Source organism: Ascaphus truei, unplaced genomic scaffold (assembly GCF_040206685.1).
Source record: "Ascaphus truei isolate aAscTru1 unplaced genomic scaffold, aAscTru1.hap1 HAP1_SCAFFOLD_145, whole genome shotgun sequence".
NCBI lineage: Eukaryota > Metazoa > Chordata > Amphibia > Anura > Ascaphidae > Ascaphus > Ascaphus truei.
The window spans coordinates 368,340-439,741 of record NW_027454334.1 but is presented as its reverse complement, the minus strand read 5'-3'; the positions used below and the strand labels follow the sequence as shown (position 1 = coordinate 439,741).

At 51.1% G+C, this 71,402-nt stretch overlaps 1 protein-coding gene across 1 annotated transcript; it reads left to right on the top strand.

Moving 5' to 3' along the window:
* Positions 1 to 16,027: 16,027 nt before the first annotated feature.
* Positions 16,028 to 68,908, top strand: CD79B (CD79b molecule). The gene is made up of 6 exons (XM_075581610.1): positions 16,028 to 16,165; positions 21,723 to 21,764; positions 53,154 to 53,471; positions 54,292 to 54,410; positions 61,222 to 61,263; positions 67,123 to 68,908. The coding sequence occupies exons 1-6, from the start codon at positions 16,108 to 16,110 to the stop codon at positions 67,219 to 67,221; spliced, it is 678 nt and encodes a 225-aa protein (XP_075437725.1). The 5' UTR covers positions 16,028 to 16,107; the 3' UTR covers positions 67,222 to 68,908.
* The last annotated feature ends 2,494 nt before the right edge of the window (positions 68,909 to 71,402 follow it).

The following is a 71,402-nucleotide window of genomic DNA, read 5'->3' as shown; positions in this document are numbered from 1 at the left end:
CTCAGTGCCAGTCAGTGTCTTTACTCACTGAGCCGCTCCTTCTCCTGCTTCACACTCAGTGCCAGTCAGTGTCTTTACTCACTGAGCCGCTCCTTCTCCTGCTTCACACCCAGTGCCAGTCAGTGTCTTTACTCACTGAGCCGCTCCTTCTCCTGCTTCACACTCAGTACCAGTCAGTGTCTTCACTCACTGAGCCGCTCCTTCTCCTGCTTCACACTCAGTGCCAGTCAGTGTCTTTACTCACTGAGCCGCTCCTTCTCCTGCTTCACACCCAGTGCCAGTCAGTGTCTTTACTCACTGAGCCGCTCCTTCTCCTGCTTCACACTCAGTGCCAGTCAGTGTCTTTACTCACTGAGCCGCTCCTTCGCCTGCTTCACACTCAGTGCCAGTCAGTGTCTTTACTCACTGAGCCGCTCCTTCTCCTGCTTCACACTCAGTGCCAGTCAGTGTCTTTACTCACTGAGCCGCTCCTTCTCCTGCTTCACACTCAGTGCCAGTCAGTGTCTTTACTCACTGAGCCGCTCCTTCTCCTGCTTCACACTCAGCGCCAGTCAGTGTCTTTACTCACTGAGCCGCTCCTTCTCCTGCTTCACACTCAGTGCCAGTCAGTGTCTTTACTCACTGAGCCGCTCCTTCTGCTTCACACTCAGTGCCAGTCAGTGTCTTTACTCACTGAGCCGCTCCTTCTCCTGCTTCACACTCACCGCCAGTCAGTGTCTTTACTCACTGAGCCGCTCCTTCTCCTGCTTCACACTCAGTGCCAGTCAGTGTCTTTACTCACTGAGCCGCTCCTTCTCCTGCTTCACACTCAGTGCCAGTCAGTGTCTTTACTCGCTGAGCCGCTCCTTCTCCTGCTTCACACTCAGTGCCAGTCAGTGTCTTTACTCACTGAGCAGCTCCTTCTCCTGCTTCACACTCAGTGCCAGTCAGTGTCTTTACTCACGGAGCCGCTCCTCCTGCTTCACACTCAGTGCCAGTCAGTGTCTTTACTCACTGAGCCGCTCCTTCCCCTGCTTCACACTCAGTGCCAGTAAGTGTCTTTACTCACTGAGTCGCTCCTTCTCCTGCTTCACACTCAGTGCCAGTCAGTGTCTTTACTCACTGAGCCGCTCCTTCTCCTGCTTCACACTCAGTGCAAGTCAGTGTCTTTACTCACTGAGCCGCTCCTTCTCCTGCTTCACACTCAGTGCCAGTCAGTGTCTTTACTCACTGAGCCGCTCCTTCTCCTGCTTCACACTCAGTGCCAGTCAGTTTCTTTACTCGCTGAGCTGCTCCTTCTCCTGCTTCACACTCACTGCCAGTCAGTGTCTTTACTCACTGAGCCGCTCCTTCTCCTGCTTCACACTCAGTGCCAGTCAGTGTCTTTACTCACTGAGCCGCTCCTTCTCCTGTGTCACACTCAGTGCCAGTCAGTGTCTTTACTCACTGAGCCGCTCCTTCACCTGCTTCACACTCACTGCCAGTCAGTGTCTTTACTCACTGAGCCGCTCCTTCTCCTGCTTCACACTCAGTGCCAGTCAGTGTCTTTACTCACTGAGCCGCTCCTTCGCCTGCTTCACACTCAGTGCCAGTCAGTGTCTTTACTCACTGAGCCACTCTCTCTCCTGCGTCACACTCAGTGCCAGTCAGTGTCTTTACTCACTGAGCCGCTGCTTCTCCTGCTTCACACTCAGTGTCAGTCAGTGTCTTTACTCGCTGAGCCGCTCCCTCTCCTGCTTCACACTCAGTGTCAGTCAGTGTCTTTACTCACTGAGCCGCTCCTTCTCCTGCTTCACACTGAGTGCCAGTCAGTGTCTTTACTCACTGAGCCGCTTCTCCTCCTGCTTCACACTCAGTGCCAGTCAGTGTCTTTACTCACTGAGCCGCTCCTTCTCCTGTGTCACACTCAGTGCCAGTCAGTGTCTTTACTCACTGAGCCGCTCCTCCTCCTGTGTCACACTCAGTGCCAGTCAGTGTCTTTACTCACTGAGCCGCTCCTTCTCCTGAGTCACACTCAGTGCCAGTCAGTGTCTTTACTGAGACGCTCCTTCTCCTGCGTCACACTCAGTGCCAGTCAGTGTCTTTACTCACTGAGCCGCTCCCTCTCCTGCTTCACACTCAGTGCCAGTCAGTGTCTTTACTCACTGAGCCGCTGCTTCTCCTGCGTCACACTCAGTGCCAGTCAGTGTCTTTACTCACTGAGCCGCTCCTTCTCCTGCTTCACACTCAGTGCCAGTCAGTGTCTTTACTCACTGAGCCGCTCCTTCTCCTGCTGCACACTCAGTGCCAGTCAGTGTCTTTACTGAGCCGCTCCTTCTCCTGCTTCACACTCAGTGCCAGTCAGTGTCTTTATTCACTGAGCCGCTCCTTCTCCTGCGTCACACTCAGTGCCAGTCAATGTCTTTACTCACTGAGCCGCTCCTTCTCCTGCTTCACACTCAGTGCCAGTCAGTGTCTTTACTCACTGAGCCGCTCCTTCTCCTGCTTCACACTCAGTGCCTGTCAGTGTCTTTACTCACTGAGCCGCTCCTTCTCCTGCTTCACACTCAGTGCCAGTCGGTGTCTTTACTCACTGAGCCGCTCCTTCTCCTGCTTCACACTCAGTGCCAGTCAGTGTCTTTACTCACTGAGCCGCTCCTTCTCCTGCTTCACACTCAGTGCCAGTCAGTGTCTTTACTCACTGAGCCGCTCCTTCTCCTGCTTCACACTCAGTGCCAGTCAGTGTCTTTACTCACTGAGCCGCTCCTTCTCCTGCTTCACACTCAGTGCCAGTCAGTGTCTTTACTCACTGAGCCGCTCCTTCTCCTGCTTCACACTCAGTGCCAGTCAGTGTCTTTACTCACTGAGCCGCTCCTTCTCCTGCTTCACACTCAGTGCCAGTCAGTGTCTTTACTCACTGAGCCGCTCCTTCGCCTGCTTCACACTCAGTGCCAGTCAGTGTCTTTACTCACTGAGCCGCTCCTTCTCCTGCTTCACACTCAGTGCCAGTCAGTGTCTTTACTCACTGAGCCGCTCCTTCTCCTGCTTCACACTCAGTGCCAGTCAGTGTCTTTACTCACTGAGCCGCTCCCTCTCCTGCTTCACACTCAGTGCCAGTCAGTGTCTTTACTCACTGAGCCGCTCCTTCTCCTGCTTCACACTCAGTGCCAGTCAGTGTCTTTACTCACTGAGCCACTCCTTCTCCTGCTTCACACTCAGTGCCAGTCAGTGTCTTTACTCACTGAGCCGCTCCCTCTCCTGCTTCACACTCACTGCCAGTCAGTGTCTTTACTCACTGAGACGCTCCTTCTCCTGCTTCACACTCAGTGCCTGTCAGTGTTTTTACTCACTGAGCCGCTCCCTCTCCTGCTTCACACTCAGTGCCAGTCAGTGTCTTTACTCACTGAGCCGCTCCTTCTCCTGCTTCACACTCAGTGCCGGTCAGTGTCGTTACTCGCTGAGCTGCTCCTTCTCCTGCTTCACACTTAGTGCCAGTCAGTGTCTTTACTCACTGAGCTGCTCTTTCTGCTTCACACTCAGTGCCAGTCAGTGTCGTTACTCACTGAGCCGCTCCTTCTCCTGCATCACACTCAGTGCCAGTTAGTGTCTTTACTCACTGAGCTGCTCCTTCTGCTTCACACTTAGTGCCAGTCAGTGTCTTTACTCACTGAGCTGCTCCTCCTGCTTCACACTCACCGCCAGTCAGTGTCTTTACTCACTGAGCCGCTCCTTCTCCTGCTTCACACTCAGTGCCAGTCAGTGTCTTTACTCACTGAGCCGCTCCTTCTCCTGCTTCACACTCAGTGCCAGTCAGTGTCTTTACTCACTGAGCCGCTCCCTCTCCTGCTTCACACTCAGTGCCAGTCAGTGTCTTTACTCACTGAGCCGCTCCTTCTCCTGCTTCACACTCAGTGCCAGTCAGTGTCTTTACTCACTGAGCCACTCCTTCTCCTGCTTCACACTCAGTGCCAGTCAGTGTCTTTACTCACTGAGCCGCTCCCTCTCCTGCTTCACACTCACTGCCAGTCAGTGTCTTTACTCACTGAGACGCTCCTTCTCCTGCTTCACACTCAGTGCCTGTCAGTGTTTTTACTCACTGAGCCGCTCCCTCTCCTGCTTCACACTCAGTGCCAGTCAGTGTCTTTACTCACTGAGCCGCTCCTTCTCCTGCTTCACACTCAGTGCCGGTCAGTGTCGTTACTCGCTGAGCTGCTCCTTCTCCTGCTTCACACTTAGTGCCAGTCAGTGTCTTTACTCACTGAGCTGCTCTTTCTGCTTCACACTCAGTGCCAGTCAGTGTCGTTACTCACTGAGCCGCTCCTTCTCCTGCATCACACTCAGTGCCAGTTAGTGTCTTTACTCACTGAGCTGCTCCTTCTGCTTCACACTTAGTGCCAGTCAGTGTCTTTACTCACTGAGCTGCTCCTCCTGCTTCACACTCACCGCCAGTCAGTGTCTTTACTCACTGAGCCACTCCTTCTCCTGCGTCACACTCAGTGCCAGTTAGTGTCTTTACTCGCTGAGCCGCTCCTTCTCCTGCTTCACACTCAGTGCCAGTCAGCGTCTTTACTCACTGAGCCGCTCCCTCTCCTGCTTCACACTCAGTCCCAGTCAGTGTCTTTACTGAGCCGCTCCTTCTCCTGCTTCACACTCAGTGCCATTCTGTGTCTTTACTCACTGAGCCACTCCCTCTCCTGCTTCACACTCAGTGCCAGTCAGTGTCTTTACTCACTGAGCCACTCCTTCTCCTGCTTCACACTCAGTGCCAGTCAGTATCTTTACTCACTGAGCCGCTCCTTCTCCTGCTTCACACTCAGTGCCAGTCAGTGTCTTTACTCACTGAGCCGCTCCTTCTCCTGCTTCACACTCAGTGCCAGTCAGTGTCTTTACTCACTGAGCCGCTCCTTCTCCTGCTTCACACCCAGTGCCAGTCAGTGTCTTTACTCACTGAGCCGCTCCTTCTCCTGCTTCACACTCAGTACCAGTCAGTGTCTTCACTCACTGAGCCGCTCCTTCTCCTGCTTCACACTCAGTGCCAGTCAGTGTCTTTACTCACTGAGCCGCTCCTTCTCCTGCTTCACACCCAGTGCCAGTCAGTGTCTTTACTCACTGAGCCGCTCCTTCTCCTGCTTCACACTCAGTGCCAGTCAGTGTCTTTACTCACTGAGCCGCTCCTTCGCCTGCTTCACACTCAGTGCCAGTCAGTGTCTTTACTCACTGAGCCGCTCCTTCTCCTGCTTCACACTCAGTGCCAGTCAGTGTCTTTACTCACTGAGCCGCTCCTTCTCCTGCTTCACACTCAGTGCCAGTCAGTGTCTTTACTCACTGAGCCGCTCCTTCTCCTGCTTCACACTCAGCGCCAGTCAGTGTCTTTACTCACTGAGCCGCTCCTTCTCCTGCTTCACACTCAGTGCCAGTCAGTGTCTTTACTCACTGAGCCGCTCCTTCTGCTTCACACTCAGTGCCAGTCAGTGTCTTTACTCACTGAGCCGCTCCTTCTCCTGCTTCACACTCACCGCCAGTCAGTGTCTTTACTCACTGAGCCGCTCCTTCTCCTGCTTCACACTCAGTGCCAGTCAGTGTCTTTACTCACTGAGCCGCTCCTTCTCCTGCTTCACACTCAGTGCCAGTCAGTGTCTTTACTCGCTGAGCCGCTCCTTCTCCTGCTTCACACTCAGTGCCAGTCAGTGTCTTTACTCACTGAGCAGCTCCTTCTCCTGCTTCACACTCAGTGCCAGTCAGTGTCTTTACTCACGGAGCCGCTCCTCCTGCTTCACACTCAGTGCCAGTCAGTGTCTTTACTCACTGAGCCGCTCCTTCCCCTGCTTCACACTCAGTGCCAGTAAGTGTCTTTACTCACTGAGTCGCTCCTTCTCCTGCTTCACACTCAGTGCCAGTCAGTGTCTTTACTCACTGAGCCGCTCCTTCTCCTGCTTCACACTCAGTGCAAGTCAGTGTCTTTACTCACTGAGCCGCTCCTTCTCCTGCTTCACACTCAGTGCCAGTCAGTGTCTTTACTCACTGAGCCGCTCCTTCTCCTGCTTCACACTCAGTGCCAGTCAGTTTCTTTACTCGCTGAGCTGCTCCTTCTCCTGCTTCACACTCACTGCCAGTCAGTGTCTTTACTCACTGAGCCGCTCCTTCTCCTGCTTCACACTCAGTGCCAGTCAGTGTCTTTACTCACTGAGCCGCTCCTTCTCCTGTGTCACACTCAGTGCCAGTCAGTGTCTTTACTCACTGAGCCGCTCCTTCACCTGCTTCACACTCACTGCCAGTCAGTGTCTTTACTCACTGAGCCGCTCCTTCTCCTGCTTCACACTCAGTGCCAGTCAGTGTCTTTACTCACTGAGCCGCTCCTTCGCCTGCTTCACACTCAGTGCCAGTCAGTGTCTTTACTCACTGAGCCACTCTCTCTCCTGCGTCACACTCAGTGCCAGTCAGTGTCTTTACTCACTGAGCCGCTGCTTCTCCTGCTTCACACTCAGTGTCAGTCAGTGTCTTTACTCGCTGAGCCGCTCCCTCTCCTGCTTCACACTCAGTGTCAGTCAGTGTCTTTACTCACTGAGCCGCTCCTTCTCCTGCTTCACACTGAGTGCCAGTCAGTGTCTTTACTCACTGAGCCGCTTCTCCTCCTGCTTCACACTCAGTGCCAGTCAGTGTCTTTACTCACTGAGCCGCTCCTTCTCCTGTGTCACACTCAGTGCCAGTCAGTGTCTTTACTCACTGAGCCGCTCCTCCTCCTGTGTCACACTCAGTGCCAGTCAGTGTCTTTACTCACTGAGCCGCTCCTTCTCCTGAGTCACACTCAGTGCCAGTCAGTGTCTTTACTGAGACGCTCCTTCTCCTGCGTCACACTCAGTGCCAGTCAGTGTCTTTACTCACTGAGCCGCTCCCTCTCCTGCTTCACACTCAGTGCCAGTCAGTGTCTTTACTCACTGAGCCGCTGCTTCTCCTGCGTCACACTCAGTGCCAGTCAGTGTCTTTACTCACTGAGCCGCTCCTTCTCCTGCTTCACACTCAGTGCCAGTCAGTGTCTTTACTCACTGAGCCGCTCCTTCTCCTGCTGCACACTCAGTGCCAGTCAGTGTCTTTACTGAGCCGCTCCTTCTCCTGCTTCACACTCAGTGCCAGTCAGTGTCTTTATTCACTGAGCCGCTCCTTCTCCTGCGTCACACTCAGTGCCAGTCAATGTCTTTACTCACTGAGCCGCTCCTTCTCCTGCTTCACACTCAGTGCCAGTCAGTGTCTTTACTCACTGAGCCGCTCCTTCTCCTGCTTCACACTCAGTGCCTGTCAGTGTCTTTACTCACTGAGCCGCTCCTTCTCCTGCTTCACACTCAGTGCCAGTCGGTGTCTTTACTCACTGAGCCGCTCCTTCTCCTGCTTCACACTCAGTGCCAGTCAGTGTCTTTACTCACTGAGCCGCTCCTTCTCCTGCTTCACACTCAGTGCCAGTCAGTGTCTTTACTCACTGAGCCGCTCCTTCTCCTGCTTCACACTCAGTGCCAGTCAGTGTCTTTACTCACTGAGCCGCTCCTTCTCCTGCTTCACACTCAGTGCCAGTCAGTGTCTTTACTCACTGAGCCGCTCCTTCTCCTGCTTCACACTCAGTGCCAGTCAGTGTCTTTACTCACTGAGCCGCTCCTTCTCCTGCTTCACACTCAGTGCCAGTCAGTGTCTTTACTCACTGAGCCGCTCCTTCGCCTGCTTCACACTCAGTGCCAGTCAGTGTCTTTACTCACTGAGCCGCTCCTTCTCCTGCTTCACACTCAGTGCCAGTCAGTGTCTTTACTCACTGAGCCGCTCCTTCTCCTGCTTCACACTCAGTGCCAGTCAGTGTCTTTACTCACTGAGCCGCTCCCTCTCCTGCTTCACACTCAGTGCCAGTCAGTGTCTTTACTCACTGAGCCGCTCCTTCTCCTGCTTCACACTCAGTGCCAGTCAGTGTCTTTACTCACTGAGCCACTCCTTCTCCTGCTTCACACTCAGTGCCAGTCAGTGTCTTTACTCACTGAGCCACTCTCTCTCCTGCGTCACACTCAGTGCCAGTCAGTGTCTTTACTCACTGAGCCGCTGCTTCTCCTGCTTCACACTCAGTGTCAGTCAGTGTCTTTACTCGCTGAGCCGCTCCCTCTCCTGCTTCACACTCAGTGCCGGTCAGTGTCGTTACTCGCTGAGCTGCTCCTTCTCCTGCTTCACACTTAGTGCCAGTCAGTGTCTTTACTCACTGAGCTGCTCCTTCTGCTTCACACTCAGTGCCAGTCAGTGTCGTTACTCACTGAGCCGCTCCTTCTCCTGCATCACACTCAGTGCCAGTCAGTGTCTTTACTCACTGAGCTGCTCCTCCTGCTTCACACTCACCGCCAGTCAGTGTCTTTACTCACTGAGCCACTCCTTCTCCTGCGTCACACTCAGTGCCAGTTAGTGTCTTTACTCGCTGAGTTGCTCCTTCTCCTGCTTCACACTCAGTGCCAGTCAGTGTCTTTACTCACTGAGCCGCTCCTTCGCCTGCTTCACACTCAGTGCCAGTCAGTGTCATTACTCACTGAGCCGCTCCCTCTCCTGCTTCACACTCATTGCCAGTCAGTGTCTTTACTCACTGAGCCGCTCTTTCTCCTGCTTCACACTCAGTGCCAGTCAGTGTCTTTACACACTGAGCCGCTCCTTCTCCTGCTTCACACTCAGTGCCAGTCAGTGTCTTTACTCACTGAGCCGCTCCTTCTCCTGCTTCACACTCAGTGCCAGTCAGTGTCTTTACTCACTGAGCCGCTCCTTCTCCTGCTTCACACTCAGTGCCAGTCAGTGTCTTTACTCACTGAGCCGCTCCTTCTCCTGCTTCACACTCAGTGCCAGTCAGCGTCTTTACTCACTGAGCCGCTCCCTCTCCTGCTTCACACTCAGTCCCAGTCAGTGTCTTTACTGAGCCGCTCCTTCGCCTGCTTCACACTCAGTGCCAGTCAGTGTCTTTACTCACTGAGCCACTCCCTCTCCTGCTTCACACTCAGTGCCAGTCAGTGTCTTTACTCACTGAGCCACTCATTCTCCTGCTTCACACTCAGTGCCAGTCAGTATCTTTACTCACTGAGCCGCTCCTTCTCCTGCTTCACACTCAGTGCCAGTCAGTGTCTTTACTCACTGAGCCGCTCCTTCTCCTGCTGCACACTCAGTGCCAGTCAGTATCTTTACTCACTGAGCCGCTCCTTCTCCTGCTTCACACTCAGTGCCAGTCAGTGTCTTTACTCACTGAGCCACTCCTTCTCCTGCTTCACACCCAGTGCCAGTCAGTGTCTTTACTCACTGAGCCGCTCCTTCTCCTGCTTTACACTCAGTGCCAGTCAGTGTCTTTACTCACTGAGCCGCTCCTTCTCCTGCTTCACACTCAGTGCCAGTCAGTGTCTTTACTCACTGAGCCGCTCCTTCTCCTGCTTCACACTCAGTGCCAGTCAGTGTCTTTACTCACTGAGCCACTCCTTCTCCTGCTTCACACCCAGTGCCAGTCAGTGTCTTTACTCACTGAGCCGCTCCTTCTCCTGCTTCACACTCAGTGCCAGTCAGTGTCTTTACTCACTGAGCCGCTCCTTCTCCTGCTTCACACTCAGTGCCAGTCAGTGTCTTTACTCACTGAGCCGCTCCTTCTCCTGCTTCACACTCAGTGCCAGTCAGTGTCTTTACTCACTGAGCCGCTCCTTCTCCTGCTTCACACTCAGTGCCAGTCAGTGTCTTTACTCACTGAGCCGCTCCTTCTGCTTCACACTCAGCGCCAGTCAGTGTCTTTACTCACTGAGCCGCTCCTTCTCCTGCTTCACACTCAGCGCCAGTCAGTGTCTTTACTCACTGAGCCGCTCCTTCTCCTGCTTCACACTCAGTGCCAGTCAGTGTCTTTACTCACTGAGCCGCTCCTTCTGCTTCACACTCAGTGCCAGTCAGTGTCTTTACTCACTGAGCCGCTCCTTCTCCTGCTTCACACTCACCGCCAGTCAGTGTCTTTACTCACTGAGCCGCTCCTTCTCCTGCGTCACACTCAGTGCCAGTCAGTGTCTTTACTCGCTGAGCCACTCCTTCTCCTGCTTCACACTCAGTGCCAGTCAGTGTCTTTACTCACTGAGCAGCTCCTTCTCCTGCTTCACACTCAGTGCCAGTCAGTGTCTTTACTCACGGAGCCGCTCCTCCTGCTTCACACTCAGTGCCAGTCAGTGTCTTTACTCACTGAGCCGCTCCTTCCCCTGCTTCACACTCAGTGCCAGTAAGTGTCTTTACTCACTGAGTCGCTCCTTCTCCTGCTTCACACTCAGTGCCAGTCAGTGTCTTTACTCACTGAGCCGCTCCTTCTCCTGCTTCACACTCAGTGCCAGTCAGTGTCTTTACTCACTGAGCCGCTCCTTCTCCTGCTTCACACTCAGTGCCAGTCAGTGTCTTTACTCACTGAGCCGCTCCTTCTCCTGCTTCACACTCAGTGCCAGTCAGTGTCTTTACTCACTGAGCCGCTCCTTCTCCTGTGTCACACTCAGTGCCAGTCAGTGTCTTTACTCACTGAGCCGCTCCTTCACCTGCTTCACACTCACTGCCAGTCAGTGTCTTTACTCACTGAGCCGCTCCTTCTCCTGCTTCACACTCAGTGCCAGTCAGTGTCTTTACTCACTGAGCCGCTCCTTCGCCTGCTTCACATTCAGTGCCAGTCAGTGTCTTTACTCACTGAGCCACTCTCTCTCCTGCGTCACACTCAGTGCCAGTCAGTGTCTTTACTCACTGAGCCGCTGCTTTTCCTGCTTCACACTCAGTGTCAGTCAGTGTCTTTACTCGCTGAGCCGCTCCCTCTCCTGCTTCACACTCAGTGTCAGTCAGTGTCTTTACTCACTGAGCCGCTCCTTCTCCTGCTTCACACTGAGTGCCAGTCAGTGTCTTTACTCACTGAGCCGCTTCTCCTCCTGCTTCACACTCAGTGCCAGTCAGTGTCTTTACTCACTGAGCCGCTCCTTCTCCTGTGTCACACTCAGTGCCAGTCAGTGTCTTTACTCACTGAGCCGCTCCTCCTCCTGTGTCACACTCAGTGCCAGTCAGTGTCTTTACTCACTGAGCCGCTCCTTCTCCTGAGTCACACTCAGTGCCAGTCAGTGTCTTTACTGAGACGCTCCTTCTCCTGCGTCACACTCAGTGCCAGTCAGTGTCTTTACTCACTGAGCCGCTTCCTCTCCTGCTTCACACTCAGTGCCAGTCAGTGTCTTTACTCACTGAGCCGCTGCTTCTCCTGCGTCACACTCAGTGCCAGTCAGTGTCTTTACTCACTGAGCCGCTCCTTCTCCTGCTTCACACTCAGTGCCAGTCAGTGTCTTTACTCACTGAGCCGCTCCTTCTCCTGCTGCACACTCAGTGCCAGTCAGTGTCTTTACTGAGCCGCTCCTTCTCCTGCTTCACACTCAGTGCCAGTCAGTGTCTTTATTCACTGAGCCGCTCCTTCTCCTGCGTCACACTCAGTGCCAGTCAATGTCTTTACTCACTGAGCCGCTCCTTCTCCTGCTTCACACTCAGTGCCAGTCAGTGTCTTTACTCACTGAGCCGCTCCTTCTCCTGCTTCACACTCAGTGCCTGTCAGTGTCTTTACTCACTGAGCCGCTCCTTCTCCTGCTTCACACTCAGTGCCAGTCGGTGTCTTTACTCACTGAGCCGCTCCTTCTCCTGCTTCACACTCAGTGCCAGTCAGTGTCTTTACTCACTGAGCCGCTCCTCCTCCTGTGTCACACTCAGTGCCAGTCAGTGTCTTTACTCACTGAGCCGCTCCTTCTCCTGCGTCACACTCAGTGCCAGTCAGTGTCTTTACTCACTGAGCCGCTCCTTCCCCTGCTTCACACTCAGTGCCAGTCAGTGTCATTACTCACTGAGCCGCTCCTTCTCGTGCTTCACACTCAGTGCCAGTCAGTGTCTTTACTCACTGAGCCGCTCCTTCTCCTGCTGCACACTCAGTGCCAGTCAGTGTCTTTACTTGCTGAGCCGCTCCTTCTCCTGCTTCACACTCAGTGCCAGTCAGTGTCTTTACTCACTGAGCCGCTCCTTCTCCTGCTTCACACTCAGTGCCAGTCAGTGTCTTTACTCACTGAGCCGATCCTTCTCCTGCTTCACACTCAGTGCCAGTCAATGTCATTACTCACTGAGCCGATCCCTCTCCTGCTTCACACTCAGTGCCAGTCAGTGTCTTTACTCACTGAGCCGCTCCCTCTCCTGCTTCACACTCGGTGCCAGTCAGTGTCTTTACTCACTGAGCCGCTCCCTCTCCTGCTTCACACTCGGTGCCAGTCAGTGTCTTTACTCACTGAGCCGCTCCCTCTCCTGCATCACACTCAGTGTCAGTCCGTGTCGTTACTCACTGAGCCGCTCCCTCTCCTGCTTCACACTCAGTGCCAGTCAGTGTCTTTACTCACTGAGCCGCTCCCTCTCCTGCTTCACACTCAGTGCCAGTCAGTGTCTTTACTCACTGAGCCGCTCCGTCGTAGCTTAGAATAGTAAATAAAAATATCACTTGTGAGCACACTCACGTCTCGGACAGGTCCTGCCCTTCCTCATTATGTTTTAACGTACACTGCTTCCACTGCAGCCAGGGGTTCTGGGTAATGACATGCAAATGAGCTCTCACAGTGTGTCATCTTGTGCTAGTTTTCCATTTTAATAAGGACGCCTCTAAGCTCCTGCCGGCCGTATTACACAACTTCTTCAGCACAGCCTGGTTTACAGAAGTGCAGAGCCAGGAATCCTACTCACGGACAGCTGTTTCCACCTTTTGGTTCCGATCAGCGTGTAAGGACGATTATACTGGTTTTGAAATAGGTTCCAACCTTCCACCGCACAGTGTACATGGAATAAACATACCACGTGTGGGCACATTCACGTGTCTCAGACAGGTCTGCAGCCCTGCCCTTCCCCTGTATCTCTTAGCATACACTGCTTTCCACTGCAGCCAGGGATTCTGGGTAATGACATGCAAATGAGTATGCAGGGCCACCTTTTGCTCCACGTCCATTTAAATATGGACCCCTATAAGCAAAATATAGTCAGTAAGTAGCGTCAATGGCGGCCCATCTCAGGTGTGCCACTGTGTGGAACTCCGACATCTGGGATCACTCCCATTACTGCAAACTTTGTCCATGCATCAGGAGTTTACTAAGGACCTTCCGATGGGGCCGATCTGCTACTAGGATGAATTTTGTGCTGTTTGAGACTTTGTGCGACATAGTCTGTCTCTCAGTCTCTCTCTCTCTCTCAGTCTCTCTCTCTCTCTCTCAGTCTCTCTCTCAGTCTCTCTCTCAGTCTCTCTCTCTCTCAGTCTCTCTCTCTCTCTCTCAGTCTCTCTCTCTCTCTCTCTCTCTCTCTGTCTCTCTCTCTCTCTGTCTCTCTCTCAGTCTCTCTCAGTCTCTCTCTCTCTCTCTCTCTCTCAGTCTCTCTCAGTCTCTCTCAGTCTCTCTCAGTCTCTCTCTGTCTCTCTCTGTCTCTCTCTGTCTCTCTCTGTCTCTCTCTGTCTCTCTCTGTCTCTTTCTCTCTTTTTTTTATGCAAATGTTTTTTTATTGAGGTGTTGACCTTAGTGATAAACGTCCTGCATTTTTGCACACTTTCTGGTGTGCCTATTACTTTCTCTTATATATATATGTAGCACTCTTTCCCCCACCCCCTGGGAGATAAGGTGACGATGGTGTCTGTGGTGCGTTACCTGTGGCTCACAGGAGGTCTGAGTATCCGCCGCTGGGAGCCTGGGCATTGCCTGGTTCGATAGGTGACAGCGCCTCCACCTGCGCGGGATCCAAACTATGTGGGATTACCCCGTGCAGGACCATATATGAATGATTGACACCAATGTGATAAAACGATAACACTTTACTCTTAGCATATAAAGCAATATAATCAGGGGTAACACTTATATCATTACAGTACCGGATAAATGCTAATACGGTACAGCTACCCACCGAGCCTCACCCGATGGTTGGTGCGCTTAGTGTAGTAAGTACCTGCCGGGTGCTCCAGCACCCGGGGGCGTCGGCGGATAACGAACAGCATCCGCTGATCCAGCGATGGAGTCCGCCTCCGCGATGAGCCTCAGCGATGAGCCTCTGCGATGAGCCTGCCTCCGCGATGGAGTCCGCCTCCGCGATGAGTTCGCCTCCGCGATGGAGTCCGCCCCTGCGTGGCGTGGTTTCCAGCTGGAGTGTCCCACACGAAGATAGTCTCTATGATGAATGATGGTCTGGTCCCAGACCGTGGACGCCAGTGCTGCGCAGCGTCGCAGCTGTGTCCCTGATACTGATAAGCTAATGGGGCAGTGTCCCTGTCTAAGGGCCTGTCCCTATAGCAGCCACAAACTTAGAGGGGAGTCAGGGCCTAGCTGGGGTCTCTCAGGGGGGGGGGTCCTCTGGCCTAGTGCAGGGGTCACAGGCACCCTGCACCTACACCTCTCTGTGTCCCAGCTCCGACTAACGTGGTAAATGTATCAACTGCTGTCCTCCGTGCATGCTGCAGCCCTATTGGCTGTGTTTGCGCCATGTGTTCCTAGCCCCTATGCCTTATGGGGCTTGTAGTTCCCCATGCGAAGCTTCTGTGTAATGGCTGCCGCTCCGCCTGAGCCACTGCGCATGCGCAAGTCTCTCTCTCCCTACTGGCCACCGTCCATGTCTCTTGCGCCAAGCTCACCGCGCACGCGCGCAATCAATCATGGCGGCGCCCTGTCTAGGGGAGCCTCTGGCTAGGAGCTCGCCTGCAAACCTCCTCGACACTGTCGGGATCTTCCTCATCACTTCGCTGCCTAGCGCGCAGCGCCGGGAGGTAAGGGGCTGACGGGGGAACCTGGGGACCCGTGATATAATATATATATTAGATATATATATATATATATATATCTCAGTTCAATCATATACCTTTCTGAGCATCCAGGAAATTAACTCTTGCAGACCTTTCCTTCGTGTGTTTATATATATATATATATATAATATATATATATATATATATCTCAGAAAATAGCCGTGTTAGTCCAGAAATTAGTCAGCAGAAAACTTCAGAGCGATTTTAAAGACATTGATAATGGCACAAAACCGTGCAACAAAAAACGCTGCAAACATATTTGCCAAGATCCCACAGCCAGTAACAACCATAGAACATTCAAAGTTAAAGGATCATACAGCTGCACATCCAGGAATATAGTGTATATGATTCAGTGCAACAGATGTGACCAAGGTTGCTACATTGGGGAAACCAGCCAAAAACTACAAAGAAGAATGAATATGCACAGACACTCCATACTCCATCACGAAGAAGGAAGATACTGCTCACCTGTGGGACATCCCTTCTCACAACCAGATCATTCCATAAATGATTTAAAAATCAAATTCCTCAATGGAATGTTTAAAAGCACCCAAGAACGGAAAACATTTGAGCTCAGAATGATAAGACTCTTTGACACCAAAACCAAAGGACTTAATGCGGACATGGGTTTTCTCACACCCTATCAAAATTGTTTGTAATTATTCTGCTTGCCTCAATTCTTATCCACACTTTCTCTCCCGCCCAGCATCCCTCCCCCTCCCCACCTTTCTTTGTCACTGTCCCCTGGCTTCAAACACTTTTAACACCCTACCTTATCTACAGTACATATCTGTTTTTTTTTCTCTTCCTCTCTCTACACTGTTTTAGCCATTGAATCCTTTGTATATCAGTATTGCCTGACCTGAAGAAGAGAGGAGAACTCTCGAAAGCTTGTCCTATGACATAAATTGTTAGTCCAATAAAAAAGGTATCACCTAATACTGAAGAACTCATTTATTCTGCACTATATATATACAGTATGCACTATATATATATATAAACACACGAAGGAAAGGCCTGCAAGAGTTAATTGCCTGGGTGCTCAGAAAGGTATAGATGATGATATATATATATAGTGTATATACACTAAACTCTTTAGAAAGTTATTTTTGCACAGAAACATCTAGGTAAATCTGGTGTTACAGGGGAACCTTTTGATGCTACAAGGGAAGTCCCGGCCCAAGGGTATTTGCATGAACAGGAAGTACCCTTCCTGCCCAGCAGATCAAGGCTTGAACCCCTAGAGAACTTGTTACTTCTAAACCTGCATCTTCAGCCCAGGCAGAGTGTACCAAGACATTCCACCACACAACATGACCACCTCTGGGACACCCTTGTGCTTGTTTTGTGGACTTCTCCTTCTTTTCATAGGTAGGTGGCCTTTTTCCTGCCGGTTAATGCTCATTTGCTTGATATGATCAGGGATGTTAACTGTAGAGATCGTGACAGGACTGCGAACCCATCATGCAAATCTGCAAAACGAGGCCGATAATGCGCACAGCTGCAATCTGCAACCGGGGGCACTCTCCACCACCGTACAAGGTCGTGCAGGGCGCTCTCCACCACCCTACAAGGTCGTGCAGGGCGCTCTCCACTACCCTACAAGGTCGTGCAGGGCGCTCTCCACCACCCTACAAGGTCGTGCAGGATGCTCTCCACCACCCTACAAGGTCATGCAGGGTGCTCTCCACCACCGTACAAGGTCGTGCAGGGCGCTCTCCACCACCGTACAAGGTCGTGCAGGGCGCTCTCCACCACCCTACAAGGTCGTGCAGGGCACTCTCCACCACCCTACAAGGTCGTGCAGGGCGCTCTCCACCACCCTACAAGGTCGTGCAGGGCACTCTCCACTACCCTACAAGGTCGTGCAGGGCGCTCTCCACCACCCTACAAGGTCGTGCAGGACGCTCTCCACTACTCGTGCAGGGCGCTCTCCACCACCCTACAAGGTCGTGCAGGGCGCTCTCCACCACCCTACAAGGTCGTGCAGGATGCTCTCCACCACCCTACAAGGTCATGCAGGGCGCTCTCCACCACCGTACAAGGTCGTGCAGGGCGCTCTCCACCACCGTACAAGGTTGTGCAGGGCGCTCTCCACCACCCTACAAGGTCGTGCAGGTCGCTCTCCACCACCCTACAAGGTCGTGCAGGTCGCTCTCCAACACCCAATGTCATGCAGGTAGCAGCACTGGTGTCGGCAGCTCTAGAAAGCCAATCTGAGATTGGAAAAGCAGCCTCTTGTTGTCACCCGCTGGTGTGTCTGAAGAGTTGAAACTGTTTACATGGGGTTAGTATCGATGCAGAAATGGAACTGTCTGAAAAAACAACTTCCTGTCCATCTGTCAAAAAGAGGAAGTCAACACAGCCATTCTCAAGAATGTAGAGTAACGAGACAGAACAAGATCTCTTAGATAGTGGCAAGAGCTGGTATCAAACTAGCCAAATCAGACTGAATGAATCAGTAACAGGGCATTACGCAGAATAAAAATATTATACGTTTGGGACATACTACTATGAAAGGTTATCAGTGGGATTGTTTCAATACATTTATATCATGCGCACCCTATATATTCAGGATCTTAACTGAGAAGTTGATTGTCGTGTGACTAGCTGCTTTGGCAACCACAAGGGAAATAGCAGGAAAAGATGCTCTGTAGACCTGTGAAAGTTCAGCTGTATACTGTATGTAAGCACAGAAATGCGCTCCAGGCGTTTTCAGAGCCAATGTGATTTAACCATCGCACAAAAACAAAATGGCCTCCAGGCCAACGTTGCGTGACTACCATCTACTGGAACGTCTTGAAAGCGACTGAAGAAAGAATACATTATAAGGGATCAATCTGTGTTGGGTGACTTTCGTCAACCTCTTGACCTCAGCAAGTATAGATCTTCCAAACAGTCTTGCCAACTAGTTGCCCATAGTGTCAACAATACTACACAGCTCTATAAACAGGAAATGCGGCCGCACACCACCACGTGGAAGCACTAGAAGAGAGGTGCAGAAGGTCACAACACCTTAGGGCAAGGGTGGTCAACTCCAGTCCTTAAGAGCCACCAACATGCCAGGCAGGGTCGGCGTGATGGCGCTGCTATCGGTGCCACTGCACTGAGCCCCGTGGTTACAGAGGCCCCACCCTCTTCCCCACAACAATTACATTGATTGCCAGGGGAGACCACGGGGTCCTCTGTAACTCTCTTACTTTCTCCCGCGCAATTTCTTGCTCTCAGTATCCCTCCTCATGGCACCGCAATGTCAAATGGCGTCACGTTGCGGTGTCAAGCGCCGTCCCGTTATCAGGGCAACGTGGCGCCACTTGACGTCATGGTGCAGATGCCCCGGGGCGCTGCTCAACGTCCCGGCACCATGAGGAGGGGAGGGACACTGACAGGACGAGATCGCGCAGGAGAAGGTAAGTGGCCCCCGCACCGAGCCCCGCAGTTTTCCTAGCCAGCCCTGAGGCCAGGTATTAAGGACATCCCTTCTTCAGCCACAGGTGGTTCAGCCAATGCCTGAGCCACTGATTGAGCCACCTCTGCCGAAGCAGGGATACCCTTCAAACCTGACCTGTTGGTGGCCCTTGAGGACTCGAGTTGACCACTCCTGCCGTGGGGCATGTTGACCCTGCAAGTCTAACGATGTTATTGCTATAGTTAGAACTGTTAGGCCGCGCTTATAGTGACGGCGACGTGACGGCGCCCAAAAACAAATGCATTGTCGCCGCCACCTGGGCTTATAGTAAGTGCGACGGCGACAAAGCGACAGGGCGACGCGATTTTCGGAAGCCAGGAATGTTTGATTTTTCAGGGGCTGTCGCCTCATGTGACAGCCCCTGAACCAATCAATGCCCGGGTCGCCCGCGCCGCCGCCACGGGCACTATAGGCGCGGCCTTAGGAGGATGTTCCCAGAGACTTCTGTCATCCAAATGCATCACTTGCCCACTTGCACTAGAACCTAACTCCCTATTTTGCTTAACGCAAAACGCGTCAGGGTCTGTGTCCCATACGGAATGTTTGACCCAAGAAAACCAACCAGTAAGTATATTGGTTGTGTTTGCAACCTTTGCCCTAGCTTTCTATTCATCCTCGTGCCTGAGAAATGCAATTGATGTTTTTGAGTGAGCTATATTGGCGCAAACATGTGTGAAGTGGCGTAGAAGTGTTAAAGCCCGTGACACGTATGTAAATATGTACTCATTTGCATACGGGCATCAACAAGGTATTTAAAAAATGGCGTCAAAATTATACACCAAGTTTTTCTTGGCCCGAATCTCAAATTGAAAATAGATATTTACTAATCTCTATATTTTGGAACACTTCCGGACCTCAGAGGAAATGAAACTATTGTGGGTGGCGTTGTTGTTTTAGCAGAGGGATTTCGCGTGAAGGAACGAAAAAAAAAATCAAATAATCCACTTATAAATCTCAGTAATTTTTTTTTGTTGCTTTCTTACAATTCCCGAGCGACACCCGGTACTCTCAGCTAGTACTTAATAAATACAATATTCCCGTTGACCATGTTTGGACCCACTTTGGTCTATTCATCAGCACCTCCCCCCTCCCCTCACATTCCCCTCACCTCACACTCCCCTCCCTCCCTCCCCTCACACTCCCCCTCCCCCCTCCCCTCACACTCCCCCTCCCCCCTCCCCTCACACTCCCCCCCTCCCCTCACACTCCCCCTCCCCCCTCCCCTCACATTCCCCTCACCTCACACTCCCCTCCCTCCCTCCCCTCACACTCCCCCTCCCCCCTCCCCTCACACTCCCCCTCCCCCTCCCCTCACACTCCCCCCCTCCCCTCACACTCCCCCTCCCCCCTCCCCTCACACTCCCCTCCCTCCCCTCACACTCCCCCTCCCTCCCTCCCCTCACACTCCCCTCCCTCCCCTCACACTCCCCCCCTCCCCTCACACTCCCCCTCCCCCCTCCCCTCACACTCCCCCCCTCCCCTCACACTCCCCCTCCCCCCTCCCCTCACACTCCCCTCCCTCCCCTCACACTCCCCCTCCCTCCCTCCCCTCACACTCCCCTCCCTCCCCTCACACTCCCCTCACACTCCCCCTCCCCCCTCCCCTCACACTTCCCTCCCCCCCTCCCACCGATGAAGATGCAACCTTTCAGCTTTTACCAGTTAGAATGAGATACGGTTACGCTGGAATTTCCGTCCCGTTTGTAATCGAGGATTTTCTTGCGTCACGTTAATTGCCAGCAAAAGTAAACAATGAAACATACTGACTTTTCATATTTTTTTAAAATCTAAATAATAATATAAATATAGTATGTTTCCATTGTGAAGGAGAAAGTACATTCAAATGTTTAAAGCAGGACTGGCCAACTCCAGTCCTCAAGGGCCACCAACAGGTCAGGTTTTCAGGATATACCCTGCTTCGGTACAGGTGGCTCAATCAGGCCCAGCTTCAGCACAGGTGGCTCAATCAGGCCCTGCTTCAGTACAGGTGGCTCAATCAGTCCCTGCTTCAGTACAAGTGTCACAATCAGTCCCTGCTTCAGTATAAGTGTCACAATCAGTCCCTGCTTCAGTACAAGTGTCACAATCAGTCCCTGCTTCAGTACAGGTGGCACAATCAGTCCGTGCTTCAGCACAGGTGGCTCAATCAGTCCAGCTTCAGCAAAGGAGGCTCAATCAGTCCCTGCTTCAGCACAGGTGGCAAAATCAGTCCCAGCTTCAGCAAAGGAGGCTCAATCAGTCCCTGCTTCAGCACAGGTGGCTCAACCAGACCCTGCTTCCTCACAGGTGGTTCAATCACTGACTGAGCCACCTGTGCTGAAGCAGGGATATCCTGAAACCCTGACTTGTGAGTAGCTCTTGAGGACTGGCGTTGGCCGCCCCTTGTCTAAACATTTGCGTCCATGTTCAATTTCAAATGAACCTATCAGGCAGGTACACGGCACAATGCAATGGGTCAGGCGCAATGCCAGCCTCCGAACTGCGCGTCCCATGTAACCACCATCAACAACACCCCACCACTTTATAATAGCGTTAGTAGTCCGCTTTACCACTACATTCTTGACGCAAAACATCCTTACAAAGATCATGTTGGTGCTTGGGCCCGGTGGCGCCCGATGTACATTGTAAGGCGCTGTCTGCATGACCAACTTATACCCAGAGTACTGGAGGGGACTGGATGCCAGAGTAAGGCTGAGTCCCCGGAGGTCACGGCGGTGCGCGCCACACACCTCAGCACTGCCCTTTTTGGGCCAGGCCCCAGTGGCTGTGTGCGCTGTGACGCGTATGCTGACAGGGAAGACAAAAATGTTGTCTTCATGTGCCACGACGTGGTCACGTGGCCGCGCGTAGCCAATGGCAGTGCAGATATGCCCCGTCATGGCCGTGCCCCCCCCCCGTCACGGCCCTGCCCCCTGCGCTCTCCCTAGATGTCCCCTACAGACCGCCGATCGCGGCTGTAGTCTGTGCACGCACCGCCATGCCACCAGGCGCGCATGCAGCAGGAAGGACTGGGGCCGTAGGCTAAGGAGAAGGTGAGCAAGAGGAAGAGCGGATAGGTGAAAGGAGATGTTTAATGTCTTGGACAGCTTGGTATAGTGGCTAGGGTGGCCAGACGGCTTCTCCAAAAATACTGGACACAATGGTGAATGGTGTGACACGCTCGACACACACACACACACAAACACACACACAGACACATCTCTCCGCTCCATGCTGTTTCCTCAAGCTGTTCAGGTCACTATGTCTAGAGGGGTAATACATGGACACATACATGTCCAGTATTACCCTTCATTGTTACTGGACAGTGTCCAAATACAGGACAGTCCGGTTCTATACTGGACACCTGGCAACCCTAATGTTGGCCCATATTTACTAAGCAGCGCTATTCCACTGCAGACACCCCACAACCCGTTCAACTGAGATGACATTGTTTCGTCTTTTCCATCCCCTTTTTTGCAGATCATGTACCCGTTGCGGAGGGAAAACAGGTCCAAGGTTCAGGTAATGTGGCATGTCTGACATATCCTTCAAATGAACTCTTCACAACAACCACCACAAACCCTGTTGTTCCTAAGTAGCGTCCCTGTGCAACGAATAATGCAGGAGAAGTGATATCTTTCTCAATCGTGGTTAAAAAAAAGAGTGCTTTGACAGAGGAAGCTGAAGTAGTGTGTTGTGTTTATACAAGAAGGAGATCCCGGAAAGGCTGGATATACAGGTGTCGTAGTTATACAAGGAGGAGATCCCGGTAAGTCTGGATATACAGGTGTCGTAGTTATACAAGGAGGAGATCCCGGTAAGTCTGGATATACAGGTGTCGTAGTTATACAAGGAGGAGATCCCGGTAAGTCTGGATATACAGGTGTCGTAGTTATACAAGGAGGAGATCCCGGTAAGTCTGGATATACAGGTGTCGTAGTTATACAAGGAGGAGATCCCGGTAAGTCTTTGATAAAGTTCTGGAGAAACGCGTCAGAGTGCCCCTTCTGTGATGTACAGCATGTAAATTAAAGCTGATTTTAATTTTATTTGTTCCTGGGCTGGACTTCTATTGCTGTGACCGCCTTCACCCCTTTCTTTTACCGGAGATCCCGGTAAGTCTGGATATACAGGTGTCGTAGTTATACACTACCGACACACTTTATTGAAGTGTGGTCGGTACCGCAAGCCGGGAAATCTCCCGGCTTGCTAGTGGCCGCCCCTCGGCGTGCCGCGCGTCATAGACGCGCGGTCACGCGTCATCGGGAGCGTGCGCCCCCTGCACGCGTGTCCAGGGGCTCCCCGAGGGAGCCCTGGTGTCCCGCGATCGCGGGACAGCGGCAGGGGGTTCCGGGGGACCCGGCGGACCCGGCAGCGGTAGGGAGAGCGCCCCGATCGGAGGGCGCTCTTCCGCTGCTTCGGCGTGCGCCCGTCACACTCGGGCGCGCGCCAGGCTACTGCTGCGGCACAGAACGGGCAAATGCTCGAATAAACTGTGCCGCAGCAGTACAAGGAGGAGATCCCGGTAAGTCTGGATATACAGGTGTCGTAGTTATACAAGGAGGAGATCCCGGTAAGTCTGGATATACAGGTGTCGTATGTATACAAGGAGATCCCGGTAAGTCTGGATATACAGGTGTCGTAGTTATACAAGGAGATCCCGGTAAGTCTGGATATAAAGGTGTCGTAGTTATACAAGAAGGAGATCCCGGTAAGTCTGGATATACAGGTTTTGTATGTATAGAAGGAGATCCCGGTAAGTCTGGATATACAGGTATCGTAGTTATACAAGATGGAGATCCCGGTAAGTCGGGATATACAGGTGTCGTAGTTATACAAGAAGGAGATCCCGGTAAGTCGGGATATACAGGTGTCGTAGTTATACAAGGAGATCCCGGTAAGTCTGGATATACAGGTGTCGTAGTTATACAAGGAGGAGATCCCGGTAAGTCTGGATATACAGGTGTCGTAGTTATAAAAGACGGAGATCCCGGTAAGTCTGGATATACAGGTGTCGTAGTTATACAAGGAGGAGATCCCGGTAAGTCTGGATATACAGGTGTCGTAGTTATACAAGAAGGAGATCCCGGTAAGTCTGGATATACAGATGTCGTAGTTATACAAGAAGGAGATCCCGGTAAGTCTGGATATAGAGGTCTCGTAGTTATACAAGAAGGAGATCCCGGTAAGTCTGGATATACAGGTGTCGTAGTTATACAAGAAGGAGATCCGGTAAGTCTGGATATACAGGTGTCGTAGTTATACAAGAAGGAGATCCGGTAAGTCTGGATATACAGGTGTCGTAGTTATACAAGGAGGAGATCCCGGTAAGTCTGGATATAGAGGTCTCGTAGTTATACAAGGAGGAGACCCGGTAAGTCTGGATATACAGGTGTCGTAGTTATACAAGAAGGAGATCCCGGTAAGTCTGGATATACAGGTGTCGTAGTTATACAAGAAGGAGATCCCGGTAAGTCTGAATATAGAGGTCTCGTAGTTATACAAGGAGGAGACCCGGTAAGTCTGGATATACAGGTGTCGTAGTTATACAAGGAGGAGACCCGGTAAGTCTGGATATACAGGTGTCGTAGTTATACAAGAAGGAGATCCCGGTAAGTCGGGATATACAGGTGTCGTAGTTATACAAGAAGGAGATCCGGTAAGTCTGGATATAAAGGTGTTGTAGTTATACAAGAAGGAGATCCCGGTAAGTCTGGATATACAGGTGTCATAGTTATACAAGAAGGAGATCCCGGTAAGTCTGGATATACAGGTGTTGTAGTTATACAAGGAGGAGATCCCGGTAAGTCTGGATATACAGGTGTCGTAGTTATACAAGAAGGAGATCCCGGTAAGTCGGGATATACAGGTGTCGTAGTTATACAAGAAGGAGATCCCAGTAAGTCTGGATATACAGGTGTCGTAGTTATACAAGGAGGAGATCCCGGTAAGTCGGGATATACAGGTGTCATAGTTATACAAGGAGGAGATCCCGGTAAGTCGGGATATACAGGTGTCGTAGTTATACAAGGAGGAGATCCCGGTAAGTCTGGATATACAGGTGTCGTAGTTATACAAGGAGGAGATCCCGGTAAGTCTGGATATACAGGTGTTGTAGTTATACAAGAAGGAGCTCCCGGTAAGTCGGGATATACAGGTGTCGTAGTTATACAAGAAGGAGATCCTGTAAGTCTGGATATAAAGGTGTTGTAGTTATACAAGAAGGAGATCCCGGTAAGTCTGGATATACAGGTGTCGTAGTTATACAAGAAGGAGATCCCGGTAAGTCTGGATATACAGGTGTTGTAGTTATACAAGGAGGAGATCCCGGTAAGTCTGGATATACAGGTGTCGTAGTTATACAAGAAGGAGATCCCGGTAAGTCGGGATATACAGGTGTCGTAGTTATAGAAGGAGGAGATCCCGGTAAGTCGGGATATACAGGTCTCGTAGTTATACAAGAAGGAGATCCCGGTAAGTCGGGATATACAGGTGTCGTAGTTATAAAAGACGGAGATCCCGGTAAGTCTGGATATACAGGTGTCGTAGTTATACAAGGAGGAGATCCCGGTAAGTCTGGATATACAGGTGTCGTAGTTATACAAGAAGGAGATCCCGGTAAGTCTGGATATACAGGTGTCGTAGTTATACAAGAAGGAGATCCGGTAAGTCTGGATATAAAGGTGTTGTAGTTATACAAGGAGGAGATCCCGGTAAGTCTGGATATACAGGTGTTGTAGTTATACAAGGAGGAGATCCCAGTAAGTCTGGATATAGAGGTCTCGTAGTTATACAAGGAGGAGACCCGGTAAGTCTGGATATACAGGTGTCGTAGTTATACAAGAAGGAGATCCGGTAAGTCTGGATATACAGGTGTCGTAGTTATACAAGAAGGAGATCCCGGTAAGTCTGGATATAGAGGTCTCGTAGTTATACAAGGAGGAGACCCGGTAAGTCTGGATATACAGGTGTCGTAGTTATACAAGGAGGAGATCCCGGTATGTCTGGATATACAGGTGTCGTAGTTATACAAGAAGGAGATCCGGTAAGTCTGGATATACAGGTGTCGTAGTTATACAAGAAGGAGATCCGGTGAGTCTGGGTACACAGGTGTCGTAGTTATACAAGGAGGAGACCCGGTAAGTCTGGATATACAGGTGTCGTAGTTATACAAGGAGGAGATCCCGGTAAGTCTGGATATAAAGGTGTCGTAGTTATACAAGGAGATCCCGGTAAGTCTGGATATACAGGTGTCGTAGTTATACAAGACGGAGATCCCGGTAAGTCTGGATATACAGGTGTCGTAGTTATACAAGAAGGAGATCCCGGTAAGTCTGGATATACAGGTGTCGTAGTTATACAAGAAGGAGATCCCGGTAAGTCTGGATATACAGGTGTTATAGTTATACAAGGAGGAGATCCCGGTAAGTCTGGATATACAGGTGTCGTAGTTATACAAGAAGGAGATCCCGGTAAGTCGGGATATACAGGTGTCGTAGTTATACAAGGAAGAGATCCCGGTAAGTCGGGATATACAGGTGTCGTAGTTATACAAGGAGGAGATCCCGGTAAGTCTGGATATACAGGTGTCGTAGTTATACAAGGAGGAGATCCCGGTAAGTCTGGATATACAGGTGTCGTAGTTATACAAGGAGGAGATCCCGGTAAGTCTGGATATACAGGTGTCGTAGTTATACAAGAAGGAGATCCCGGTAAGTCTGGATATACAGGTGTCGTAGTTATACAAGAAGGAGATCCCGGTAAGTCGGGATATACAGGTGTCGTAGTTATACAAGGAGGAGATCCCGGTAAGTCTGGATATACAGGTGTCGTAGTTATACAAGAAGGAGATCCCGGTAAGTCTGGATATACAGGTGTCGTAGTAATACAAGAAGGAGATCCCGGTAAGTCTGGATATACAGGTGTCGTAGTTATACAAGGAGGAGATCCCGGTAAGTCTGGATATACAGGTGTCGTAGTTATACAAGGAGGAGATCCCGGTAAGTCTGGATATACAGGTGTTGTAGTTATACAAGAAGGAGATCCCGGTAAGTCTGGATATACAGGTGTCGTAGTTATACAAGACGGAGATCCCGGTAAGTCGGGATATACAGGTGTCGTAGTTATACAAGGAGGAGATCCCGGTAAGTCTGGATATACAGGTGTTGTAGTTATACAAGGAGGAGATCCCGGTAAGTCTGGATATACAGGTGTCGTAGTTATACAAGAAGGAGATCCCGGTAAGTCGGGATATACAGGTCTCGTAGTTATACAAGAAGGAGATCCCGGTAAGTCGGGATATACAGGTGTCGTTGTTATACAAGACGGAAATCCCGGTAAGTCTGGATATACAGGTTTTGTATGTATAGAAGGAGATCCGGTAAGTTTGGGTACGCAGTTGTGGTTGAGTGGGATATGTAAACTGAACCGGGTTTAGTGCAGAAGGTTAGCCTAACGCAGCAATGTAAAACAGGATGGGTTTGTAGATGGGTAACGGTACCCTAATTACCTCTAGTTCCACTTCTTTCCAGCCTCCTGACACCTTTACCCCAATTCCTGACCAATTTACAGTCCCGTTACTTTGTGTATCCCGCTCAGTGACATCTGAATATTCAGACTTTACAGGATGTCATTCTTGTGTAAATACGACAAAGTCCCTGCTGGTGTTAAGCGGCAGGTGGGGCCTCCGCCCCCGTCTGCCTCTATGATAAGGGAAGTGTTAGGGTAGGGGGATAATTTAGGGGTTTAGTGGTTAGGGTAGGGGTTAACTTTAGGGGTTTAGCGGTTAGGGTAGGGGGCTAACTTTAGGCGTTTAGTGGTGAGGGTAGGGGGATAACTGTAGGGGTTTAGTGGTTATGGTAGGGGGATAACTTTAGGGGTTTAGTGGCTAGGGTAGGGGGATAACTGTAGGGGTTTAGTGGTTAGGGTAGGGGGATAACTTTAGGGGTTTAGTGGTTAGGGTAGGGGGATAACTTTAGGGGTTTAGTGGTTAGGGTACAGGGATAACTTTAAGGGTTTAGCGGTTAGGGTAGGGGGATAACTTTAGGGGTTTAGCGGTTAGGGTAGGGGGATAACTTTAGGGGTTTAGTGGTTAGGGTAGGGGGATAACTTTAGGGGTTTAGCGGTTAAGGTAGGGGGATAACTTTAGGGGTTTAGCGGTTAGTGTAGGGGGTAACTTTAGGGGTTTAGAGGTTAGGGTAGGGGGATAACTTTAGGGGTTTAGCGGTTAGGGTAGGGGATAACTTTAGGGGTTTAGCGGTTAGGGTAGGGAGATAACTTTAGGGGTTTAGCGGTTAGGGTAGGGGGATAACTTTAGGGGTTTAGCGGTTAGGGTAGGGGGATAACTTTAGGGGTTTAGCAGTCAGGGTAGGGGGTTAACTTTTCGGGTTTTAGCGATTAGGGAAACGGTTAATGTTAAGAGTTTTTTTGTCATTAGGGTTGGGGCTTAGGGTAAAGGGTTAAGGTTTTTAGAGTAGGAGGCAGCATTTACCTTAGCGGTGAGAGGTCCAGGTGGCGAGGTCAGCAGCGGCTAAAACATCCGTCTGAAGAAGTTACCTTTGTTGTCCTATAAGCTTGCACTCTTTTTAACCACGAGTTGGATTTGAAATGAATAATTTCTCTTTTCCTGTTCTCCTGGCTAACACTGTCCCAGCCGTTCTTATTCCCGCTGTGTCTAACACTGTCCCAGCCGTTCTTATTCCCGCTGTGTCTAACACTGTCCCAGCCGTTCTTATTCCCGCTGTGTCTAACACTGTCCCAGCCGTTCTTATTCCCGCTGCGTCTAACACTGTCCCAGCCGTTCTTATTCCCGCTGTGTCTAACACTGTCCCAGCCGTTCTTATTCCCGCTGTGTCTAACACTGTCCCAGCCGTTCTTATTCCCTGTGTCTAACACTGTCCCAGCCGTTCTTATTCCCGCTGTGTCTAACACTGTCCCAGCCGTTCTTATTCCCGCTGTGTCTCACACTGTCCCAGCCGTTCTTATTCCCGCTGTGTCTAACACTGTCCCAGCCGTTCTTATTCCCGCTGTGTCTCACACTGTCCCAGCCGTTCTTATTCCCGCTGTGTCTAACACTGTCCCAGCCGTTCTTATTCCCGCTGTGTCTAACACTGTCCCAGCCGTTCTTATTCCCGCTGTGTCTAACACTGTCCCAGGCGTTCTTATTCCCGCTGTGTCTAACACTGTCCCAGCCGTTCTTATTCCCGCTGTGTCTAACACTGTCCCAGCCGTTCTTATTCCCGCTGCGTCTAACACTGTCCCAGCCGTTCTTATTCCCGCTGTGTCTAACACTGTCCCAGCCGTTCTTATTCCCGCTGTGTCTAACACTGTCCCAGCCGTTCATATTCCCGCTGTGTCTAACACTGTCCCAGCCGTTCTTATTCCCGCTGTGTCTAACACTGTCCCAGCCGTTCTTATTCCCGCTGTGTCTAACACTGTCCCAGCCGTTCTTATTCCCGCTGCGTCTAACACTGTCCCAGCCGTTCTTATTCCCGCTGTGTCTAACACTGTCCCAGCCGTTCTTATTCCCGCTGTGTCTAACACTGTCCCAGCCGTTCTTATTCCCGCTGTGTCTAACACTGTCCCAGCCGTTCTTATTCCCGCTGTGTCTAACACTGTCCCAGCCGTTCTTATTCCCGCTGTGTCTAACACTGTCCCAGCCGTTCTTATTCCCGCTGTGTCTAACACTGTCCCAACCGTTCTTATTCCCGCTGTGTCTAACACTGTCCCAGCCGTTCTTATTCCCGCTGTGTCTAACACTGTCCCAGCCGTTCTTATTCCCGCTGTGTCTAACACTGTCCCAGCCGTTCTTATTCCCGCTGTGTCTAACACTGTCCCAGCCGTTCTTATTCCCGCTGCGTCTAACACTGTCCCAGCCGTTCTTATTCCCGCTGTGTCTTACACTGTCCCAGCCGTTCTTATTCCCGCTGTGTCTAACACTGTCCCAGCCGTTCTTATTCCCGCTGTGTCTAACACTGTCCCAGCCGTTCTTATTCCCGCTGTGTGTAACACTGTCCCAGCCGTTCTTATTCCCGCTGCGTCTAACACTGTCCCAGCCGTTCTTATTCCCGCTGTGTCTAACACTGTCCCAGCCGTTCTTATTCCCGCTGCGTCTAACACTGTCCCAGCCGTTCTTATTCCCGCTGTGTCTCACACTGTCCCTGCCGTTCTTATTCCCGCTGTGTCTAACACTGTCCCAGCCGTTCTTATTCCCGCTGTGTCTAACACTGTCCCAGCCGTTCTTATTCCCGCTGTGTCTAACACTGTCCCAGCCGTTCTTATTCCCGCTGTGTCTAACACTGTCCCTGCCGTTCTTATTCCCGCTGTGTGTAACACTGTCCCTGCCGTTCTTATTCCCGCTGTGTCTAACACTGTCCCAGCCGTTCTTATTCCCGCTGTGTCTAACACTGTCCCAGCCGTTCTTATTCCCGCTGTGTCTCACACTGTCCCAGCCGTTCTTATTCCCGCTGTGTCTAACACTGTCCCAGCCGTTCTTATTCCCGCTGTGTCTAACACTGTCCCAGCCGTTCTTATTCCCGCTGTGTCTAACACTGTCCCAGCCGTTCTTATTCCCGCTGCGTCTAACACTGTCCCAGCCGTTCTTATTCCCGCTGCGTCTAACACTGTCCCAGCCGTTCTTATTCCCGCTGCGTCTCACACTGTCCCAGCCGTTCTTATTCCCGCTGTGTCTAACACTGTCCCAGCCGTTCTTATTCCCGCTGTGTCTAACACTGTCCCAGCCGTTCTTATTCCCGCTGTGTCTAACACTGTCCCAGCCGTTCTTATTCCCGCTGTGTCTAACACTGTCCCAGCCGTTCTTATTCCCGCTGTGTCTAACACTGTCCCAGCCGTTCTTATTCCCGCTGTGTCTAACACTGTCCCAGCCGTTCTTATTCCCTGTGTCTAACACTGTCCCAGCCGTTCTTATTCCCGCTGTGTCTAACACTGTCCCAGCCGTTCTTATTCCCGCTGTGTCTAACACTGTCCCAGCCGTTCTTATTCCCGCTGTGTCTAACACTGTCCCAGCCGTTCTTATTCCCGCTGTGTCTAACACTGTCCCAGCCGTTCTTATTCCCTGTGTCTAACACTGTCCCAGCCGTTCTTATTCCCGCTGTGTCTAACACTGTCCCAGCCGTTCTTATTCCCGCTGTGTCTAACACTGTCCCAGCCGTTCTTATTCCCGCTGTGTCTAACACTGTCCCAGCCGTTCTTATTCCCTGTGTCTAACACTGTCCCAACCGTTCTTATTCCCGCTGTGTCTAACACTGTCCCAGCCGTTCTTATTCCCGCTGTGTCTAACACTGTCCCAGCCGTTCTTATTCCCGCTGTGTCTAACACTGTCCCAGCCGTTCTTATTCCCGCTGTGTCTAACACTGTCCCAGCCGTTCTTATTCCCGCTGTGTCTAACACTGTCCCAGCCGTTCTTATTCCCGCTGTGTGTAACACTGTCCCTGCCGTTCTTATTCCCGCTGTGTCTAACACTGTCCCAGCCGTTCTTATTCCCGCTGTGTCTAACACTGTCCCAGCCGTTCTTATTCCCGCTGTGTCTAACACTGTCCCAGGCGTTCTTATTCCCGCTGTGTGTAACACTGTCCCTGCCGTTCTTATTCCCGCTGTGTCTAACACTGTCCCAGCCGTTCTTATTCCTGCTGTGTCTAACACTGTCCCAGCCGTTCTTATTCCCGCTGTGTCTCACACTGTCCCAGCCGTTCTTATTCCCGCTGTGTCTAACACTGTCCCAGCCGTTCTTATTCCCGCTGTGTCTAACACTGTCCCAGCCGTTCTTATTCCCGCTGTGTCTAACACTGTCCCAGCCGTTCTTATTCCCGCTGTGTCTAACACTGTCCCAGCCGTTCTTATTCCCGCTGTGTCTCACACTGTCCCAGCCGTTCTTATTCCCGCTGTGTCTAACACTGTCCCAGCCGTTCTTATTCCCGCTGTGTCTAACACTGTCCCAGCCGTTCATATTCCCGCTGTGTCTAACACTGTCCCAGCCGTTCTTATTCCCGCTGTGTCTCACACTGTCCCAGCCGTTCTTATTCCCGCTGTGTCTAACACTGTCCCAGCCGTTCTTATTCCCGCTGCGTCTAACACTGTCCCAGCCGTTCTTATTCCCGCTGTGTCTAACACTGTCCCAGCCGTTCTTATTCCCGCTGTGTCTAACACTGTCCCAGCCGTTCTTATTCCCGCTGTGTCTAACACTGTCCCAGCCGTTCTTATTCCCGCTGTGTGTAACACTGTCCCTGCCGTTCTTATTCCCGCTGTGTCTAACACTGTCCCAGCCGTTCTTATTCCCGCTGTGTCTAACACTGTCCCAGCCGTTCTTATTCCCGCTGTGTCTAACACTGTCCCAGCCGTTCTTATTCCCGCTGTGTCTAACACTGTCCCAGCCGTTCTTATTCCCGCTGTGTCTAACACTGTCCCAGCCGTTCTTATTCCCGCTGTGTCTAACACTGTCCCAGCCGTTCTTATTCCCGCTGTGTCTCACACTGTCCCTGCCGTTCTTATTCCCGCTGTGTCTAACACTGTCCCAGCCGTTCTTATTCCCGCTGTGTCTAACACTGTCCCAGCCGTTCTTATTCCCGCTGTGTCTAACACTGTCCCAGCCGTTCTTATTCCCGCTGTGTCTAACACTGTCCCAGCCGTTCTTATTCCCGCTGTGTCTAACACTGTCCCAGCCGTTCTTATTCCCGCTGTGTCTAACACTGTCCCAGCCGTTCTTATTCCCGCTGTGTCTAACACTGTCCCAGCCGTTCTTATTCCCGCTGTGTCTAACACTGTCCCAGCCGTTCTTATTCCCGCTGTGTCTCACACTGTCCCAGCCGTTCTTATTCCCGCTGTGTCTAACACTGTCCCAGCCGTTCTTATTCCCGCTGTGTCTAACACTGTCCCAGCTGTTCTTATTCCCGCTGTGTCTAACACTGTCCCAGCCGTTCTTATTCCCGCTGTGTCTAACACTGTCCCAGCTGTTCTTATTCCCGCTGTGTCTCACACTGTCCCAGCCGTTCTTATTCCCGCTGTGTCTAACACTGTCCCAGCCGTTCTTATTCCCGCTGTGTCTAACACTGTCCCAGCCGTTCTTATTCCCGCTGTGTCTAACACTGTCCCAGCCGTTCTTATTCCCGCTGTGTCTAACACTGTCCCAGCCGTTCTTATTCCCGCTGTGTCTCACACTGTCCCAGCCGTTCTTATTCCTGCTGTGTCTAACACTGTCCCAGCCGTTCTTATTCCCGCTGTGTCTAACACTGTCCCAGCCGTTCTTATTCCTGCTGTGTCTAACACTGTCCCAGCCGTTCTTATTCCCGCTGTGCCTAACACTGTCCCAGCCGTTCTTATTCCCGCTGTGTCTCACACTGTCCCAGCCGTTCTTATTCCCGCTGTGTCTAACACTGTCCCAGCCGTTCTTATTCCCGCTGTGTCTCACACTGTCCCAGCCGTTCTTATTCCCGCTGTGTCTAACACTGTCCCAGCCGTTCTTATTCCCGCTGTGTCTAACACTGTCCCAGCCGTTCTTATTCCCGCTGTGTCTAACACTGTCCCAGCCGTTCTTATTCCCGCTGTGTCTAACACTGTCCCAGCCGTTCTTATTCCCGCTGTGTCTAACACTGTCCCAGCCGTTCTTATTCCCGCTGTGTCTAACACTGTCCCAACCGTTCTTATTCCCGCTGTGTCTAACACTGTCCCAGCCGTTCTTATTCCCGCTGTGTCTAACACTGTCCCAGCCGTTCTTTATTCCCGCTGTGTCTAACACTGTCCCAGCCGTTCTTATTCCCGCTGTGTCTAACACTGTCCCAGCCGTTCTTATTCCCGCTGTGTCTAACACTGTCCCAGCCGTTCTTATTCCCGCTGTGTCTAACACTGTCCCAGCCGTTCTTATTCCCGCTGTGTCTAACACTGTCCCAGCCGTTCTTATTCCCGCTGCGTCTAACACTGTCCCAGCCGTTCTTATTCCCGCTGTGTCTTACACTGTCCCAGCCGTTCTTATTCCCGCTGTGTCTAACACTGTCCCAGCCGTTCTTATTCCCGCTGTGTCTAACACTGTCCCAGCCGTTCTTATTCCCGCTGTGTCTAACACTGTCCCAGCCGTTCTTATTCCCGCTGTGTCTAACACTGTCCCAGCCGTTCTTATTCCCGCTGTGTCTAACACTGTCCCAGCCGTTCTTATTCCCGCTGTGTCTAACACTGTCCCAGCCGTTCTTATTCCCGCTGTGTCTAACACTGTCCCAGCCGTTCTTATTCCCGCTGCGTCTAACACTGTCCCAGCCGTTCTTATTCCCGCTGTGTCTAACACTGTCCCAGCCGTTCTTATTCCCGCTGTGTCTAACACTGTCCCAGCCGTTCTTATTCCCGCTGTGTCTAACACTGTCCCAGCCGTTCTTATTCCCGCTGTGTCTAACACTGTCCCAGCCGTTCTTATTCCCGCTGCGTCTCACACTGTCCCAGCCGTTCTTATTCCCGCTGTGTGTAACACTGTCCCAGCCGTTCTTATTCCCGCTGTGTCTAACACTGTCCCAGCCGTTCTTATTCCCGCTGTGTCTAACACTGTCCCAGCCGTTCTTATTCCCGCTGTGTCTAACACTGTCCCAGCCGTTCTTATTCCCGCTGTGTCTAACACTGTCCCAGCCGTTCTTATTCCCGCTGTGTGTAACACTGTCCCAGCCGTTCTTATTCCCGCTGTGTCTAACACTGTCCCAGCCGTTCTTATTCCCGCTGTGTCTAACCCTGTCCCTGCCGTTCTTATTCCCGCTGTGTCTAACACTGTCCCAGCCGTTCTTATTCCCGCTGCGTCTAACACTGTCCCAGCCGTTCTTATTCCCGCTGTGTCTAACACTGTCCCAGCCGTTCTTATTCCCGCTGCGTCTCACACTGTCCCAGCCGTTCTTATTCCCGCTGTGTCTAACACTGTCCCAGCCGTTCTTATTCCCGCTGTGTCTAACACTGTCCCAGCCGTTCTTATTCCCGCTGTGTCTAACACTGTACCAGCCGTTCTTATTCCCGCTGTGTCTAACACTGTCCCAGCCGTTCTTATTCCCGCTGCGTCTAACACTGTCCCAGCCGTTCTTATTCCCGCTGCGTCTCACACTGTCCCAGCCGTTCTTATTCCCGCTGTGTCTAACACTGTCCCAGCCGTTCTTATTCCCGCTGTGTCTAACACTGTCCCAGCCGTTCTTATTCCCGCTGTGTGTAACACTGTCCCAGCCGTTCTTATTCCCGCTGTGTCTAACACTGTCCCAGCCGTTCTTATTCCCGCTGTGTGTAACACTGTCCCAGCCGTTCTTATTCCCGCTGTGTCTAACACTGTCCCAGCCGTTCTTATTCCCGCTGTGTGTAACACTGTCCCAGCCGTTCTTATTCCCGCTGTGTCTAACACTGTCCCAGCCGTTCTTATTCCCGCTGTGTCTCACACTGTCCCAGCCGTTCTTATTCCCGCTGTGTCTCACACTGTCCCAGCCGTTCTTATTCCCGCTGTGTCTAACACTGTCCCAGCCGTTCTTATTCCCGCTGTGTCTAACACTGTCCCAGCCGTTCTTATTCCCGCTGTGTCTAACACTGTCCCAGCCGTTCTTATTCCCGCTGTGTCTAACACTGTCCCAGCCGTTCTTATTCCCGCTGTGTCTCACACTGTCCCAGCCGTTCTTATTCCCGCTGTGTCTAACACTGTCCCAGCCGTTCTTATTCCCGCTGTGTCTCACACTGTCCCAGCCGTTCTTATTCCCGCTGTGTCTCACACTGTCCCAGCCGTTCTTATTCCCGCTGTGTCTCACACTGTCCCAGCCGTTCTTATTCCCGCTGTGTCTAACACTGTCCCAGCCGTTCTTATTCCCGCTGTGTCTCACACTGTCCCAGCCGTTCTTATTCCCGCTGTGTCTAACACTGTCCCAGCCGTTCTTATTCCCGCTGTGTCTCACACTGTCCCAGCCGTTCTTATTCCCGCTGTGTCTAACACTGTCCCAGCCGTTCTTATTCCCGCTGTGTCTAACACTGTCCCAGCCGTTCTTATTCCCGCTGTGTCTAACACTGTCCCAGCCGTTCTTATTCCCGCTGTGTCTCACACTGTCCCAGCCGTTCTTATTCCCGCTGTGTCTCACACTGTCCCAGCCGTTCTTATTCCCGCTGCGTCTAACACTGTCCCAGCCGTTCTTATTCCCGCTGTGTCTAACACTGTCCCAGCCGTTCTTATTCCCGCTGTGTCTAACACTGTCCCAGCCGTTCTTATTCCCGCTGTGTCTAACACTGTCCCAGCCGTTCTTATTCCCGCTGTGTCTAACACTGTCCCAGCCGTTCTTATTCCCGCTGTGTCTAACACTGTCCCAGCCGTTCTTATTCCCGCTGCGTCTAACACTGTCCCAGCCGTTCTTATTCCCGCTGTGTCTCACACTGTCCCAGCCGTTCTTATTCCCGCTGTGTCTCACACTGTCCCAGCCGTTCTTATTCCCGCTGCGTCTAACACTGTCCCAGCCGTTCTTATTCCCGCTGTGTCTAACACTGTCCCAGCCGTTCTTATTCCCGCTGTGTCTAACACTGTCCCAGCCGTTCTTATTCCCGCTGTGTCTAACACTGTCCCAGCCGTTCTTATTCCCGCTGTGTCTAACACTGTCCCAGCCGTTCTTATTCCCGCTGCGTCTAACACTGTCCCAGCCGTTCTTATTCCCGCTGTGTCTAACACTGTCCCAGCCGTTCTTATTCCCGCTGTGTCTAACACTGTCCCAGCCGTTCTTATTCCCGCTGTGTCTAACACTGTCCCAGCCGTTCTTATTCCCGCTGTGTCTAACACTGTCCCAGCCGTTCTTATTCCCGCTGTGTCTAACACTGTCCCAGCCGTTCTTATTCCCGCTGTGTCTAACACTGTCCCAGCCGTTCTTATTCCCGCTGTGTCTAACACTGTCCCAGCCGTTCTTATTCCCGCTGTGTCTAACACTGTCCCAGCCGTTCTTATTCCCGCTGCGTCTAACACTGTCCCAGCCGTTCTTATTCCCGCTGTGTCTAACACTGTCCCAGCCGTTCTTATTCCCGCTGTGTCTAACACTGTCCCAGCCGTTCTTATTCCTGCTGTGTCTAACACTGTCCCAGCCGTTCTTATTCCCGCTGTGTCTAACACTGTCCCAGCCGTTCTTATTCCCGCTGTGTCTAACACTGTCCCAGCCGTTCTTATTCCTGCTGTGTCTAACACTGTCCCAGCCGTTCTTATTCCCGCTGTGTCTCACACTGTCCCAGCCGTTCTTATTCCCGCTGTGTCTCACACTGTCCCAGCCGTTCTTATTCCCGCTGTGTCTCACACTGTCCCAGCCGTTATTATTCCCGCTGTGTCTCACACTGTCCCAGCCGTTCTTATTCCCGCTGCGTCTCACACTGTCCCAGCCGTTCTTATTCCCGCTGCGTCTAACACTGTCCCAGCCGTTCTTATTCCCGCTGTGTCTAACACTGTCCCAGCCGTTCTTATTCCCGCTGTGTCTAACACTGTCCCAGCCGTTATTATTCCCGCTGCGTCTCACACTGTCCCAGCCGTTCTTATTCCCGCTGCGTCTAACACTGTCCCAGCCGTTCTTATTCCCGCTGTGTCTCACACTGTCCCAGCCGTTCTTATTCCCGCTGTGTCTCACACTGTCCCAGCCGTTCTTATTCCCGCTGTGTCTCACACTGTCCCAGCCGTTCTTATTCCCGCTGTGTCTAACACTGTCCCAGCCGTTCTTATTCCCGCTGTGTCTAACACTGTCCCAGCCGTTCTTATTCCCGCTGCGTCTAACACTGTCCCAGCCGTTCTTATTCCCGCTGCGTCTAACACTGTCCCAGCCGTTCTTATTCCCGCTGTGTCTAACACTGTCCCAGCCGTTCTTATTCCCGCTGTGTCTAACACTGTCCCAGCCGTTCTTATTCCCGCTGCGTCTAACACTGTCCCAGCCGTTCTTATTCCCGCTGTGTCTAACACTGTCCCAGCCGTTCTTATTCCCGCTGTGTGTAACACTGTCCCAGCCGTTCTTATTCCCGCTGCGTCTAACACTGTCCCAGCCGTTCTTATTCCCGCTGTGTCTAACACTGTCCCAGCCGTTCTTATTCCCGCTGTGTCTAACACTGTCCCAGCCGTTCTTATTCCCGCTGTGTCTAACACTGTCCCAGCCGTTCTTATTCCCGCTGCGTCTAACACTGTTCCAGCCGTTCTTATTCCCGCTGTGTCTCACACTGTCCCAGCCGTTCTTATTTCCGCTGTGTCTCACACTGTCCCAGCCGTTCTTATTCCCGCTGTGTCTAACACTGTCCCAGCCGTTCTTATTCCCGCTGTGTCTAACACTGTCCCAGCCGTTCTTATTCCCGCTGTGTCTCACACTGTCCCAGCCGTTCTTATTCCCGCTGTGTCTAACACTGTCCCAGCCGTTCTTATTCCCGCTGCGTCTAACACTGTCCCAGCCGTTCTTATTCCCGCTGTGTCTAACACTGTCCCAGCCGTTCTTATTCCCGCTGTGTCTCACACTGTCCCAGCCGTTCTTATTCCCGCTGTGTCTAACACTGTCCCAGCCGTTCTTATTCCCGCTGTGTCTAACACTGTCCCAGCCGTTCTTATTCCCGCTGTGTCTCACACTGTCCCAGCCGTTCTTATTCCCGCTGTGTCTAACACTGTCCCAGCCGTTCTTATTCCCGCTGCGTCTAACACTGTCCCAGCCGTTCTTATTCCCGCTGTGTCTAACACTGTCCCAGCCGTTCTTATTCCCGCTGTGTCTCACACTGTCCCAGCCGTTCTTATTCCCGCTGTGTCTAACACTGTCCCAGCCGTTCTTATTCCCGCTGCGTCTAACACTGTCCCAGCCGTTCTTATTCCCGCTGTGTCTAACACTGTCCCAGCCGTTCTTATTCCCGCTGTGTCTAACACTGTCCCAGCCGTTCTTATTCCCGCTGTGTCTAACACTGTCCCAGCCGTTCTTATTCCCGCTGTGTCTAACACTGTCCCAGCCGTTCTTATTCCCGCTGTGTCTAACACTGTCCCAGCCGTTCTTATTCCCGCTGCGTCTAACACTGTCCCAGCCGTTCTTATTCCCGCTGCGTCTAACACTGTCCCAGCCGTTCTTATTCCCGCTGTGTCTCACACTGTCCCAGCCGTTCTTATTCCCGCTGCGTCTAACACTGTCCCAGCCGTTCTTATTCCCGCTGCGTCTAACACTGTCCCAGCCGTTCTTATTCCCGCTGCGTCTAACACTGTCCCAGCCGTTCTTATTCCCGCTGTGTCTAACACTGTCCCAGCCGTTCTTATTCCCGCTGTGTCTAACACTGTCCCAGCCGTTCTTATTCCCGCTGTGTCTAACACTGTCCCAGCCGTTCTTATTCCCGCTGTGTCTCACACTGTCCCAGCCGTTCTTATTCCCGCTGTGTCTAACACTGTCCCAGCCGTTCTTATTCCCGCTGTGTCTCACACTGTCCCAGCCGTTCTTATTCCCGCTGTGTCTCACACTGTCCCAGCCGTTCTTATTCCCGCTGTGTCTCACACTGTCCCAGCCGTTCTTATTCCCGCTGTGTCTAACACTGTCCCAGCCGTTCTTATTCCCGCTGTGTCTCACACTGTCCCAGCCGTTCTTATTCCCGCTGTGTCTAACACTGTCCCAGCCGTTCTTATTCCCGCTGTGTCTAACACTGTCCCAGCCGTTCTTATTCCCGCTGCGTCTCACACTGTCCCAGCCGTTCTTATTCCCGCTGCGTCTAACACTGTCCCAGCCGTTCTTATTCCCGCTGCGTCTAACACTGTCCCAGCCGTTCTTATTCCCGCTGCGTCTCACACTGTCCCAGCCGTTCTTATTCCCGCTGTGTCTAACACTGTCCCAGCCGTTCTTATTCCCGCTGTGTCTAACACTGTCCCAGCCGTTCTTATTCCCGCTGTGTGTAACACTGTCCCAGCCGTTCTTATTCCCGCTGTGTCTAACACTGTCCCAGCCGTTCTTATTCCCGCTGTCTCACACTGTCCCAGCCGTTCTTATTCCCGCTGTGTCTAACACTGTCCCAGCCGTTCTTATTCCCGCTGTGTGTAACACTGTCCCAGCCGTTCTTATTCCCGCTGTGTCTAACCCTGTCCCAGCCGTTCTTATTCCCGCTGCGTCTCACACTGTCCCAGCCGTTCTTATTCCCGCTGTGTCTAACACTGTCCCAGCCGTTCTTATTCCCGCTGTGTCTCACACTGTCCCAGCCGTTCTTATTCCCGCTGTGTCTAACACTGTCCCAGCCGTTCTTATTCCCGCTGTGTCTCACACTGTCCCAGCCGTTCTTATTCCCGCTGTGTCTAACACTGTCCCAGCCGTTCTTATTCCCGCTGTGTCTAACACTGTCCCAGCCGTTCTTATTCCCGCTGTGTCTCACACTGTCCCAGCCGTTCTTATTCCCTCTGTGTCTAACACTGTCCCAGCCGTTCTTATTCCCGCTGTGTCTAACACTGTCCCAGCCGTTCTTATTCCCTCTGTGTCTAACACTGTCCCAGCCGTTCTTATTCCCGCTGTGTCTAACACTGTCCCAGCCGTTCTTATTCCCGCTGTGTCTAACACTGTCCCAGCCGTTCTTATTCCCGCTGCGTCTAACACTGTCCCAGCCGTTCTTATTCCCGCTGTGTCTAACACTGTCCCAGCCGTTCTTATTCCCGCTGTGTCTAACACTGTCCCAGCCGTTCTTATTCCCGCTGCGTCTCACACTGTCCCAGCCGTTCTTATTCCCGCTGTGTCTAACACTGTCCCAGCCGTTCTTATTCCCGCTGTGTCTAACACTGTCCCAGCCGTTCTTATTCCCGCTGTGTCTAACACTGTCCCAGCCGTTCTTATTCCCGCTGTGTCTAACACTGTCCCAGCCGTTCTTATTCCCGCTGCGTCTCACACTGTCCCAGCCGTTCTTATTCCCGCTGTGTCTAACACTGTCCCAGCCGTTCTTATTCCCGCTGTGTCTCACACTGTCCCAGCCGTTCTTATTCCCGCTGTGTCTAACACTGTCCCAGCCGTTCTTATTCCCGCTGTGTCTCACACTGTCCCAGCCGTTCTTATTCCCGCTGTGTCTAACACTGTCCCAGCCGTTCTTATTCCCGCTGCGTCTAACACTGTCCCAGCCGTTCTTATTCCCGCTGTGTCTAACACTGTCCCAGCCGTTCTTATTCCTGCTGTGTCTAACACTGTCCCAGCCGTTCTTATTCCCGCTGCGTCTAACACTGTCCCAGCCGTTCTTATTCCCGCTGTGTCTAACACTGTCCCAGCCGTTCTTATTCCCGCTGTGTCTAACACTGTCCCAGCCGTTCTTATTCCCGCTGTGTCTAACACTGTCCCAGCCGTTCTTATTCCCGCTGTGTCTAACACTGTCCCAGCCGTTCTTATTCCCGCTGCGTCTCACACTGTCCCAGCCGTTCTTATTCCCGCTGTGTCTAACACTGTCCCAGCCGTTCTTATTCCCGCTGTGTCTCACACTGTCCCAGCCGTTCTTATTCCCGCTGTGTCTAACACTGTCCCAGCCGTTCTTATTCCTGCTGTGTCTAACACTGTCCCAGCCGTTCTTATTCCCGCTGCGTCTAACACTGTCCCAGCCGTTCTTATTCCCGCTGCGTCTCACACTGTCCCAGCCGTTCTTATTCCCGCTGCGTCTAACACTGTCCCAGCCGTTCTTATTCCCGCTGTGTCTAACACTGTCCCAGCCGTTCTTATTCCTGCTGTGTCTAACACTGTCCCAGCCGTTCTTATTCCCGCTGCGTCTAACACTGTCCCAGCCGTTCTTATTCCCGCTGTGTCTCACACTGTCCCAGCCGTTCTTATTCCCGCTGTGTCTAACACTGTCCCAGCCGTTCTTATTCCCGCTGTGTCTAACACTGTCCCAGGCGTTCTTATTCCCGCTGCGTCTAACACTGTCCCAGCCGTTCTTATTCCCGCTGTGTCTAACACTGTCCCAGCCGTTCTTATTCCCGCTGTGCCTAACACTGTCCCAGCCGTTCTTATTCCCGCTGTGTCTCACACTGTCCCAGCCGTTCTTATTCCCGCTGTGTCTAACACTGTCCCAGCCGTTCTTATTCCCGCTGTGTCTAACACTGTCCCAGCCGTTCTTATTCCCGCTGTGTCTAACACTGTCCCAGCCGTTCTTATTCCCGCTGTGTCTAACACTGTCCCAGCCGTTCTTATTCCCGCTGTGTCTAACACTGTCCCAGCCGTTCTTATTCCCGCTGTGTCTCACACTGTCCCAGCCGTTCTTATTCCTGCTGTGTCTAACACTGTCCCAGCCGTTCTTATTCCCGCTGTGTCTAACACTGTCCCAGCCGTTCTTATTCCCGCTGTGTCTAACACTGTCCCAGCCGTTCTTATTCCCGCTGTGTCTAACACTGTCCCAGCCGTTCTTATTCCCGCTGTGTCTAACACTGTCCCAGCCGTTCTTATTCCCGCTGTGTCTCACACTGTCCCAGCCGTTCTTATTCCCGCTGTGTCTAACACTGTCCCAGCCGTTCTTATTCCCGCTGCGCCTAACACTGTCCCAGCCGTTCTTATTCCCGCTGTGTCTAACACTGTCCCAGCCGTTCTTATTCCCGCTGCGTCTAACACTGTCCCAGCCGTTCTTATTCCCGCTGTGTCTCACACTGTCCCAGCCGTTCTTATTCCCGCTGCGTCTAACACTGTCCCAGCCGTTCTTATTCCTGCTGTGTCTAACACTGTCCCAGCCGTTCTTATTCCCGCTGTGTCTAACACTGTCCCAGCCGTTCTTATTCCCGCTGTGCCTAACACTGTCCCAGCCGTTCTTATTCCCGCTGTGTCTAACACTGTCCCAGCCGTTCTTATTCCCGCTGTGTCTCACACTGTCCCAGCCGTTCTTATTCCCGCTGTGTCTCACACTGTCCCAGCCGTTCTTATTCCCGCTGTGTCTAACACTGTCCCAGCCGTTCTTATTCCCGCTGTGTCTAACACTGTCCCAGCCGTTCTTATTCCCGCTGTGTCTCACACTGTCCCAGCCGTTCTTATTCCCGCTGTGTCTAACACTGTCCCAGCCGTTCTTATTCCCGCTGTGTCTAACACTGTCCCAGCCGTTCTTATTCCCGCTGTGTCTAACACTGTCCCAGCCGTTCTTATTCCCGCTGTGTCTAACACTGTCCCAGCCGTTCTTATTCCCGCTGTGTCTCACACTGTCCCAGCCGTTCTTATTCCCGCTGTGTCTCACACTGTCCCAGCCGTTCTTATTCCCGCTGTGTCTAACACTGTCCCAGCCGTTCTTATTCCCGCTGTGTCTAACACTGTCCCAGCCGTTCTTATTCCCGCTGTGTGTAACACTGTCCCAGCCGTTCTTATTCCCGCTGTGTCTAACACTGTCCCAGCCGTTCTTATTCCCGCTGTGTCTAACACTGTCCCAGCCGTTCTTATTCCCGCTGTGTCTCACACTGTCCCAGCCGTTCTTATTCCCGCTGTGTCTAACACTGTCCCAGCCGTTCTTATTCCCGCTGTGTCTAACACTGTCCCAGCCGTTCTTATTCCCGCTGTGTCTCACACTGTCCCAGCCGTTCTTATTCCCGCTGTGTCTAACACTGTCCCAGCCGTTCTTATTCCCGCTGTGTCTAACACTGTCCCAGCCGTTCTTATTCCCGCTGCGTCTAACACTGTCCCAGCCGTTCTTATTCCCGCTGTGTCTCACACTGTCCCAGCCGTTCTTATTCCCGCTGCGTCTAACACTGTCCCAGCCGTTCTTATTCCCGCTGTGTCTCACACTGTCCCAGCCGTTCTTATTCCCGCTGTGTCTAACACTGTCCCAGCCGTTCTTATTCCTGCTGTGTCTCACACTGTCCCAGCCGTTCTTATTCCCGCTGTGTCTAACACTGTCCCAGCCGTTCTTATTCCCGCTGTGTCTCACACTGTCCCAGCCGTTCTTATTCCCGCTGTGTCTAACACTGTCCCAGCCGTTCTTATTCCCGCTGTGTCTAACACTGTCCCAGCCGTTCTTATTCCCGCTGCGTCTCACACTGTCCCAGCCGTTCTTATTCCCGCTGTGTCTAACACTGTCCCAGCCGTTCTTATTCCCGCTGTGTCTAACACTGTCCCAGCCGTTCTTATTCCCGCTGTGTCTAACACTGTCCCAGCCGTTCTTATTCCCGCTGTGTCTAACACTGTCCCAGCCGTTCTTATTCCCGCTGCGTCTCACACTGTCCCAGCCGTTCTTATTCCCGCTGTGTGTAACACTGTCCCAGCCGTTCTTATTCCCGCTGTGTCTAACACTGTCCCAGCCGTTCTTTTTCCCGCTGTGTCTAACACTGTCCCAGCCGTTCTTATTCCCGCTGCGTCTAACACTGTCCCAGCCGTTCTTATTCCCGCTGTGTCTCACACTGTCCCAGCCGTTCTTATTCCCACTGCGTCTAACACTGTCCCAGCCGTTCTTATTCCCGCTGCGTCTAACACTGTCCCAGCCGTTCTTATTCCCGCTGTGTCTAACACTGTCCCAGCCGTTCTTATTCCCGCTGTGTCTAACACTGTCCCAGCCGTTCTTATTCCCGCTGTGTCTCACACTGTCCCAGCCGTTCTTATTCCCGCTGTGTCTAACACTGTCCCAGCCGTTCTTATTCCCGCTGTGTCTAACACTGTCCCAGCCGTTCTTATTCCCGCTGTGTCTAACACTGTCCCAGCCGTTCTTATTCCCTCTGTGTCTAACACTGTCCCAGCCGTTCTTATTCCCGCTGTGTCTCACACTGTCCCAGCCGTTCTTATTCCCGCTGTGTCTAACACTGTCCCAGCCGTTCTTATTCCCGCTGCGTCTCACACTGTCCCAGCCGTTCTTATTCCCGCTGCGTCTAACACTGTCCCAGCCGTTCTTATTCCCGCTGTGTCTAACACTGTCCCAGCCGTTCTTATTCCCGCTGCGTCTAACACTGTCCCAGCCGTTCTTATTCCCGCTGCGTCTAACACTGTCCCAGCCGTTCTTATTCCCGCTGTGTCTAACACTGTCCCAGCCGTTCTTATTCCCGCTGTGTCTAACACTGTCCCAGCCGTTCTTATTCCCGCTGTGTCTAACACTGTCCCAGCCGTTCTTATTCCCGCTGTGTCTAACACTGTCCCAGCCGTTCTTATTCCCGCTGTGTCTAACACTGTCCCAGCCGTTCTTATTCCCGCTGTGTCTAACACTGTCCCAGCCGTTCTTATTCCCGCTGTGTCTCACACTGTCCCAGCCGTTCTTATTCCCGCTGTGTCTCACACTGTCCCAGCCGTTCTTATTCCCGCTGTGTCTAACACTGTCCCAGCCGTTCTTATTCCCGCTGTGTCTCACACTGTCCCAGCCGTTCTTATTCCCGCTGTGTGTAACACTGTCCCAGCCGTTCTTATTCCCGCTGCGTCTAACACTGTCCCAGCCGTTCTTATTCCCGCTGTGTCTCACACTGTCCCAGCCGTTCTTATTCCCGCTGTGTCTAACACTGTCCCAGCCGTTCTTATTCCCGCTGTGTCTCACACTGTCCCAGCCGTTCTTATTCCCGCTGTGTCTAACACTGTCCCAGCCGTTCTTATTCCCGCTGTGTCTCACACTGTCCCAGCCGTTCTTATTCCCGCTGCGTCTCACACTGTCCCAGCCGTTCTTATTCCCGCTGCGTCTAACACTGTCCCAGCCGTTCTTATTCCCGCTGTGTCTAACACTGTCCCAGCCGTTCTTATTCCCGCTGTGTCTAACACTGTCCCAGCCGTTCTTATTCCCGCTGCGTCTCACACTGTCCCAGCCGTTCTTATTCCCGCTGTGTCTAACACTGTCCCAGCCGTTCTTATTCCCGCTGTGTCTAACACTGTCCCAGCCGTTCTTATTCCCGCTGTGTCTAACACTGTCCCAGCCGTTCTTATTCCCGCTGTGTCTAACACTGTCCCAGCCGTTCTTATTCCCGCTGTGTCTAACACTGTCCCAGCCGTTCTTATTCCCGCTGTGTCTAACACTGTCCCAGCCGTTCTTATTCCCGCTGTGTCTAACACTGTCCCAGCCGTTCTTATTCCCGCTGTGTCTCACACTGTCCCAGCCGTTCTTATTCCCGCTGTGTCTCACACTGTCCCAGCCGTTCTTATTCCCGCTGTGTCTAACACTGTCCCAGCCGTTCTTATTCCCGCTGTGTCTCACACTGTCCCAGCCGTTCTTATTCCCGCTGTGTCTCACACTGTCCCAGCCGTTCTTATTCCCGCTGTGTCTAACACTGTCCCAGCCGTTCTTATTCCCGCTGTGTCTAACACTGTCCCAGCCGTTCTTATTCCCGCTGTGTCTAACACTGTCCCAGCCGTTCTTATTCCCGCTGTGTGTAACACTGTCCCAGCCGTTCTTATTCCCGCTGTGTCTAACACTGTCCCAGCCGTTCTTATTCCCGCTGTGTCTCACACTGTCCCAGCCGTTCTTATTCCCGCTGTGTCTCACACTGTCCCAGCCGTTCTTATTCCCGCTGTGTCTAACACTGTCCCAGCCGTTCTTATTCCCGCTGTGTCTAACACTGTCCCAGCCGTTCTTATTCCCGCTGTGTCTAACACTGTCCCAGCCGTTCTTATTCCCGCTGTGTCTAACACTGTCCCAGCCGTTCTTATTCCCGCTGTGTCTAACACTGTCCCAGCCGTTCTTATTCCCGCTGCGTCTAACACTGTCCCAGCCGTTCTTATTCCCGCTGTGTCTCACACTGTCCCAGCCGTTCTTATTCCCGCTGTGTCTAACACTGTCCCAGCCGTTCTTATTCCCGCTGTGTCTAACACTGTCCCAGCCGTTCTTATTCCCGCTGCGTCTAACACTGTCCCAGCCGTTCTTATTCCCGCTGTGTCTAACACTGTCCCAGCCGTTCTTATTCCCGCTGTGTGTAACACTGTCCCAGCCGTTCTTATTCCCGCTGCGTCTAACACTGTCCCAGCCGTTCTTATTCCCGCTGTGTCTAACACTGTCCCAGCCGTTCTTATTCCCGCTGTGTATAACACTGTCCCAGCCGTTCTTATTCCCGCTGCGTGTAACACTGTCCCAGCCGTTCTTATTCCCGCTGCGTCTAACACTGTCCCAGCCGTTCTTATTCCCGCTGTGTCTAACACTGTCCCAGCCGTTCTTATTCCCGCTGTGCCTAACACTGTCCCAGCCGTTCTTATTCCCGCTGCGTCTCACACTGTCCCAGCCGTTCTTATTCCCGCTGTGTCTAACACTGTCCCAGCCGTTCTTATTCCCGCTGTGTCTAACACTGTCCCAGCCGTTCTTATTCCCGCTGTGTCTAACACTGTCCCAGCCGTTCTTATTCCCGCTGCGTCTAACACTGTCCCAGCCGTTCTTATTCCCGCTGCGTCTAACACTGTCCCAGCCGTTCTTATTCCCGCTGCGTCTAACACTGTCCCAGCCGTTCTTATTCCCGCTGTGTCTAACACTGTCCCAGCCGTTCTTATTCCCGCTGTGTCTAACACTGTCCCAGCCGTTCTTATTCCCGCTGTGTCTAACACTGTCCCAGCCGTTCTTATTCCCGCTGTGTCTCACACTGTCCCAGCCGTTCTTATTCCCGCTGTGTCTAACACTGTCCCAGCCGTTCTTATTCCCGCTGTGTCTAACACTGTCCCAGCCGTTCTTATTCCCGCTGTGTCTAACACTGTCCCAGCCGTTCTTATTCCCGCTGTGTCTAACACTGTCCCAGCCGTTCTTATTCCCGCTGTGTCTCACACTGTCCCAGCCGTTCTTATTCCCGCTGTGTCTAACACTGTCCCAGCCGTTCTTATTCCCGCTGTGTCTAACACTGTCCCAGCCGTTCTTATTCCCGCTGTGTCTAACACTGTCCCAGCCGTTCTTATTCCCGCTGTGTCTAACACTGTCCCAGCCGTTCTTATTCCCGCTGTGTCTAACACTGTCCCAGCCGTTCTTATTCCCGCTGTGTCTCACACTGTCCCAGCCGTTCTTATTCCCGCTGTGTCTAACACTGTCCCAGCCGTTCTTATTCCTGCTGTGTCTAACACTGTCCCAGCCGTTCTTATTCCCGCTGCGTCTAACACTGTCCCAGCCGTTCTTATTCCCGCTGTGTCTAACACTGTCCCAGCCGTTCTTATTCCCGCTGTGTCTCACACTGTCCCAGCCGTTCTTATTCCCGCTGTGTCTAACACTGTCCCAGCCGTTCTTATTCCTGCTGTGTCTAACACTGTCCCAGCCGTTCTTATTCCCGCTGTGTCTAACACTGTCCCAGCCGTTCTTATTCCCGCTGTGTCTAACACTGTCCCAGCCGTTCTTATTCCCGCTGCGTCTAACACTGTCCCAGCCGTTCTTATTCCCGCTGTGTCTAACACTGTCCCAGCCGTTCTTATTCCCGCTGTGTCTAACACTGTCCCAGCCGTTCTTATTCCCGCTGCGTCTAACACTGTCCCAGCCGTTCTTATTCCCGCTGCGTCTAACACTGTCCCAGCCGTTCTTATTCCCGCTGTGTCTAACACTGTCCCAGCCGTTCTTATTCCCGCTGTGTCTAACACTGTCCCAGCCGTTCTTATTCCCGCTGTGTCTAACACTGTCCCAGCCGTTCTTATTCCCGCTGCGTCTAACACTGTCCCAGCCGTTCTTATTCCCGCTGTGTCTAACACTGTCCCAGCCGTTCTTATTCCCGCTGCGTCTAACACTGTCCCAGCCGTTCTTATTCCCGCTGTGTCTCACACTGTCCCAGCCGTTCTTATTCCCGCTGTGTCTCACACTGTCCCAGCCGTTCTTATTCCCGCTGTGTCTCACACTGTCCCAGCCGTTCTTATTCCCGCTGCGTCTAACACTGTCCCAGCCGTTCTTATTCCCGCTGTGTCTAACACTGTCCCAGCCGTTCTTATTCCCGCTGTGTCTAACACTGTCCCAGCCGTTCTTATTCCCGCTGCGTCTAACACTGTCCCAGCCGTTCTTATTCCCGCTGCGTCTAACACTGTCCCAGCCGTTCTTATTCCCGCTGTGTCTAACACTGTCCCAGCCGTTCTTATTCCCGCTGCGTCTAACACTGTCCCAGCCGTTCTTATTCCCGCTGCGTCTAACACTGTCCCAGCCGTTCTTATTCCCGCTGTGTCTAACACTGTCCCAGCCGTTCTTATTCCCGCTGTGTCTCACACTGTCCCAGCCGTTCTTATTCCCGCTGCGTCTAACACTGTCCCAGCCGTTCTTATTCCCGCTGTGTCTAACACTGTCCCAGCCGTTCTTATTCCCGCTGTGTCTAACACTGTCCCAGCCGTTCTTATTCCCGCTGTGTCTAACACTGTCCCAGCCGTTCTTATTCCCGCTGTGTCTAACACTGTCCCAGCCGTTCTTATTCCCGCTGTGTCTAACACTGTCCCAGCCGTTCTTATTCCCGCTGTGTCTAACACTGTCCCAGCCGTTCTTATTCCCGCTGTGTCTCACACTGTCCCAGCCGTTCTTATTCCCGCTGTGTCTAACACTGTCCCAGCCGTTCTTATTCCCGCTGTGTCTAACACTGTCCCAGCCGTTCTTATTCCCGCTGTGTCTAACACTGTCCCAGCCGTTCTTATTCCTGCTGTGTCTAACACTGTCCCAGCCGTTCTTATTCCCGCTGTGTCTAACACTGTCCCAGCCGTTCTTATTCCCGCTGTGTCTCACACTGTCCCAGCCGTTCTTATTCCCGCTGTGTCTAACACTGTCCCAGCCGTTCTTATTCCCGCTGTGTCTAACACTGTCCCAGCCGTTCTTATTCCCGCTGTGTCTAACACTGTCCCAGCCGTTCTTATTCCCGCTGTGTCTCACACTGTCCCAGATGTTCTTATTCCCGCTGTGTCTAACACTGTCCCAGCCGTTCTTATTCCCGCTGTGTCTAACACTGTCCCAGCCGTTCTTATTCCCGCTGTGTCTAACACTGTCCCAGCCGTTCTTATTCCCGCTGTGTCTAACACTGTCCCAGCCGTTCTTATTCCCGCTGTGTCTAACACTGTCCCAGCCGTTCTTATTCCCGCTGTGTCTAACACTGTCCCAGCCGTTCTTATTCCCGCTGCGTCTAACACTGTCCCAGCCGTTCTTATTCCCGCTGTGTCTAACACTGTCCCAGCCGTTCTTATTCCCGCTGTGTCTAACACTGTCCCAGCCGTTCTTATTCCCGCTGTGTCTAACACTGTCCCAGCCGTTCTTATTCCCGCTGTGTCTAACACTGTCCCAGCCGTTCTTATTCCCGCTGCGTCTAACACTGTCCCAGACGTTCTTATTCCCGCTGTGTCTCACACTGTCCCAGCCGTTCTTATTCCCGCTGTGTCTAACACTGTCCCAGCCGTTCTTATTCCCGCTGTGTCTCACACTGTCCCAGCCGTTCTTATTCCCGCTGTGTCTAACACTGTCCCAGCCGTTCTTATTCCCGCTGTGTCTAACACTGTCCCAGCCGTTCTTATTCCCGCTGTGTCTTACACTGTCCCAGCCGTTCTTATTCCCGCTGTGTCTAACACTGTCCCAGCCGTTCTTATTCCCGCTGTGTCTCACACTGTCCCAGCCGTTCTTATTCCTGCTGTGTCTAACACTGTCCCAGCCGTTCTTATTCCCGCTGTGTCTAACACTGTCCCAGCCGTTCTTATTCCCGCTGTGTCTAACACTGTCCCAGCCGTTCTTATTCCCGCTGTGTCTAACACTGTCCCAGCCGTTCTTATTCCCGCTGTGTCTAACACTGTCCCAGCCGTTCTTATTCCCGCTGCGTCTAACACTGTCCCAGCCGTTCTTATTCCCGCTGTGCCTAACACTGTCCCAGCCGTTCTTATTCCCGCTGTGTCTAACACTGTCCCAGCCGTTCTTATTCCCGCTGTGCCTAACACTGTCCCAGCCGTTCTTATTCCCGCTGTGTCTAACACTGTCCCAGCCGTTCTTATTCCCGCTGTGTCTAACACTGTCCCAGCCGTTCTTATTCCCGCTGTGTCTAACACTGTCCCAGCCGTTCTTATTCCCGCTGTGTCTAACACTGTCCCAGCCGTTCTTATTCCCGCTGTGTCTAACACTGTCCCAGCCGTTCTTATTCCCGCTGTGTCTCACACTGTCCCTGCCGTTCTTATTCCCGCTGTGTCTAACACTGTCCCAGCCGTTCTTATTCCCTCTGTGTCTCACACTGTCCCAGCCGTTCTTATTCCCGCTGTGTCTAACAGTGTCCCAGCCGTTCTTATTCCCGCTGTGTCTAACACTGTCCCAGCCGTTCTTATTCCCGCTGTGTATAACACTGTCCCAGCCGTTCTTATTCCCGCTGTGTCTAACACTGTCCCAGCCGTTCTTATTCCCGCTGTGTGTAACACTGTCCCAGCCGTTCTTATTCCCGCTGTGTCTAACACTGTCCCAGCCGTTCTTATTCCCGCTGCGTCTAACACTGTCCCAGCCGTTCTTATTCCCGCTGTGTCTAACACTGTCCCAGCCGTTCTTATTCCCGCTGTGTCTAATACTGTCCCAGCCGTTCTTATTCCCGCTGTGTCTAACACTGTCCCAGCCGTTCTTATTCCCGCTGTGTCTCACACTGTCCCAGCCGTTCTTATTCCCGCTGCGTCTAACACTGTCCCAGCCGTTCTTATTCCCGCTGTGTCTAACACTGTCCCAGCCGTTCTTATTCCCGCTGTGTCTTACACTGTCCCAGCCGTTCTTATTCCCGCTGTGTCTAACACTGTCCCAGCCGTTCTTATTCCCGCTGTGTCTAACACTGTCCCAGCCGTTCTTATTCCCGCTGTGTCTAACACTGTCCCAGCCGTTCTTATTCCCGCTGTGTCTAACACTGTCCCAGCCGTTCTTATTCCCGCTGTGTCTCACACTGTCCCAGCCGTTCTTATTCCCGCTGCGTCTAACACTGTCCCAGCCGTTCTTATTCCCGCTGTGTCTAACACTGTCCCAGCCGTTCTTATTCCCGCTGTGTCTAACACTGTCCCAGCCGTTCTTATTCCCGCTGTGTCTTACACTGTCCCAGCCGTTCTTATTCCCGCTGTGTCTAACACTGTCCCAGCCGTTCTTATTCCCGCTGTGTCTAACACTGTCCCAGCCGTTCTTATTCCCGCTGTGTCTAACACTGTCCCAGCCGTTCTTATTCCCGCTGTGTCTAACACTGTCCCAGCCGTTCTTATTCCCGCTGTGTCTAACACTGTCCCAGCCGTTCTTATTCCCGCTGTGTCTTACACTGTCCCAGCCGTTCTTATTCCCGCTGTGTCTAACACTGTCCCAGCCGTTCTTATTCCCGCTGTGTCTAACACTGTCCCAGCCGTTCTTATTCCCGCTGTGTCTAACACTGTCCCAGCCGTTCTTATTCCCGCTGTGTCTAACACTGTCCCAGCCGTTCTTATTCCCGCTGTGTCTTACACTGTCCCAGCCGTTCTTATTCCCGCTGTGTCTAACACTGTCCCAGCCGTTCTTATTCCCGCTGTGTCTAACACTGTCCCAGCCGTTCTTATTCCCGCTGTGCCTAACACTGTCCCAGCCGTTCTTATTCCCGCTGTGTCTAACACTGTCCCAGCCGTTCTTATTCCCGCTGTGTCTAACACTGTCCCAGCCGTTCTTATTCCCGCTGTGTCTAACACTGTCCCAGCCGTTCTTATTCCCGCTGTGTCTCACACTGTCCCAGCCGTTCTTATTCCCGCTGTGTCTAACACTGTCCCAGCCGTTCTTATTCCCGCTGTGTCTAACACTGTCCCAGCCGTTCTTATTCCCGCTGTGTCTAACACTGTCCCAGCCGTTCTTATTCCCGCTGTGTCTAACACTGTCCCAGCCGTTCTTATTCCCGCTGTGTCTCACACTGTCCCAGCCGTTCTTATTCCCGCTGTGTCTAACACTGTCCCAGCCGTTCTTATTCCCGCTGTGTCTCACACTGTCCCAGCCGTTCTTATTCCCGCTGTGTCTAACACTGTCCCAGCCGTTCTTATTCCCGCTGTGTCTAACACTGTCCCAGCCGTTCTTATTCCCGCTGCGTCTAACACTGTCCCAGCCGTTCTTATTCCCGCTGTGTCTAACACTGTCCCAGCCGTTCTTATTCCCGCTGTGCCTAACACTGTCCCAGCCGTTCTTATTCCCGCTGTGTCTAACACTGTCCCAGCCGTTCTTATTCCCGCTGTGTCTAACACTGTCCCAGCCGTTCTTATTCCCGCTGTGTCTAACACTTGTTTAAATACTGTAGAATGCATTCAAATATATTGTCTATACACCAGGAGTGGTCAACTCCAGTCCTTAAGCCCCCACAACAGGTCCGGTTTTCAGGATATCCCAGCAGGAAGGAATTTATTTCCCCCCTAATGAGACATTGGAGTTTATTCTATATCTGCCAGCGGCCAATCTGAATGTTTTCGGTCGAATTTCCCGATGGGCGTCATGGTGGAAATTCGTCCTGAAACAGCCAGTTGAGCCGATTTAGTGATTATAGCATAAACCTCAGAATTGGCTAAAGCTTTTTTTTTTTTTTTTTAGCCTTCTTCTGGATCAATTTAAATACAAGTATAGGATGAGTGTCTCAGTTGACTAAATGTAACATAGGTTGAACTTTTTGGACATACGTCTTTTTTGAACTGTACTATGTTACTATGTAACTAACTATGTGACAAGGTAACTAACTATATAACCACTACTATATGTGACCAACTGCTAAGCCTAAGTCAAATATCAAAGTGACAATATTACAGAAGGTAATACAGCAAAAAAATTAAATATATTCCAAAGGTATCAATAAAGAAAACAAAGATTTATGTAACTAACTATATAACTATGTAACTATCTAACAAACTATGTAACTAACTATGTAACTATGTAACATCTAACTATGTAACTATCTAACATGTAACTATGTAACTATGTAACATCTAACTAACTATGTAACTATCTAACATGTAACTATGTAACTATGTGACTAACTATTGTAATTAACTAGTCAACTAACTAACTTATTCACTAACTATATCACTTTGTATATATTGCTTAGAATCATCAATTATTGTGATGCAAGACAAGCTACAAGGTGACAAACTGATATTAGGGATTTGGAACCCAAGTGACCCCGATGTTTGCTCTTAGGAGAGATCTTCACGTGTCAGCACCCGCGCTTCCTGGCGGCGAGGAAGGGTCGGACCGTGCACTTGTACTGCGCCTGCGGCGTTTTCTGCTCCGGCATTCGCAACGTGAGCTGGTACATCGGCGACGAAGCGGGCGCCGTGATTCGTCCCATTGTGAAGTCCGGCACAGGCGTCCTCGGGGAAATCTACGTTTCTAACACCAGCACCACCCTGACGCTTCAGAAAATCGATCGCGCGCACAATGGGCTCTACTACTGCAAGTTTCACACCGCTTCGGGGGAACACAACCCCCGTTGTGGAACGGAGATCATGGTGTTGGGTGAGTAAAACTGTGGGATGTGGAAGAAAAATGCAATTGCTTTCCAGGGTCGGTTGATGAAAACCTACAGCAAACTAAACATACCACGTGTGAGCCCATTCACGTGCCTCAGACAGGTCTGCAACCCTGCTCTTCCCCATTATCCCTTAGCATACCATGCTTCCACTGCCGCCAGGGATTCTGGGAAATTACATGAACATGAGCACAGTGTCACCTTTTGCTTCTTATCCCTTTTAACATGGTGCCCTATCGCCTTCTGCCTGCCGCATTACACAGATTTTCAGCACAGCCTGGGTTAAAGAAGTGCAGAGCCAGTAAAACTACTCGCAGAAAGCCGTTTCAACCTGTTTGGTCTCAACAGGGTGAGGCTGTTTACACTGGCAAGTTATGGTGGGTAAAAAAAAAAGTGACAACAACCCCCCACGTATAGCGTACAGCAAATACAAATATCCCTTGTGTGCACACTCACATGTCTCAGACGGGTTTGCACTGTTTAGTCTGCGGGGTGAGTTGTACGATGGAAAATATCCTTATAAAAACACATGATGTACATTTGTTTATTCGCACGTGTCCCGGGAATCTTTTATCCCACGGAAAGTCGGGACACGAGTTCTCTCTGTGATTTTCTGAGCGACATGCAATCGCGAACTGAGAGTAAAACTGCGTCAAGAGAAGCAGACTGGACGCGAAAGACAGATTAATACATAGGGCGTGGCGTAATTCTTATCACAGTTTAATAGAGAGGCTCCTATGCGCTGGATGCTCCGATACAGTAATGCATTTCAGATCCCTAATATCTCACCCTCTTGTCATTTAACAGGTTGTGGGACCGCGAACAGCGCCAGGTCCAAAAACACCATGAAAGACGCAATATTAATGGTCCAGACTATTCTCATTGCCCTCTTCATAATAGTCCCAGCAATGCTGCTGAGGGAAATGGTATGTGTATACAGAGCGGGGATATTACGTGTATACAGAGCGGGGATATTACGTGTATACAGAGCGGGGATATTACGTGTATACAGAGCGGGGATATTACGTGTATACAGAGCGGGCGATATTACGTGTATACAGAGCGGGGGATATTACATGTATACAGAGCGGGGGATATTACGTGTACAGAGCGGGGATATTACGTGTATACAGAGCGGGGATATTACGTGTATACAGAGCGGGGATATTACGTGTATACTGTACAGAGCGGGGATATTACGTGTATACAGAGCGGGGATATTACGTGTATACAGAGCGGGGATATTACGTGTATACAGAGCGGGGATATTACGTGTATACAGAAGGGAGTTATTACGTGTATACAGAGCGGGGATATTACGTGTATACAGAGCGGGGATATTACGTGTATACAGAGCGGGGATATTACGTGTATACAGAGCGGGGATATTACGTGTATACAGAGCGGGGGATATTACGTGTATACAGAGCGGGGATATTACGTGTATACAGAGCGGGGATATTACGTGTATACAGAGCGGGGATATTACGTATATACAGAGCGGGGATATTACGTGTATACAGAGCGGGGATATGACGTGTACTGTATACAGAGCGGGGACCTTACGTGTATACACAGCGGGGGTATTACGTGTATACAGAGCGGGGATATTATGTGTATACAGAGCGGGGATATTACGTGTATACAGAGCGGGGATATTACGTGTACTGTATACAGAGTGGGGGATATTATGTGTATACAGAGCGGTAATATTACGTGTATACAGACCGGGGATATTACGTGTATACAGAGGGGGGATATTACGTGTATACAGAGCGGGGATATTACGTGTATACAGAACGGGGATATTACGTGTATACAGAGCGGGGGATATTACGTGTATACAGAGCGGGGATATTACGTGTATACAGAGCGGGGATATTACGTGTATACAGAGCGGGGATATAATGTGTATACAGAGCAGGGGATATTACGTGTATACAGAGCGGGGATATTACGTGTATACAGAGCGGGGATATAACGTGTATACAGAGCGGGGATATTACGTGTATACAGAGCGGGGATATTACGTGTATACAGAGCGGGGATATAATGTGTATACAGAGCAGGGGATATTACGTGTATACAGAGCGGGGATATTACGTGTATACAGAGCGGGGTATAATACATGTATACAGAGCGGGGATATTACGTGTATACAGAGCGGGGGATATTACGTGTATACAGAGCGGGGATGATACGTATACACAGAGCAGGGATATTACGTGTATACAGAGCGGGGATATTACGTGTATACAGAGCGGGGATGATACGTATACACAGAGCAGGGATATTACGTGTACACAGAGCGGGGATATTACGTGTACACAGAGCGGGGATATTACGTGTATACAGAGCGGGGATATTACGTGTATACAGAGCGGGGATATTACGTGTATACAGAGCGGGGATATTACGTGTATACAGAGCGGGGATATTAAGTGTATACAAAGCGGAGATATTACGTGTATACAGAGCGGGGATATTACGTGTATACAGAGCGGGGATATTACGTGTATACAGGGCGGGGATATTACGTGTATACAGAGCGGGGATATTACGTGTATACAGAGCGGGGATATTACGTGTATACAGAGCGGGGATATTACGTGTATACAGAGCGGGGATATTACGTGTATACAGAGCGGGGATATTACGTGTATACAGAGCGGGGATATTACGTGTATACAGAGCGGGGATATTACGTGTATACAGAGCGGGGATATTACGTGTATACAGAGCGGGGATATTACGTGTATACAAAGCGGGGATATTACGTGTATACAGAAGGGGGTTATTACGTGTATACAGAGCGGGGATATTACGTGTATACAGAGCGGGGATATTACGTGTATACAGAGCGGGGATATTACGTGTATACAGAGCGGGGATATTACGTGTATACAGAGCGGGGATATTACGTGTATACAGAGCGGGGATATTACGTTTATACAGAGCGGGGGATATTACGTGTATACAGAGCGGGGATATTACGTGTATACAGAGCGGGGATATTACGTGTATACAGAGCGGGGATATTACGTATATACAGAGCGGGGATATTACGTGTATACAGAGCGGGGATATGACGTGTACTGTATACAGAGCGGGGACCTTATGTGTATACACAGCGGGGGTATTACGTGTATACAGAGCGGGGATATTACGTGTATACAGAGCGGGGATATTACGTGTATACAGAGCGGGGATATTACGTGTACTGTATACAGAGTGGGGGATATTACGTGTATACAGAGCGGGGATATTACGTGTATACAGACCGGGGATATTACGTGTATACAGAGGGGGGATATTACGTGTATACAGAGCGGGGGATATAACGTGTATACAGAGCGGGGATATTACGTGTATACAGAACGGGGATATTACGTGTATACAGAGCGGGGGATATTACGTGTATACAGAGCGGGGATATTACGTGTATACAGAGCGGGGATATTACGTGTATACAGAGCGGGGATATAATGTGTATACAGAGCAGGGGATATTACGTGTATACAGAGCGGGGATATTACGTGTATACAGAGCGGGGTATATTACATGTATACAGAGCGGGGATATTACGTGTATACAGAGCGGGGGATATTACATGTATACAGAACGGGGATATTACGTGTATACAGAGCGGTGATATTACGTATACACAGAGCAGGGATATTACGTGTACACAGAGCGGGGATATTACGTGTATACAGAGCGGGGATATTACGTGTATACAGAGCGGGGATATTACGTGTATACAGAGTGGGGGATATTACGTGTATACAGAGCGGGGATATTACGTGTATACAGAACGGGGATATTACGTGTATACAAAGCGGAGATATTACGTGTATACAGAGCGGGGATATTACGTGTATACAAAGCGGAGATATTACGTGTATACAGAGCGGGGATATTACGTGTATACAGAGCGGGGATATTACGTGTATACAAAGCGGAGATATTACGTGTATACAGAGCGGGGATATTACGTGTATACAAAGCGGAGATATTACGTGTATACAGAGCGGGGATATTACGTGTATACAGAGCGGGGATATTACGTGTATACAGAGCGGGGATATTACGTGTATACAGAGCGGGGATATTACGTGTATACAGAGCGGGGATATAATGTGTATACAGAGCAGGGGATATTACGTGTATACAGAGCGGGGATATTACGTGTATACAGAGCGGGGTATATTACATGTATACAGAGCGGGGATATTACGTGTATACAGAGCGGGGGATATTACATGTATACAGAACGGGGATATTACGTGTATACAGAGCGGTGATATTACGTATACACAGAGCAGGGATATTACGTGTACACAGAGCGGGGATATTACGTGTATACAGAGCGGGGATATTACGTGTATACAGAGCGGGGATATTACGTGTATACAGAGTGGGGGATATTACGTGTATACAGAGCGGGGATATTACGTGTATACAGAACGGGGATATTACGTGTATACAAAGCGGAGATATTACGTGTATACAGAGCGGGGATATTACGTGTATACAAAGCGGAGATATTACGTGTATACAGAGCGGGGATATTACGTGTATACAGAGCGGGGATATTACGTGTATACAGAGCGGAGATATTACGTGTATACAGAGCGGGGATATTACGTGTATACAAAGCGGAGATATTACGTGTATACAGAGCGGGGATATTACGTGTATACAGAGCGGGGATATTACGTGTATACAGAGCGGAGATATTACGTGTATACAGAGCGGGGATATTACGTGTATACAGAGCGGGGATATTACGTGTATACAGAGCGGGGATATTACGTGTATACAGAGCGGGGATATTACGTGTATACAGAGCGGGGATATTACGTGTATACAGAGCGGGGATATTACGTGTATACAGAGCAGGGATATTACGTGTATACAGAGCGGGGATATTACGTGTATACAGAGCGGGGATATTACGTGTATACAGAGCGGGGATATTACGTGTATACAAAGCGGGGATATTACGTGTATACAGAAGGGGGTTATTACGTGTATACAGAGCGGGGATATTACGTGTATACAGAGCGGGGATATTACATGTATACAGAGCGGGGATATTACGTGTATACAGAGCGGGGATATTACGTGTATACAGAGCGGGGATATTACGTGTATACAGAGCGGGGATATTACGTGTATACAGAGCGGGGTATATTACATGTATACAGAGCGGGGATATTACGTGTATACAGAGCGGGGATATTACGTGTATACAGAGCGGGGATATTACGTTTATACAGAGCGGGGGATATTACGTGTATACAGAGCGGGGATATTACGTGTATACAGAGCGGGGATATTACGTGTATACAGAGCGGGGATATTACGTATATACAGAGCGGGGATATTACGTGTATACAGAGCGGGGATATGACGTGTACTGTATACAGAGCGGGGACCTTACGTGTATACACAGCGGGGGTATTACGTGTATACAGAGCGGGGATATTACGTGTATACAGAGCGGGGATATTACGTGTATACAGAGCGGGGATATTACGTGTACTGTATACAGAGTGGGGGATATTACGTGTATACAGAGCGGGGATATTACGTGTATACAGAGCGGGGATATTACGTGTATACAGACCGGGGATATTACGTGTATACAGAGGGGGGATCTTACGTGTATACAGAGCGGGGGATATAACGTGTATACAGAGCGGGGATATTACGTGTATACAGAACGGGGATATTACGTGTATACAGAGCGGGGGATATTACGTGTATACAGAGCGGGGATATTACGTGTATACAGAGCGGGGATATTACGTGTATACAGAGCGGGGATATAATGTGTATACAGAGCAGGGGATATTACGTGTATACAGAGTGGGGATATTACGTGTATACAGAGCGGGGTATATTACATGTATACAGAGCGGGGATATTACGTGTATACAGAGCGGGGGATATTACATGTATACAGAACGGGGATATTACGTGTATACAGAGCGGTGATATTACGTATACACAGAGCAGGGATATTACGTGTACACAGAGCGGGGATATTACGTGTATACAGAGCGGGGATATTACGTGTATACAGAGCGGGGATATTACGTGTATACAGAGCGGGGATATTACGTGTATACAGAGTGGGGGATATTACGTGTATACAGAGCGGGGATATTACGTGTATACAGAACGGGGATATTACGTGTATACAAAGCGGAGATATTACGTGTATACAGAGCGGGGATATTACGTGTATACAAAGCGGAGATATTACGTGTATACAGAGCGGGGATATTACGTGTATACAGAGCGGGGATATTACGTGTATACAGAGCGGGGATATTACGTGTATACAGAGCGGGGATATTACGTGTATACAGAGCGGGGATATTACGTGTATACAAAGCGGAGATATTACGTGTATACAGAGCGGGGATATTACGTGTATACAAAGCGGAGATATTACGTGTATACAGAGCGGGGATATTACGTGTATACAGAGCGGGGATATTACGTGTATACAGAGCGGGGATATTAAGTGTATACAGAGCGGGGATATTACGTGTATACAGAGCGGGGATATAACGTGTATACAGAGCGGGGATATAACGTGTATACAGAGCGGGGATATAACGTGTATACAGAGCGGGGATATTACGTGTATACAGAGCGGGGATATTACGTGTATACAGAGCAGGGGATATTACGTGTATACAGAGCGGGGATATTACGTGTATACAGAGCGGGGTATATTACATGTATACAGAGCGGGGATATTACGTGTATACAGAGCGGGGGATATTACGTGTATACAGAGCGGGGATATTACGTGTATACAGAGCGGGGATATTACGTGTATACAGAGCGGGGATATTACGTGTATACAGAGCGGGGATATTACGTGTATACAGAGCGGGGATATTACGTGTATACAGAGCGGGGATATTACGTGTATACAGAGCGGGGATTTTACGTGTATACAGAGCGGGGATATTACGTGTATACAGAGCGGGGATATTACGTTTATACAGAGCGGGGGATATTACGTGTATACAGAGCGGGGATATTACGTGTATACAGAGCGGGGATATTACGTGTATACAGAGCGGGGATATTACGTATATACAGAGCGGGGATATTACGTGTATACAGAGCGGGGGATATTACGTGTACACAGAGCGGGGGTATAACGTGTATACAGAGCGGGGATATTACGTATATGCAGAGCGGGGGATATTACGTGTATACAGAGCGGGGATATTACGTGTACACAGAGCGGGGGTATAACGTGTATACAGAGCGGGGATATTACGTATATGCAGAGCGGGGTATATTACGTGTATACAGAGCGGGGATATTACGTGTACACAGAGCGGGGGTATTACGTGTACACAGAGCGGGGGTATTACGTGTATACAGAGCAGGGATATTACGTGTATACAGAGCAGGGATATTACGTGTATACAGAGCGGTGGATATTACGTGTATACAGAGCGGGGGATATTACGTGTATACAGAGCGGGGATATTACGTGTATACAGAGCGGGGGATATTACGTGTACACAGGGGTGGATCTCATATGTCTTTCATTTCATTTATGAAGTACAGATTTCTGGAGACCGAAGGTGTTTAGAGATACTAGCTTTGCCTTCCTAAATAAAATGCACTTGAAGGTTATTTTCCAGTGAACAGAAGTATGAAAGTATTCATAGACGTACGTGTCTGTTCCTTCTTTAGAAAAAGAAGCGCAGTATGACAATTGAAGATCATACGTACGAGGTAAGACCGCTTTCTCCCGTACTGTAACCAATTCCCGGGCTAATTTGGGTTCAGTATTTCTGTATGCATCAAATGTTCTAATGAAGTTAGACAACCTCCATATTAATGAGCAACTGGTTAACTGAGGAAGAAGTTCATAAGCAGCTTGAAAAAATTAAAGTAAATAAGGCACCTGGCCCCGATGGCGTACATCCAAGAGTTCTCAAGGAGTTAAGCTCAGTAATAGCCAAACCATTATATTTAATATTCAAGGACTCCATTTCCACAGGCTCAGTACCACAAGATTGGCGTAAAGCAGATGTGGTGCCTATATTTAAAAACAAAGCTAGATCACAACCGGGTAATTACAGACCTGTAAGCCTGATTTCAATAGTGGTGGAACTGCTTGAAGTTTTAATACAGGATAATATTCAGGAATACCTAATGGAAAATAAAATCATTAGTAATAGTCAGCATGGATTTATGAAGGATAGATCAGGCCAAACTGACCTTATTTGTTTCTTTGAGGAGGTAAGTAGGAATTTAGACCAGGGTAATGAAGTTGATGTGGTCTACTTAGATTTTGCAAAGGCTTTTGATACGGTTTCACACAAGAGGTTGGTGTACAAAATAAAGCAAATTGGACTTAGTAATAATATATGCACATGGATTGAAAACTGGTTGAAGGACAGACAACAGAGGGTTGTCATAAATGGAACTTTTTCAGGTTGGCTAAAGTCGTGAGTGGAGTACCTCAGGGATCGGTACTGGGACCCCTGCTTTTTAACTTGTTTATTAATGACCTGAGGTTGGAATTGAGAGTAAAGTCTCCATCTTTGCTGATGATACTAAATTGTGTAAGGTAGTAGAATCACAGCAGGATGTAATTTCTCTCCAGAAGGACTTGGAGAGACTGGAAACGTGGGCAGGTAAATGGCAGGTGAGGTTTAATACAGATAAATGTAAGGTTATGCATTTGGGATGCAAGAATAAACTGGCGACTTACACATTAAGTGGGGATAAATTGGGGGAATCCTTGATGGAGAAGTATTTAGGAGTGCTTGTAGACCGCAGGCTTAGCAATAGTGCCCAATGTCATGCAGTAGCTGCAAACGCAAACAAGATCTTATCTTGCAATAAACGGGCAATGGATGGAAGGGAAGTAAACATAATTATGCCCCTTTACAAAGCATTAGTAAGACCACATATTGAGTATGGAGTACAATTTTGGGCACCAATCCTAAGAAAAGACATTCTGGAACTAGAGAGAGCGCAGAGAAGAGCCACCAAATTAATAAAGGGGATGGACAATCTATCTTATGAGGAGAGGCTAGCTAAATTAGATTTATTTACATTAGAAAAGAAGCATCTAAGAGGGGATATGATAACTATATACAAATACTAGCTGAGAGACCCGGCGTTGCCCGGGATGTAAATGCGTAATAGGTAGTATTATTTATAAATCGTGGAACAATAGGTGACTGTTTGTTGTAAAGGTTGGATAATAATATTGAAAAGAAAGATGGAAGAAAATGTAATACGATGTTGTATAAAAATGGTTTATTGTAACCACACCACAGTACAATGTATATTTTGGTGCCATAAGTGATGTAAAAATCTGAGTCGTGTGTCCTGCTAGGGTGTGAGGCGGCGGGTGGCGCGTGGGTTGTGAGTGCTGTGTGCGAGTGGGGGTCCTGCTAGGGTGTGAGGCGGCGGGTGGTGCGTGGGTTGTGAGTGCTGTCTGTGAGTGGGGGTCCTGCTAGGGTGTGAGGCGGCGGGTGGCGCGTGGGTTGTGAGTGCTGTCTGTGAGTGGGGGTCCTGCAAGGGTGTGAGGCGGCGGCTGGCGCGTGGGTTGTGAGTGCTGTCTGTGAGTGGGGGGTCCTGCTAGGGTGTGAGGCGGTGGGTCAGTGATGTCGGTGCGTAGGGGCGGGAGGCAGCAGGTGTGTGTGGCGGCAGGTATGTGTCGAGTGTGGCGGGTGTCTGTTGAGTGCGTGCAGCGGCTGTGAGGCGGTGGGTGAAAGGCAGAGGCGGCCGGAGCAAGGGCGGGTGAAAGGCAGAGGCGGGGGTGGGGAGGAGGTAAGGCGGGCATGAAGGCGAAGGGCGGCGGGAAGGGGAGGAGGGGGTGGAGGAGGGGGGCAAGGGGTGGAGAAGGGGGGCAAGGGGTGGAGGAGGGGGGTAAGGGGTGGAGGAGGGGGGAAGGGTTAGAGGAGGGGGGGGAAGGGTTAGAGGAGGGGGGGGGGAAGGGTTAGAGGAGGGGGGGGGGAAGGGTTAGAGGAGGGGGGGGGAAGGGTTAGAGGAGGGGGGGGGGAAGGGTTAGAGGAGGGGGGGGAAGGGTTAGAGGAGGGGGGGGAAGGGTTAGAGGAGGGGGGGGAAGGGTTAGAGGAGGGGGGGGAAGGGTTAGAGGAGGGGGGGGAAGGGTTAGAGGAGGGGGGGGAAGGGTTAGAGGAGGGGGGGAAGGGTTAGAGGAGGGGGGGGAAGGGTTAGAGGAGGGGGTGGAAGTGTGGGAGGGGGTGGGAGGGGAAAGGGGAAAAAGAGGTGGGGGGGGGGAAGAGGAGCGGAGGGGGGGTGGAAAGGGGAGTGGAGGGGGAGTGGAGGGGGGGTGAAGGGGAGCGGGGGGGGAAGGGGAGCGGGGGGGGAGGGGAGAAGTGGTGGGAAGGGGGAGGAGGGGGGAGGTGGTGGAAAGGGGGAGAAGGGGGGAGGTGGTGGGAAGGGGGAGAAGGGGGGAGGTGGTGGGAAGGGGGAGAAGGGGGGAGGTGGTTGGAAGGGGGGAGGTGGTGGGAAGGAGGAGGAGGGGGAAGGTGGTGGAAAGGGAGAGAAGGGGGGATGTGGTGGGAAGGGGGAGGAGGGGGAAGGTGGTGGGAAGGGGGAGGAGGGGGTAGGTGGTGGGAAGGGGAAGGTGGTGGGAAGGGGGAGGAGGGGGGATGTGGTGGGAAGGGGGGAGGGTGGAGGTGGTGGGAAGGGGGGGAGGTGGTGGGAAGGGGGGGAGGTGGTGGGAAGGGGGGGAGGTGGTGGAAAGGGGGGGGAGGTGGTGGGAAGGGGGGGAGGTGGGAAGGGGGAGGCAAGGCGGGGGGTGGGAGGCGGTGGGAAGGCGGGGGGTGGGAGGAGGTGGGAAGGCGGGGGGTGGGAGGCGGTGGGAAGGGGGGGAGGTGGTGGGAAGGGGGGGAGGTGGTGGGAAGGGGGGGAGGTGGTGGAAAGGGGGGGGAGGTGGTGGGAAGGGGGGGAGGTGGGAAGGGGGAGGCAAGGCGGGGGGTGGGAGGCGGTGGGAAGGCGGGGGGTGGGAGGAGGTGGGAAGGCGGGGGGTGGGAGGCGGTGGGATGGCGGGGGTGGGATGGCGGGGGTGGGAGGCGGTGGGAAGGGGGGGGAGGCGGTGGGAAGGGGGGGAGGCGGTGGGAAGGGGGGGGAGGCGGTGGGAAGGGGTGGGGGGAGGCGGTGGGAAGGGGGGCTGGGAGGCGGTGGGAAGGGGGGGGGAGGCGGTGGGAAGGGTGGGAAGGGGGGAGGCGGTGGGAAGGGGGGGGGGGCGGTGGGAAGGGGGGGGAGGCGGTGGGAAGGTGGAGGGGAGGTGGTGGGAAGGGGGGGGGAGGCGGTGGGAAGGGGGGGAGGCGGTGGGAGGCGGTGGGAAGGGGGGGAGGCGGTGGGAAGGGGGGGAGGCAGTGGGAAGGGGGGGTGGAGGGGAGGTGAAGGGGGGGTGGAGGGGAGGTGAAGGGGGGGGAGTGGAAGGGAGGTGAAGGGGGGGGTAGAAGGGAGGGGGGTGGAAGGGAGGTGGTGAAGGGGGGGGTGGAGGGGAGGTGAAGGGGGGGTGGAGGGGGGGGAGGTAAATGGGGAGGTGAAGGGGGGTGGAAGGGAGAAGTGGAGTGAGGGGAGGTGAAAGGGGGTGAGGGGAGGTGATGGGGGGTGAGGGGTGGGTGAGGGGAGGTGAAGGCCGCTCACTCACCCGTCCGGCAGGTCCCACGTGGATCTGAGGCGGGAGGCAGCGTGTTGTGGCCGCTCTCCCGCTGTGTCCCGGGCGCTCGCTCGCTCCCCCGCTGACTGTAGCGGCGCCGGGGGGGGGGGGGTATCGGGGAGACACTGACACTGGAGGGGAGGGGGGGTGGAGGGGAGGTGAAGGGGGGGTGGAGGGGAGGTGAAGGCCGCTCACTCACCCATCCGGCAGGTCCCACGTGGATCTGAGGCGGGAGGCAGCGTGTTGTGGCCGCTCCCACGCTGTGTCCCGGGCGCCGCCATCTTGAGCACTCGGCGCCGCGAGGCAGCCTGCCTGGCCACTGGCTGTTCCCCCGCCGGGGAGGGGGGGGCATGTATATGTGTGTGGGGGGGGGGGGGGAGAGGTGGGAGATATAGAGGGGGGGTCTCGCACGGCTGCTGACACTGGGTGGGGGGGCGCTGAAGGGGTAATAATAGTGTGTGTCCCGCTGACTGTAGCGGCGCCGGGGGAGGGGGGGGTCGGGGTGAAAGCGCGGGAGACACGGGGAGAGGAGGAGGTGCGCGCGGGTGCTGCTAACACTGTGAGCCCCGTGTGTGTGTGTGTGTGTGTGTGTGTGTGTGTGTGTGTGTGTGTCCGTGTGTGTGTGTGTCCGTGTGTGTCCGTGTGTGTCCGTCCGTGTCCGTCCGTGTGTGTCCGTGTGTGTCCGTGTGTGTCCGTGTGTCTGTGTGTGTGTCCCTGTGTGTGTGTGTCCCTGTGTGTGTGTGTGTCCCTGTGTGTCCTTTGGCCCGTCACTGCGCCTCAGCCAATGAGAGGTGTGCGGGGGCGGGCCAAGGGACCAATGAGATTTCCCCTAGGGACACCGGACATCCAGGCAGGCATGCATGCAGGCAGGCAAACATACAGTGCTTTCACTAATATAGTATAAGATATTCGGGGACAGTACAAGGAGCTTTCAAAAGAACTGTTCATCCCATGGGCAGTACAAAGGACACGGGGCCATCCCTTAAGGTTGGAGGAAAGGAAATTTCACCATCAACAAAGGAAAGGGTTCTTTACAGTAAGGGCAGTTACAATGTGGAATTCATTACCCATGGAGACTGTGACGGCAGATACAATAAATTTGTTAAAAAAAAGTTTCGACATCTTTTTAGAAGGGAAAGGTATACAGGGATATACCAAATAAGTATAAATGGGAAGGATGTTGACCCAGGGGGTAATCTGATTGCCAATTCTTGGAGTCAGGAAGGAATGTATTTTTCCCCTTATGAGATATCATTGGATGATATGACACTGGGGTTTTTTGTTTGCCTTCCTCTGGATCAATAAGTAAGTATAGATATAGGATAACGCATGTGTTGTCTAAATTTAGCATAGGTTGAACTTGATGGACGTACGTCTTTTTTCAACCTCATCTACTATGTAACTATGTAAGTTTCAGCGAGTTCTGTACAAGGCTGAACACACATTTCCAAGGAATTCATATCCTGAGAAGATTACAGTCTGACAAACCAGATATTTGGGGTCTTGGCAAAAAAAGTCCTATTCATTTGAGATGGGGTTTTAAGCCAAAAAAGGCTTGAATGGCTGCTTAGGAGGTTATGGAACTACACTCTAGGTCAGCGGTGCTTAACGCTTGCCCTCAAGGGCTACCAACATGTCAGGTCTTAATGATTTCTCTGGTCAATCAGTGATTGAGCCACCTGTGCTGAAGCAGGCATAGCCTTAAAACCTGACCTCTAGGTGGCCTTTGAGGACAAGAGTTGAGCACCCCCTGCCCATGGTGATAAATTGACTTACCAAGATTCACGTTGAATTAATTTAAGGGGCAATGTCTCCGTCAGTTATATGATACTCTACAGCCGAAGCATTACGTACAATATTTTCAGATCTGTTGTGATTCCGTTATTTGGTAAATCTGTGTTGGTTGGAGCTTGATCTAAAACACCACATTTTGTATGCAGGGTTTAGCGATTGACCAGACCGCAACCTACGAAGATATTCTCACCGTGCGAGTGGCCACCACCAAGTGGATGGCTGGAGAACATCCGTGTCAGGAGTAAGGCAGGAAGAGGCAATAGCTTCATCGTCCCAGTGACAACCTGCTACATACAACACAAGGCTACAAAGTCATGAAGCCAGTGACACAACCGCAACCGTGAACCTAAGACTATGAAGTCAAGAAGTTAACGCCTTAACTTGAAAGATGGATCACCCAACATAAGACTATCAGGTCCCCAAGGCAATGGCTAAATCCTCACAGGGAAATGCGCATCATGCAGCAGAAAATGTCAAGGTCACCAACATAACTCAATTCTTGCAGGTCATGTCTTTCCCTTCTCGGTGTGTCATCACCGTGGGCAGAGTACAGATCAAATCAGCTATTTAGTTTATAAGCTAAGCGCTAATCGATTCTGAATTGACTGGAATCTCATTATCATATGTTGGGGCTCCACCACCGGCGCCCTACATAGGACCTTCATGTGGTCCTTAGTAGCCATACCCATGCTAATGTCATACTTAGGCAGCTACGTGTTGTTCAAGCTGAATATATATATATATATATATATATATATATATATATATATATATACACACACACATGGTACAGATGTTATAAATGCTTGCAAAATGTTGAAATATAGTATTTTTTTAAGTCTCTAAATGGATCTAAAATTACATTGTAATAAGCTTGTGGACCTCCTACTCCTAAATGTTTGCTGATCTGACCCCCTTTGGGGAATCGAGTTGAAGAGCCCTGTCATAGGTCCCTTCAATCAGTTCCCATAATGTTACACATTCACATCATCCGGCCGAAACCCTACACCGGACAAATAAAAACAAAGGTAGGCAACCTGACAGGCAACCTACTTCATATGACCAGGTGGCCAAAGAGTAGTCCCGCTTCTGCTACTGGGCAGAAGCACTATAACTGGAAGACATTGCGTGAACTCGAAGGCCCACCAAGCTGGGTTACATCAGGGCAATGTCAAGCCGTTTAAAACCAGAGACAGAACATGAAACACAGACAGAGCTCAGTGCTACATCCATTAACACAAATACACGGTACAGTGCCTATATATATATATATACAGTGTTCGACAAACCTATACATTTGCTCGCCCCGGGCGAGTGGATTTAACCCCCGGGCGAGTAAATATTGGCCCAAGCAGCACACGTTTGGTACTAGGTGGCGAGTAGATTTTTTTGTGTGGCGAGTAGATTTTTTGGTGATTTGTCAACCACTGTATAATATATATATATATATATATATATATATATATATATATATATATATATATATATAATATATACAATAAGGGTCTGCGCTCGTGTGTGGAAAGCCAGAAGTATAGGATATATATAATGAATTAAACCGGTAATAAATCATAAATACATCAGCATGATATTAATGAATTAATATAATGATATACCAATGCAATATATCCTAAATAGTGAAATGAATTAATATACCAAAAATGCACTGTGAATGTCCAATGATAAAAAAAAAAAAAAGAGCTAAAAACATGCAATTATACAAAAAAATAATTTTGTGTGGTGCTGTGAACTTTGCCTTAATCTGCTCAATGCAGATAGTCCTCTAGAGTCCAACAAATAAGTCCAATAGTTGGGGAGTGACAGTAGCACTATTAGGACCAACAGGCAGCTTCTTAAAAGGGCACAACGACCTCCCTCTCCACCTGCATAGAAAAATATAAGAAAAAAAGCGCCAAATCCTAGTGCATTACTGTGCAAAATGATAAATTTAATCCCCAAAAATCTCAATAAAAATTAACTCACAAACATAAAATAATTAAAAGCATTGTATGAGTAATACTCATGCTCCTAGGACCAGGAAACGCTGCTTTGCTGCTGTAGTCTCTCCGTGACTCCACTGGAACAGATTGCTGCCTCCGTTGTTCACTGCCTGCAGGAACTGACGCATCAGGCACTCCACGATGGTTTCTCCCCCGGTATACACCAAACAGTTGATCTTTAGTTCCCACCGGGGACGGTTGAAGTCGCGGACCAGTGGATGACGTCACGGGAACCGTACTAATTACCGGACCGGTACAGAAACTCAGCAGTTCAATGGCAAGCGTTGCAAAGTCCACTGCACACCTTCCCTACGCGTTTCATCTGATTTACAGACTTCTTCAGGGGACACCCAGAGTCCATCCCCTGAAGAAGTCTGTAAATCAGATGAAACGCGTAGGGAAGGTGTGCAGTGGACTTTGCAACGCTTGCCATTGAACTGCTGAGTTTCTGTACCGGTCCGGTAATTAGTACGGTTCCCGTGATGTCATCCACTGGTCCGCGACTTCAACCGTCCCCGGTGGGAACTAAAGATCAACTGTTTGGTGTATACCGGGGGAGAAACCATCGTGGAGTGCCTGATGCGTCAGTTCCTGCAGGCAGTGAACAACGGAGGCAGCAATCTGTTCCAGTGGAGTCACGGAGAGACTACAGCAGCAAAGCAGCGTTTCCTGGTCCTAGGAGCATGAGTATTACTCATACAATGCTTTTAATTGTTTTATGTTTGTGAGTTCATTTTTATTGAGATTTTTGGGGATTAAATTTATCATTTTGCACAGTAATGCACTAGGATTTGGCGCTTTTTTTCTTATATTTTTATATATATATATATATATATATATATCTTTTGAATAAAATGGTCTTTTAGTTTAACTCTTTGGCCAAAGTGTCATAAGCCCTTGAGCCCCTCCAAGGCAGACCACGTCTCAAGGGTCCTAACACTAATATAAATTCTTAATGACCTGTACATTACCAGGAAGAATGATTTATAATAAATCTGTCAAAATTAGTTGCATAGTTCTAAGTCTGATTGAAGCTCTTATTAACCTGTATATATGTATAGGCACTGTACCGTGTATTAGTGTCTTTGGATGTAGCACTGAGCTCTGCCTGTGTTTCATGTTCTGTCCATGGTTTTAAATATATATTGCCATGCTCAGTAGCACTCCTCTTTGACACTCATACATATATATATATGTTGTGCTTATTTTGGGGGTTCAATATGAGCATATAGGGGTTCTGTATGTTTTGCAATGTCAAGCCGTTACCTGAACTCTCCCCTGAGGTTAACGCTGATCCCCGAAGCTAATTAGAACTGCAGCCATTATTGTAGGGTTAATGTCATGGACAAAGGGCCCAGGGTGGACCGAAACGTTGATCCTTTAATGTAATAAATTGATATTTTCCTACATTACTAAACCCTGTGGGGCCTATTCTTGTAGCGTCGAAGTTGTCAGTATCACACCGCGTGGTTTGGTGTGTTCAGAAGTAGCGGAATGGAACGGGAGAAGGCCCCTATTCTGTATTGCAAATCGCTTCTTCTAAACCGCCTTTAACAAACCGTGCGGTTTAACAGCCAATCCATCCAGTGTATACGTGCTTTGGAAGCAGAATGACCTGAGGTGGTGCCAACTCCATCCCCAGTCTGACAGACGCGTTTCGCTCTCTCAACCAAACCCATATTTCAGACTCTGGATGGAGCTCACGTTACCAATCACGCCGCCCCATGAGGTGGCATGAAAAGAGACGCAAGTTTTCAGAAGCGGATTGCATAACGGAGCTACGAGAAGAGCAGCTGGAGGCTTGTTGGACAAATTGTACGGACCCGGAGTGAAAACGCTTCTAAAAGCGCCATTTAGACACGGATTGGACATGGGAGACGGACTCACAGAATAGCAAAGCATGCCGATCCCATCGGAGAGGACTTTTTTGAAGCGGTTTCTCGCACGTCAGAGCTACGAGATTAGGTCTGTGTGAGTTCGTACACTTTTGTGATTCATGTTAGATACAGCCCCCCCCCCTGAATTGTGTTGGTCATGCCCCCGTGGCATGCCCAAAAACCACGGGGGGGCCGTGGCAAACTGCATACCACAGTGGCATACAGCAGTTAGCACAACACTGCTTTAGTTTCCAATAACGTGCCGATAAGTGTGTCTTACCGAAAGGTGGCGTTACTCCCGTCCAGACCCTGAAATAGGGCCCTGCTGGAGGGAGAGGCAAAGCCGGATTTCAGGGACTGGGTTTGGAGTAACAATCGCTTTAGGAAAGACACGTATCGGCCCGTTGTTGGAAGCTAACGCAATGTTATGCTAGTTGAGGTGTATGGTGCCATGGGTGCAAGAGCTACATACAGTAAGGCTACATTCTCTGCGTTAACCGGAACGGACTTTAGTGGATATGAGATGTCGGGGATAACACCTCTTTCACA

Coding starts and splice junctions, on each gene's coding strand:
- CD79B (XM_075581610.1), top strand. CDS start 16,108: ATGACCACCTCTGGGACACCCTTGTGCTTGTTTTGTGGACTTCTCCTT. Junction 54,411..61,221: donor CAATGCTGCTGAGGGAAATG/GTATGTGTATAC, acceptor TTCCTTCTTTAG/AAAAAGAAGCGCAGTATGAC. Junction 61,264..67,122: donor TTGAAGATCATACGTACGAG/GTAAGACCGCTT, acceptor TTTTGTATGCAG/GGTTTAGCGATTGACCAGAC.